Raw genomic sequence first — 68966 nt, forward strand, 5'->3', positions numbered from 1 at the left:
ATGTAGGCCTGTGTTTATTTATTCAGTTAAATAACATTTAACAACATTTCTATGGATTTAACAATTATTTATATACGCATTACCGAAATACATGCATAGATTAATTCAATTCAATTCGATTTAGGTACGGATCACAGAATCAAATACATAAATACCTATAAATACCTACCAAACCAGACAGGAGTCGGGCGTCGAGAGTAAAAAGCGATATAGTGTTACACGAGATATTTCGCAACTAGTATTTATGATTAATATATATAAATATAATGAAATATATGGCATTTATTTGCTACACATGTATAAATGAATATATATACATATATATACAGATATGTATGTATGTATGTTGTACATGTATATGTATATAAAACGATGAGAAAAATGCGATTTATACTAAGAGAATTCTTTACACATTAATGAAATGCTAATTTACAATATAAAATACAATAAATTAAATAATTATAAACAGTAACGAGATTCGAAAAAGAAGAAACCCAAAAAATAAAATGTCGTTTAACAATGTTGTATTTGAAAGTAATAAACTATTTGAAAAAATTACAAAATATATATACATATTACCAAATGGTCTTCTAATTTCTCAAATACATAGTACACATTTGAATGAATGAGAGCTTTTAAAATATTAAAAAGATTACTGCACCGGGGCTCTTATTTTCAAAATTCCCATCTTGCAATAACTCTGCTTCTTGCTGCTGAAAAACTCCGTCTCTTCGCTTGGAGTCGATCAGATTATACATATTCTCAATTTCAAAAGAATTCAACTTTTTTTTGAAAAGATAATAACCTTTACGTTAGGTGATTCGATTTGGCTTGTGGAGCAAAACGTCAAGGTGACTTAAATAACTGCAATTTCAAAATTTTATAAAAACTAAAAGAAAAATGTGGTTTCCGGAAGTTTATGAGTCGGACGTGCTCGACTCTATCATTCCATTCTTGTTTAAAAACAAAATGCGTCGTTTAATTATTTCAGATGCATATTATTTGTGTTAACAGTGCGGCGCAGCGTGCAGCTGCACAGCAGTGCTGTTAGCGATTAACAGAGCCGCTGTTATGATGGCTGTTACTGTTAGGCGGTGGCTGTTGATGTTGCGCAGGCTTTGAAAAGTTTTGGTCTCGCATGCGCGCTGTCAGTTCGTTTTGAAACTGCGAGGCGGACGAATGTGCTGGCTAAAAGAAAAGAAATAAATATTAATAATAATATTGAATAATATAAACGCCTAAGCACAGGAATCAGAAGTGTTTAATATTCGAATGCCGTATTTGTTGTTTGTGTTTGTTTTTAATTCGCGCGCAGTTATTTGTAAATAGAATTCAGATTTGCAGTGCGAAATTGGTTTTCTTCTGTTTTTTTTTGTTGTTGTTGTTGTTGTTAGTTATTATTTCCCACTGCCAACGTTTGGAGAACGGAAAATGAATGTTCGGCCATGGCTAATAATGCTATTCGCTGGCGGTCTGGGTTCGCTAGCCCAACCACAAATTCCGAGTGACATGAAAACGTTCAATATTGTGGAGTGGCGAAGCGATAAAAATGAAAATTTCAGTGCAGATCTGCACAAAAACCCCCAATTGGTGGCTGAGAAGAGGGGCTATCCATTTACAAAAACCGAACTCGAGCTCTATGCCGAAAGCATCAAGTTGGTGAAGAACGAGAATTGTCGTCGCGATCTGAATGCCACCCTTAGGGGCATTATAAACGCCAATCCGTGGGCCACAGCGCGTAAGTATTGAGAGATATGCATGTAAATACTATGTATGTACATAGATACTAGGTAACCATAGTAGATATAGAGATACAGAATTTTCAATTAGCATCTGTCGATATATGTTAATTGCGGTGCATTCCTTCAGCCATATCCATTGTAAGTGATAAATGATTTATAATTGTGCGTAGCAACGAAAATTAAAATCTTAATTATGTGCATACATTTGAATAGAAAATGCAGAGGCGTACTATATGCCGCCCAAAATCATTTTAACGATTACAAGACCAGCTCTTGTGTTGGCACACCTAACCGCCACAGCCACAACCACCACAACCACACCCACCCAACGTGACTTTTTAGCACTTTGATGGGCATTTGAAGGGGTACTGGTCATGGGCTCGAAAACGTGCCTCGTCCCGTAGGAGCAGATTGTAGTCATAGTCAGTTTTATAACTCTTTGTTTTTTTGTAAGCCCGGCTAAAGGTTGAAACGGAAGTTTAGTTTAGTTTAGCTTGAGGAGAAAATGGGCTCGCAGTCGCATGTTAATTGTTATTGTTGTTGTTGTTGGTCGAGCTTTGTATTTTGACTTTGTTGTCGCCATCTGTCTCTGTGCAATATTTGTGTTTGTGATTCATGTGAAATGTTTTTTTTTCTTTAGTTTTTAGTTTCTATTTAACTAGTCGGGCTCAATGTCAATATCAATACGAACCGAAGTGCAACAACCAGTGAACTGTCTATTTGGTAGAATCCCCATCCCAACGCCCAACGCCCAAAGCACAAACGCCCCCACTTGACTTTCACTGCAAAGCGCACATACTTGTAAAGCGATCTCATTTCGCCATAAAGCAACTAACTGGGGGGCGGGGTATTGCCAATCAGCGTGTGTGTGTATTAAGCGTACTTCACTTGTTTCTTTATTTGGCCTTTTAGCACCACAATTGGTGTAATTTACAAACATACATACATACATACACACATACATATATGCATGTACATGTGTGCTGCGATTTTATTGTAAGAACAAAGAAACTTCAATAATTAATACAGTTCTAAGGCTACATAATTGCCCTGAAAAGGGGTAGAATTTATAATTGCACTTCGTACCAGCTTTAAAGCTTAAACTCGTTTGAAATGATCCGGAAAGCATTCCAGGCTTAAAAAGTGAATCCCTAACAAGTTGCTTGTAGCGGGAATTTTATTTTAGTATTAGTGTAGAAGAAACGTAATGATATCAAGTCTTTGTTCTGGGTAGTACTATAGTACCAGACTATAAAACTTTGGTTTAAAGTTTGGAGACTGCGTTGTTTAATATTTTATTTGAATTTGTTATTAGTAGCCGCTTTCATCATCGATATGTGATACAATATAGTACTTTCATTTGGATCGTCTAAGTCCAACCAATATCTCTGGGGGCATCGAACAAATGGGGTGATAAAAATCTACAAAATTCACTAAACCTCTATTTATTTATTTGACTTCCTATTAGAGATAGGCGTGAAATTTGGAGACATGAAATTTTGAAATGCGCACACATGCCGAAATTTTTGGCACAACGAGCACATAAAAAATTAACAATAAATCGAATGATTATAGTATAATTTTCATTCGAATTTGTAGAACTTGCATGAATTCTTTCAGATTCTATCAATTCTTTATTGCTTATTTATAAAAACTATTGTCACAATAAGAAATTATAATACAATAATTTATTTCCTTTATTTATGGCTTAAACTAAGTAATACTCTAAGTAATACTTTTATAAAGCACAAGAAATAAATAAATGCAATTTTTGTTATTTAAATAAAATACAAATACATAGACATTTTCAAAATACAAGTATATAGTATGTGCAAAAAATTCGGAGACTTCTTAAATTTTTATACCCTGTACCCAAAGGGTACAAGGGTATATTAGATTTGTGCGAGTGTACATGGAACACACAGAAGGAGGCGTGGCAGACCCCATAAAGTATATATATTCTTGATCAGCATGACAAGCCGAGTCGATATAGCCATGCCCGTCTGTCTGTATGAACGCAAGGAGCTCAGAAATTAATTAATTAATTTAATTTCTTTTTTTTGTGGGGTGGTACAGGGTATTTAAGAGTTGAGCCGGCTCGACTTTAGCATTCCTTTCTTGTTATTTATCGTGTTTTTCTTGCACTGCACGAAACTGGAATCCGAATAAGCACGAGCTAAAACACGGCCCATGCCCATCTCTAGCAGAGATTTAGATTTCGAACGGAGTGGCAACGAAAGTGTAGTGAGCTTTTAATTTATTATTATTTAATTATTATATAAATTTAATTTTTAAAAATGATTTAAAGCACTTAACAAGTTCATCGGTATATTAAGTATATAAAGAAAACGCTGAGCATATTTTTAAGGCATTGTTACTGAAGTGTAGGCAGGAAACGATCGGATTTCGCCTCATACTATATGTAAAAGAATATGTTTGGGGGATTGGCGTGCTCGCACTTTTATGCAATGCATCATCCATTACCATCCGCCATTACTATCATCATCATCATCGTCATCGAGCCTACCTCAACGCATATAGTCGTTACTTAAATGTTGGTCGAATGTGAAACGATTTGCAATATGCAGCCGACTTGACGTGACAAGCGTAACTAAAGCTCGGTATAGTGGCAGCAGTTTTTCATGGGGTCGGTACGTATGTATACTACATTGACAACCATTCGGCAGACAAATTATGCAAGTCGATAAAAAGTCAATAATAAAAGCCAATGAGAACGCACCTTAGCCAAGTCATAACAAGTTCAACAATTAAATGCGCTGCAGGCTGATCGATTTCTCAATTCAATGCATTTCATGACATTGCTGGACGATCTTTGAAGATACATACATACTATACTTGTATGTATTCACATTTTGTCAATGGTTGTTTTGATTGTCTCTTTTATCTTTAATTTGAACATTAACAAAAGAATTAACATGCCGGCAACTTAATTTTAGATTCATTTAAACTTAAATCAATTCCTTATCACTATTGTTTTGATTTTCTAAATGATCAGAATAATCGGAAATTGGTATCGAAAGAATCTCAAATGCTTTTTTTATTGCTTTATGATTGATGAATGCTTTTCCTAATAATGTTATTGGAGTTACAGAAAACTAGAAGCTAGCGGAAAAGCGCGAAGTAGTCTGTATATGGATGATTTTTGATTTTTCGCCGAACAGTTTACGAACTTGTAAATGAAAATTGGTAAAATGGCCTAAAAGGGTTATCCCAGCTATTTATTTTGCTTTTTAAAATAATTTACAATAATCGTAAGGGGGAGCTACTGCAATTTATGATTTATCCTTTTTTTAAAATCAGAATAAAACCCAACTTTCCACTAAAACAAAACATTCCACTTTAAATATTTTCATTGAATGAAGCAACTAATTAAAAAATAAAAAAATTGCAAATAATTGCTCGTAAAGTTAGGTCCTACTTATAATCAACTATTAGAAAAAAGCAGAACAGTTACTTATCCGATATATTGACAAGCAGCTGAAGAGTAATGGAAATAAAAAATACAGTTTCTAAGGCTGGTTACTATATTTTGCTTTTCAACAATACCCCAATATTACCCCATAATTGATTAGTTGATAGAAGGAAATAGGCATAATAAGTTATCAAGAAGTTGCTTACTTAAATTAATATCTTTAAGGAAAACACTGAAAAGGGGAATTCCCGCAACTGTTTAAGTAATGGCAAATAAAATGTACTTACGCGTTCTATTGGAACAGCTGAGAAAAGAAAAAGAGAATCAAATGGAAATTGCATTTTTATCATTGATTACCTCATAACAGAATAGGAATACGAACTTAAGAATTTGATTGGAGCAGCTGACAAGCAGCCGATCGCATCGATCAAGTAGACTAAATGAGTATGGTCAAGATTTGTCAGCAAAACAGGTCTTGAAACTGCAAATCCACGTATATTATTGGAATATACATATACTATATACATACATATAGTATTTAAGTAGTAAGAGTGAACTGAGTGGTAAGTAAGTAAACAACGCCTGCAGCAAACTATGTATGTCTAGCTACAGAGAAATGTTTGTTTATACTCGTCTAAATGTATATAGATGTACATATATATGTATGTACATATGTATGTATGTATGTAGTACGGCTTCAATGGGTGGGTATACACAGTTCAGCTTTTGTTTGTTATTTCAACTTTAAGAGCTTGTTGTGATGCTCCTTCTATAGTAAGTTCATACCCCCCCTTTCCGCATTCGAATACTTGTCAATATCTGGATGTTTCAAGGTGAATCTCTTCTCGATATGCTAATATGGTATGCACTAATCACCTGTCCAGATGTAAAATCGAAATGCAAGTAAGTCACAGCATCTACCGACATGTTGTTGTTTTGCAGTTTATTATCATCAGGTTAGACAGTTACAATTACATTTGCGGAAACAGAACTAGTTTGTAGTTCTTTTCGTTGACTCCCGTTGTCAGTAATTTTAATTGCTTCATGACTTGCAGGACGAAAAGTTGAATTTATATTCGATTGCAACTTAAACAGACTCTCATTAACATTTTTGCAAATAGCAACCCAGCAGAAATTGTGTATTTGCTTCAATGTTTGGTTTCCCAGAAATCCTATACCACACAGTAATCGGATGCTTCACAAAAATCCAGCATGACATCACCAGCATATTAACTAAGAATTATGGCACCTGAGTGCTATCTTTAAATAGGTGTGGCACTTTAAAACATAAAATATAAAAGATTCATTTATTTAAAACATATAACATTGTATCTTGAAACTACACTTTAAAAAACATGCTAGAATTAATGCAATTCCACCGGAAAAGCCACACATGTCTTCACATCTGTCTGTATGAACCACGAAATCTTTTGAATTATAACAGCTAGAGACACGAAATTTGACATGTAGACTATTCTTATCCATACACAAGTCCGGTTAATTATATTCTTTATAAAGTCTTATCATTAGATGTCATTTTTTGTTTATTCCTATATGGTAACGAAATTTATGAAAATTTAAAAATAACTTTTAATGGGGACAATTGTTTTTTACTACGTTTCTCAACTGATTCTGGGGTTTCATAAAAATCTGTACGGTACATCTAATACATAGTAAATTATTGCGGTATCTTTAACATCAGTAATTTAATTCGAATTAAAATACGACCAACCAATTCTGCAGGACTTTTGGTTCAGTGAACATGCATTTCCTATAATTGACAGTTACCAGTTTGTGGATTTAAGATCAATTTTTCTCCTTTCATTTTGAAAACGCAAATTATAAGTTCTTGACAACTTTTCTCCCAGTGTACTTGCAGCACGTCAAGGAAAAAAAATAAAAACAATAACAACTAAGTATAACCGACAAAACGACTTGGAAGTGCAATCGAAACTTAAAGCAAATACTAGTTTTGTCTTTTTTGTAATCGCAGTTACAATAATCGCAGCAACGAGGAACATGGAACGAACTCGGCTAAAACGAGTTTCACTCACCAGCACTGCGTTTTTATCATTTCGAAACTATATACATGTGTACATATGTATGTACATGCTTACATACAGTACACACATAGTACATACATATATACGCATAATTAGTATGTGTGCGTAAATATAAGATACGTACGACCGACTTACTACTGTGGCTACCGTTAGGATTGTAAGTGGATCGCCAGTCACTTGAACAGACTTACACACATACTACTATATACTTACATATAGATGTATGTACATATGGTATAGTCAGAGTATGTTTGGCTGAATGGAATAGCTAGTTGCGATATGTTTGGCATGCCTTCTGAATTGGCTGGTGAGCCGACGACCCTCAAACATAACGAACGCATATATCCATTTCCTAATATCATGTTGTAGTCGATTATTTGTAGTTTTCCGTTTAACTTATTATACTACTTTGCAGACGAGTGGTGATAGAGTACACTTCGAAGTGTAATAAGCAAAAGAAGTCACAGTTATACATACTACATGTATATATTCTATGTACTATATAACGAGCCTAATCCGTGAGTCTTTCCACCCGTCTGTCTGTATGAACCATGCTAACTTTTGCACAATCCATACGCAGATTAAGTTTATTACAAACTTTGTATGGTTTCATTATTTTGTACACGATCCGTAGAAAAATTACTCTTACTGGAAGAACCTTTTTGTTTATGACGATATTGCCGGAAAAGTTTCATCAAAATCGGTGCACTATATTATAAAGCTGGCATAGGAACGATGGTACCAATCAAGTTTATTTTAGTTAAAGAACTTAGTTAAAGAATTTCGTGCATTCAAAAAGCTCAAAATTTTAACTGCTGTAGACTTTATTCTATAAAATCATTCAATTCCTTTCTGCGTTGTCTTTGCAGCTGGATGTACAAGTGATATTTTCTTAAGTGTATTTTTAGAAGTAGGTAGGTAGTATTAGTAAGTAGGTAGTAAGTATAAGTAGGTAGTATTAGCATATGTACAATTTTTTTTTAATATTTTCATATTCTCTCTAATGTTCGGATACCATTCAACATGTTTATATTTCAAGATTATGCTTGTTTCAATCATTCCAGCTTTTTAGTTCGTATATTCCTTGAGCTTTCATCGGACAATGCCTTTAAAAAGATAGAATTATATTGATATTTAAGTAGAGGGAAGCTTTGCTCGAACACATACTCTCAGATTGTCAAATTCTACATATTTTCAATATAGAGTTACCTCCAGCGGAAACCAACAAACATATATGCTTATTATTTGATATACTTTGACCTTTTTTCTTAGTGTATGATGCAACTGTTAAATCAGCGGTTGGAATTGAAAGCGCGGTATTACATCAGTTCGGACACTACGACCAGTGCCTCAATCAGCATAAGTTCGTTGACCGACAACGGTACTCCGACAATACTGATGTACCATCGGTGCGTGCCCAATACTGTCTGGTCAGTGTCTACATAAATGGCTTGAATGTCCACGACATCAATTCACGTGCCACGCAGGTAAATACAACTATACTATATACTCGTACATACATAAAAAGATACATAAATAGATAATCAAAAGAAACACAAAATAATGGAGCTGTTTGCGTCAGAAGTTTCCCCAAATTACGAGTACGATTACTCGTATATTAAAACTCTTTATCGCTCGTTGCCAAAGCGCATCTCTGAGGTCAAACTGCATAAGATGCTATAATTATAAGTATGTATTTGAAACTTTTCATTTCAAAACTGTGTCTTTTGATTGTACAAGTATTCAAGTGAGAAAACGAGACTTACTTCTTTAATACGACGACTGATTTTGAAATGGTTATAGTGAATTAAAGTGACTTTGTATTTAAAATGTAACAGAGTCTGGGAAGAAAACATCATTAAAGCAAAAACCGAAAATCATTGGTATGCTGAAATTTCAGCTCATAATAATAGCAAGCATAGCTTAACGAGCTAACAGGAATCCCACAATGTGAGTTCAATCCTGATTAAAACTTGGTTCGTATTCATCGCATAAAGCATGATTTAAAAAAAAAAATGTTGCATAAGTTCAACAAATATTATTATATAAAAAATTTTAGAGCTTTTAATCTTGCAACATAAATATACATACACATGATGATGTTTGATTAAATTTATCAGAAATTTCACAATTTAATTCCACAATATTCTTCAGAAATTTCACACTTTAATTCTCGATTTGCCAGCGCTTAGGTACTTGGTATGAGAATCGCAGAGGAGGGCGCCCATTTATCAGAAATTTCACAATTTAATTCCACAATATTCTTCAGAAATTTCACACTTTAATTCTCGATTTGCCAGCGCTTAGGTACTTGGTATGAGAATCGCAGAGGAGGGCGCCCATTTATCAGAAATTTCACAATTTAATTCCACAATATTCTTCAGAAATTTCACAATTTAATTCTCGATTTACCAGCGCTTAGGTACTTGGTATGAGAATCGCAGAGGAGGGCGCCCATTTATCAGAAATTTCACAATTTAATTCCACAATATTCTTCAGAAATTTCACACTTTAATTCTCGATTTGCCAGCGCTTAGGTACTTGGTTTGAGAATCGCAGAGGAGGGCGCCCATTTATCAGAAAATTCACAATTTAATTCCACAATATTCTTCAGAAATTTCACACTTTAATTCTCGATTTGCCAGCGCTTAGGTACTTGGTATGAGAATCGCAGAGGAGGGCGCCCATTTATCAGAAATTTCACAATTTAATTCCACAATATTCTTCAGAAATATTATAATTTATTTTTTCAGAAATTTCACAATTTAATTGAATTTATCAGAAATTTCACAAATTATTTTAAAAATAATATTATTTAATTTTTCAGAAATTTCACAATTTAATTCTCGATTTGCCAGCGCTTAAGTACTTGGTATGAGAATCGCAGAGGAGGGCGCCCACAATATTTTCATTTAATTTATCAGAGATTTCACAATTAAATTTCAAAATATAATTTAATTTTTATAAATTTACATACATACATGCAATATACATATGTATAGGTCTGCTCCACACCTGAATATCTTTAAGAGAGATCATGTGGAAACTCTTTTTCCGATATCGGCAGCTTATAACTAATAAAAAATGCAACGAATTATGCAAAATAATGCCACTTCTAAAAAGAATTCGACGGATTATGCTTGATCGACTAATATGCAGAAATGGGCAGGAACCTTCAAAGAATTCTCAGCTTTCATTAGAAATTCAGCACAATGTCGTTGTGGCAGCTTTCCAAAATGAAAGAGGGAAGTCCAAACAAGTAATCCATGCGCAATTACTAATGAATTCAGATACGTAATACTTATGCATATGTAGAAGTCAAAAACCCCTTGGAGACAATTAAATGTCAACTGTTTTGTAAGCGTTCTGTCTCTATAGATGACTATAATGATGCAACATCTATCAATTACCTTTACTTTTACTTTTATGATTATGTTTGCGACGTTCTTTGCTTACTTGTTTCGTTTTTTGATTTATGGCTATATGGATTTAAATATACTTAGTATGTGTGGGTGTGTGGATGGAAGCACGACCGTTGCCTGCTTTATGTCCATTTGTATGCAGCAAAACAAACGGTTCTAAACGCGCATATTCTTCCGATGTTACCTGACTTTTAAGCAGCTCTACAAATACATAACCCACCCAAGCTCTTAGCACTTGGCTTTCCAGAACAGTCTGTGTCCAATTGCCCAATTTATTGTTATACATAGTTACCAAGAATCCCAAATTCCAGAGCCGCCAGCCTATAAAATTATTCGAAAACAGTTTGTTCGAAAAATTTCAATAAAAATAAGGCTACAGAATAAAAACAACAACTTTGTTGACAAACTACTCCAATTGAACATAATCACAAAGACTGAAAGGAATAAATTAGTTACAAGCACTGCACTACCACCCAGGATCTATGGACTACCGAAAATACACAAAAAAGGAACACCCCTGAGACCGATTTGTTCGTCAGTCGGTTCCCCTTGTCACGAACTTAGTAGATACATCGCTGGGATATTAAAGAACCTGACCAATACCTCACCATATAACGTTAAAAATTCCTCAGAGTTTAAAGACAAGGTCAACAACACTTATATAGTAGACGATGAGATTTTAGTTTCGTTCGACGTGGTGTCTCTGTTCCCGAGCATCCCAATCGACTTAGCGATGGATGTCATCAGTAAAAACTGGACCAGGATAGAAAGCTTCACTAAAATCCCAAAGAGAATGTTTATGGACATCGTACATTTCTGCATCCGTGAAACAAGGTATTTTAAGTATACGGACAGAATGTATATACAACTTAAGGGACTACCGATGGGATCCCCGGCGTCCCCTGTAATAGCGGACATAGTCATGGAGGAGCTTCTGGAAAACACAACATCGAAATTGATCCATAGACCAAGACTCCTGACCAAATATGTTGACGACTTGTTCGCAATTATTGACAAGGAACAGGTGCAAAAGACATTAGACGCCCTCAACATATACCACAAAGACATCCAATTTACATTAGAGACAGAAAATGACGAGAAACTTAATTATTTGGATTTGACTATAAATAGATGTGGGAATACGCTAAAAACAAAATGGTACCAGAAACCGACGGCATCGGGTAGGCTGATTAACTATCACTCGAAACATCCGAAAAATATGATAATAAATACAGCCAAGAACTGTATAAGACGGATGTTCGAGACAAGTGACAAATTTTACCATAAACAAATAGAGGAAGAAATTAAACGGATACTGACACAAAACGACTTCCCTATCAAATTGACGTATTCCCTAATCAAGAACCATAAGAACCCAAAGAAAAAAGAACCAAGAGCACCAAAAATCTACAAATCTCTGACATACGTATCTGGGTTCTCAGAACGCTTCACCCAGTCAGACTGCTATCAAAAAGAGGATATACAAATTGCGCACAGACCGGAGAATACACTTAGGAACATTTTTAATAGGACTAAGGCAAAAATTGCAGAAATGGACCTGAATAACGTAGTCTATAAAATTCCATGTGACGGAGACAGCGACAACCCATGTAGGAGATTTTACATTGGAACCACTAAGTCGAAACTAAAAACACGGATATCACAACACAAGTCAGACTACAAACTAAGGCATCAAACATTGACACAAAAAACTGCTCTAACAACCCACTGCATAGAGACTGGACACACCCCCAACTTTGAAGAAACGAAAGTACTTCAACAAGAACGACACTACAGTAAGCGATTCACTCTCGAAACGCTACACATTATCAACACACCTAACAAATACAGAATTAACTACAAAGCAGACACCGAAAATTGCGCGCATATTTACAGACACCTGTTAGTTAGTAACTCCAAGTCAAACAGAGCAGACTTGCTTAAATAAGTAATTATATAAAAATTTTTGTGTTATAGTTTTAATATGTTAATTATGTTATATGTTTTGTAGTTGCCCTGAAGACGGTTACCGTGGCGTAACCGAAATATATCGGAAAAAGAAAAGAAAATTAAATAAATTGGTTTTTCTCACTCTGACCTCGAGCCGGCCAAACAATAAAAATAAAATTTCATTAGCATAATTGTTTGAGGGAGGGAGCTTAAGAAATGATGAGAAATCAGACTTAAGCACAAATAAACTTCCTATGGCAGCTATAGTATATGGTTAACCGATTTTATTGATTTGTTGCGTTATGGAAAGGCCCTATAAGGAACTCAGAAATTAAAATTTTGTTACGATAACGAAACAAACAGAAAAGTTTGTAGTACTAAGATATAGCTATGTACTTGTATATAAAATAATGATGCTACATGGTTTTTAGCAAACTTGCTTCTTCTATTTCTTATAGTTCAAAAGTTCCCGGGGCTGATACAGAGGGACAGACAGTCGGATATGTCTAAATCGATCTGATACTTATAAACAGAGAAACAGAGAGCATAGTGCTGATCAGCAACAAGTCTTTCACAAATACACTTTTAAGGTCCCAACATGAATTAATGATTTCTCTTAAGATTGTTTGTTGAGATTGAAAAATCTAAAGAAACAATTTGAAATCACACCATCATCGAAATTCACTTCGGGCGTTGTTAATAAAATTTTGAAACTTATACAGTTCATTTGTAGTAGTATACACAGCTATCGAGTATGCATCAGTTTTATATTTTACAAAATTTGTAGTGAAATATTCCCGATAAATATTTCATATATATATTTCCTGTTTGTGTTGTAATCAAATCGTGCAAGTGTGTATATATCCTCGCGTTTTCTGCACTATAAAATCTTTTGAAATTGCACAAATTTTTGGCGAATCGAATACATAAATCGCATTTAGTTTAACAATGGCTCGACACACTCCAAACAACAATCGGAAGAAGTCACGTGTGATGTCCCGTGTCTGTATCTTAAGTCCCAATAAATTCCGAGATAGCTTTCACAGTTACAAATGCCCCTCAATATTGCTATGCCGTAATAGGAAAATCGAATCGGTGCGTTGCCCTTTTGTGGCAAAAAAACGCAACTCCAAGGAGACGATCTAATGAAAGGCGGTAGCTACCAATGCAATCAAAATAATCAATTCATCAATTATAGTAAGCCCCTACTGCTGGCACCAAATTTTCGATTAGATGTGAGTTTTTCTGGTTCAACAATCAGCATATTTCAAGAATATTTGGGAAGAAATCGATATTATATCCAGCTTCTAATTCAACTTGGTATTTTCTATTATGATTCCAGCAAACTCCACATCAGGATCCAGGACAGATCACCGAAAGCTTTTGGGGCGTATGCGTACCGGATAGCTGTGGCATCGATGACATTAACATCCATTTGTCGAACTGGCTGCAGCACGAGGTGGTTGGGGACCCATCTTTGTGCCAAACGACTGACTCTACGAGTCTACAGATGAGCAAGGCCATGTTTGTTTATGCGTAAGTCAAGCTCTGATCGGAGAGACAAATAGTTTGCACACAAACTCTTCCACTACCAAAAACATTCGCAGCTTTTCCATACCATTTCTGATTTATTTTATCTGTAATTGGTCACTTTTTTGTGTGATACAGCTTGACGTGGTCAGACAGGCAAACATTTTGTAATTGAATTCAAAAGGGAAGTACACCTAATTCCGTTGTTTTACACGATTTTGGACACGGTTTGAAAATTAAAAATTGCACATATACTTGTATTTCTTTAGAGATAAGGAAACAATCACCTCTTTTTGCATATGGTCAATGTCTTTTTTTACACGGTTGTTTCTGGAACCAATTTACCGTGTAAAAACAGAATTGGGTGTAGGTAGTTCAACAATTTTCTGCAAAGAAGACATCATTCTTAAGCTTTTCTTCAGAACTCGAAGTGTTCAGAACCTACCGTCTTTTAAATAAATAATATTTATAAATAAGTTTGTGTGCAAATTATTTGCCTGTCCGACCACAAACTTTTCTCTGAACTCTGAAATTGTAATATGCATCCATCCCTCTATAGCTGCATCATTCTGTTCTTTGTGCTGCTGTCTGTGCTCAGCACCCTGTACCACGCCTACCTCTTGACATTCAGAGCCACGGATGACAAAATGACGGCCAAAGAGGGCAATCAAACGCTTATAATGGCTCTGTTATCATTCTCAATTATTGGTAAGACTAAGTGTCTTTACAATTTTGCTTGCTTTACCTAATCCGTGTGCTTTATATATATAGAGAACACAAAGAAGCTGTTCCAAGCCAGCAAAGATCAACTGGGCCTCAACTCAATAAATGGCATTAAGGCATTGGCCATGTTGCTAATTCTGGCCGGCCATGCCTTGTCCTTCATTCTTGGTGGACCCATGTACAATTCCAAGTTCATAAACGAGGTAAGTGTTGGCGGTTTTCCGTACAGGGAAGGAAAGGCATTATTTTGTATCAATCTTTTTGGGCTTAGCAATTGCGTCTGCCCACGTTCTCATTTCTGACGAACTCACTGCTCTTTGTGGACACTTTCCTGCTGCTGAGCGGTTTCCTCTTCTGTCGTATTTTGCTGATCGAGCTGGAGCGTCGACGGGGCAAGCTCAATGTGCTGGTGCTCTATGTGGCTCGGTATATACGTCTTACGCCAGCGTATATGGCTATAATAGGCTTCTATATGACTTGGTTTCCCTATGTGGGCAGTGGTCCGATCTGGAAGCAGCGCATTAGCTTGGAACAGCAACGTTGCCAGTCATCCTGGTGGCTCAACATACTCTACATTAACAATTATATCAACACAGATCTGCTGGTAAGACATACATAGAAGTTGGTGGGGGAGGGGGAGGGGGAGGGGGTGGGGGAGACCTTGTCCCAGACTATATCTTAAAATTCTTTGTTACAGTGCATGTTCCAATCGTGGTATCTATCGGTGGACTCACAGCTGTTCTTTGTGGCTCCGATCGTCATCTATATAACGTACAGATCTCGCCTTATAGGGCTACGTTTACTCTACGCACTGGTGGTGATCACCGCAGCTATTCCCTTTGCCGTCACCTATGTGGAGCAGCTCGATCCCACCCTAATGGTCTATGCGGAGTAGGTAGAACATAGACTCAACCACATTCACCTTCAAGACTAACCCATTTGCGTTGGTCCACAGTGAGGTGCACGATCTGGCACGCAACGATTTCTACATCAAGTCGTACATTAAGACGCACATGCGTGCCTCGGCATATATAATCGGTTTGCTGGTCGGCTATTTGGTGCATGTAATGCAGGAGAAGCGTATCACGTTGTCGCCCCAGCTGGTGCGCTACATTTGGCTGAGTGCGGTCTTCATTGGCGTCGGGTCCATGTATGGGGTTACGCGCTTCTATGTGGTGCCATATACGGTGGTGGAAAGCAGTCTGTACGCCGGATTCCACAAACTTGGCTGGAACTTTGCCGTCGGCTGGTTGGTGTTGGCCGTAACGACAGGACATGCTGGTTGGCTACAGCGGGCCCTTAGCATACGGGCTTTCGCTCCAATTAGTCGGCTAACCTACTGCGCCTATTTGTCCAACGGAATTGTGGAATTGTACCATATGGCTAGCATTCGACAGCCCAACTATATGGGCTACCTAAGCCTAACCAATGATGTCTTTAGTCACATGCTGGACACCTTTCTGCTGGCCGTCGTCGTCTGTCTGCTATTCGAGTCACCCATACATGCGTTGGAGCGAATATTGCTGCGGAGTTACGGGGGCAGGGAGACGGGACACGGAAGCCATAATTGTGCCAAACAGGGTAAAGAAACAACGCCAAACACCTCGGAGGAACAGCTACCATAGTGGTGATGTGTTGTGCTCCTTGGGTGTTGGTGTAGCGTGGAAAATGCGCTGTGATTGCCCAATTTTCGATAGGAATTTTAGAATTAAGGTATCGGAGCTTTTTCTGTTTGTTTGTACCTACATATATCGCGTATACTAAAGGACAAATCAACCCTTTCATATTTGTAGCTTTATTATCTGCGATTTAGTATTTATTTAACTAAATTTATGTGTAATTGTGATCAGAGTTGTAAGCTAAGCAATTGATCGATTAAGCCATAACTGATCGATAGATTTTCAGCTTTTCACCCTCCTTAAACATTTATCAATGGATTCCAACGGAACGAATCTAAATTTAACATAATTATAATAAAAATTTCAAAGTATCGCACTTCGACAAGGAAGATAATTGTATCAACAACAAATATTTTGAAAATAAACAATAATACGAATTGAAACGTAAATCGTGGAGCGTTTTAAATGCTTGTAAATCAGTTATTATTTATTATTCGTACATACAAATATATGTAATTAAAATTCAAAGGGGGAATATTTTTAATGGGCGATCGATCGATAGATCTATCTGAATATAGTATACGAGTATAAATAACTCGACTTAGAAAAAACAAACTAACTTAGCTTTTATCCAAGACCAAGCACAATCCTGTTTGTTAAACCTAAAAGTAAATGAAATATATACGTATGGGAATGGGTTTTTGGGAGTTTTCTGTGCCTCTCTGCACCGTATATTTTCTATGACTCGGGTTATTCTTCTTCCTCCTCCTCCTCCTCCTCCTCCTCCTCCTCGTCCTCCTCGCTAGCCGGCGCTTGTGCTTCAGTTTTGTCGGGTTCTGGGACACTACTTCGTCGTCGGGCTATATACTTTTGCTCCTCCTCCTCTGGGTCAGATGCCCAAATCGTATTGGGTGGCTCTGGAGTATCCGAAGTTAAATGCTCACTGCTACTGACCGTTTCGGACTGTTCCGCTTCTGATTGCTCCCCCGTCTGATCAACAGTCAATATACTTTCCACAAATATCCGTTCGACAAGGAAGCGTCGTAGGTGCTGGGCGGGCACATCGATCAGAAAGGCCAAGGCAATGGCAAGGCATACGATAAAGCCAATCTCCTGAATGTCAAACTATTCACGAAATAAAATATCCATACATACTTGTATATATATATCCATGTATATCAATCGCTTTGAACTCACCAAATGGCTAAAATTGAACCTCAACGGCTCCTTCACACTTGCCGTATTCGAAAGCACCACCACATAGGTGGCCAGTTGTAGGGGTAGTGCAATTTTCGATAGGAAAAACAGTGGTCGAGCCACATTCGGATAGCGCAGCACAACATATGCTCGCCATGGCGCCATAAGGATACACCAGCAGATGACAAGTCCAAGTACCAGTGGACTCCATGCTGCATAGGCGGCAGCGTCGTCCGTCGAATAGACGAAATCGCTGTGCATACCTCCGGCTGCTGAGAGGAAACACCATCCAATGCTCAATGCTGAAAGAGCCCATCCAACGGGAACCAAGCGCGGTGCCAAACTGAAAGAACCACCTTCGCTTCGATACAGCAAAGCGACTCCTATGCCCAGTAGGTAGGGCGTGGCACGACTCACCGGCGAAGTGTAAATCAAATTGGCGGTACGATAAAACATGCTAACGCTACACAGATTAAGCATTACTAACTAATACTTTGTAGAGGAGGGTTAATGTTGGAATTAACTTACTGCATGCCATGAAAAAAAGTTGTTGACAGATGCTCCCGAGCGGTGCGCGCATAGCGTGCTGCTACGGAGAGCGCATGAAGAGCGCCATAAACAAAAAACCCGGCCTCCGAATCAGTTGAGTAGAGCCACACTAAGAGCGGTGCTAACAGGTAGAGCTGTACGTCCACGGCCAGTTGTAGCGTTAGGGGGGAACACTGAGTGGGAAGCAACAAAGACATTATACAGTCACGATAATGGGTGAACACCTAGTTTAAAGCCTTCTTGATACTTCATAAACTGAATCAATGAGAGTTGTAATGTCCTTTTTGAAATAACAGACCAGGACTTCAATGAGCTGAGTAGCTTATAGCTAGAACGACCTCAAATATTCCTATGACTCAACTCTTAGATGAAGAGAAGTCTCTCTGGTAGCCAAAGAAGTTGCGTCTCCTTTGTAGCTTACCAGCCCTAATTGAGGGAGTGATTTATGGGTGAGCGTAGGTCTAGCTCTTCTTTAGAGAGCAACAATCGTACACAAGAGATATCCACCCTGCTCCTTCATTTAACTGCCTTCGAAATTATAGTCTATAGTCTTGTTGATTTGTCTTCTTACCGCCTCTTCGAAGTCCACAACGTTTTGAATGCTGAAGGCGTTCCGCCACATCTGTTTACTGCACAAGCGCGCATTTTCGCCCACCAGCGCATTCCACAGAGGGCCAGCACCCAGATGGGGCAGAATCCAGGTCTGGACAGACAACACTGCATAGATAATGGGAAGTGTGCGTGTGGCTTTTGTGAGGACATTTTTGAGCAAATGTATTTGGGCCTTCTGCTCGATTTCCTGAAAGAGCTGATTGGTGGCCAAAAAGCCGCTCACCAACAACAGTGCATCGCTATAAAGGAGGGGTGTACGAAATAATACGCTCCAGTAACTCTCGACGGTCTGCACAAAGCTGTCTCTGTTGGTAAGAGGCAAGTGTCCGGCCATGAGGTACTTGAGACTAATGTAGAGCATTAGGGTGGAAGACACCTTGATCATATGTAGGAGGGGATATTCGATGTGTGGACCCTCCAGGGAGAGCAGGGCCTGTGCAGTGCGCAGCGGCGAAAAGGCACGGAGCAGTTCAAGCAGCACATTCAAGGCAGTCTTTTGGGTTGATGTGGCCGCGACAGGCGTAGGTAGTTCGGGTTTCTCAGCTGCTTGATCGGTCTGTTCAGTTTCAGCGACAACTTGGTCCTCGCCCTTCTCCTGCAGAGCAGGGGGTGCCTCTTCAGAGCTACGCTTACGTAGTCTTCCCACGTGCTCGACTAACCACGCCCACTTCTCCCAAACCAGAGATGACAACAGTATGATGAGCAATACGAAAATAACTGACCTGTGAGGAAACGCGTTTTTTTTTTATTAGCATGACAAAGTCCCAGTATCGCACATACATAACTCACACGCTCATTCCCAGTTGGCCGTTCTTGCCTAGCGTTTTGATGAAACTCCTTTTCAACCTCGTGCTGCAGTCCTTGTCCTCCACTTCGACATAGAACCGCACGCCAGTTCCATTGTACGGATGCAGACTCGAATGCAACATATCGCTCACCACACTAGCCGAACAGGCGTGCGGCACGCAGACACCCCAATTGGCAACTGTGTATCGTGGCACAATATGTTGGGGCTAAAAAAATATTCGTATACCCATTAAAAAATGATATCCGAAAATTATGTTGTGTATTGTATGGCTTGTGGTTTCATGAGATTTAGGGTTAAGCGCTACCACAAAAGAGTTATGGTAGCTCTAAGAGGCAGCACAGAGGTCAACTGTTTGAGTTCAGAAAACCAAACGTCAGAGATGGTCCTCCATGAAGGTCTTTTAAAGGAAGGAGTAGCCCGGTAAGTGATTTACGCTCTGTGTGTTGATAAATGGAAGATACATCTACATAACCATATACTTGTATAAGTATTTGTTAAACACATAAAGGTCTCTCTGTCTCTCTTTTTTTTGACAGCATGTCGAGACATAGCGATACAGTATTAACGTCTCGTGTATTTGTTCGTTTGTAGGAACGTAGAGATCTTCTTATAGCTATCATAATAAAGTTTCTTTAGTCATAAAACTATGGGAGAGGGGACGGGTATAGGCTGCATTATACTTCTTTCAATCAGTGCTACGTACATTATCCAACTGACCATACCATAGGCCCCGTCCATGGGCCAGATGCATCGGTTTCTTTAGTTCCGCAACCCTAGTATTTATTTCGACATGGGCCAGACAATATTTGCCACGAATACGCTTCGGTTTACTCGGCGGAGCCTTGACGGTGCCGCGCACCTGAGTGCACAAATCAAAATCTCCAAGCTGGTTGATATTGCCGCGTAGAATTCCGGCACCGACCTTGCCTGTGGCATCGAGCACTTCCATGGGCAAGAGTTGAAGAGCAGAAGAAAGTAAGACAGACAGCACAAAGAGAAAGAGATCGAGCGAAAGATAGATAGTGAGTACGAATGAATGAACGATTTAGAAAGCTCCTTACTCTGCAATGTCCATAAACTGTGCTCGCGCAGATGGCGATAAAGAAGCTGGAGTTGTTGGCGACACTCCTCGTGCTCCACATGCGAGGCATTCACCACAAATGCGGGCAACCAATGCATCAGTAACTCTTCACTAATGGGAAGTTGTTGTTGTTGTTGTTGTTGGGCGGACGAGCCACAACGCTCGCCGGAATCGTCAGTTCGGGTGTGCGATAGACGGGACTTACTTGTGTGCCTCGCAAGCTGTTCGATCGGAAAGAGACTGGTGAAGGGCCAACGTCTTAGGTAGGACAGTAAACTAGTGTCCTCTTCCTCCTCTGAAGTCGGTTTTTGCTGTTCCTTTGCCTTACCATTCCCAGTCTGTTCGATGAGCCACTGCAACCAGTCTATAATATTATTGCTGGGCTGCTTAGTCTCCTCCTCCTCCTCCTCCTTGGCCCAACCGGTGAATAAAGCGCTGACTAAGCGGCCCATAAGTGAGGGCTCGTCTGGAGAGCTTTTGTCATCTCTTCCACGCTCTTTGCGTTTCTTAGCCTTGTTTCTTTGGCTTCGACTGATCTCAACTCTCACTTCCGCCTCGGATCTATCGTTCTCCTCGTAGTTGTTATTGTTCTCCTCACTATCTGCATTATTTACAGTACCATCATCATCATTATTATCATCTCCATTACCATCATCCACATCCATTTCCGGATCTGCATCCTCATCGTCGTAGTCGACGCGCTCTAGTTTGTGAAATTTGAATTTGCGTTCGTTGGTTCGTCGTATGCCCAACTTTTTGCCCCTCGCCAGGGTAGGGGCAGGGGTTTTGGGTGCCTCTGCCACCTCGTCATCGCCTTCGCCGAAACCAAAGTTAAACTCATGGGTCTCGGGAGGCAGTTGCAGGCAAATTGAAAATACCACCAGCCAGATGAGGCAACGACCTTTGTCCCTTCCAACCATCTCGTTTTGGTTCAGTTTTAGGGCATTTGATAAATTTTAAGCCATTTCCCAGCTTCTTAATACCATGTGTGTGTGTGTGTGTGCGTGTGTCTGTGCCAACTGGAGTCTGGAGTCGTTATCTTCTATAATAAGTGGCCTTACATATAGTACATATGTGGGTATGTACGAGTATTTGTGTTTGTTTGTTTGTACATACCTGCTCGTGCTTTCGTTTGATTCGTTCTAAAATTTTGAAAAAACTGATCTGCTCACCGAAAGAATATCTATCGCGAATGCTGAAAATAAAAACAGAAATATGCATCTGCATATGCATTTGACATCGTATCGTCGTCATCATCGTAGAACCGGCCTCAGCTCTTCTCTCTGCTTTTCTCTCTCTATACTCGTATATCTCTCCCTACTAGGTCGCTATGCTATTTTTGTAAAGAGGGAAGTTGATGCAAAAAAATCTAGGGATTGGCTGCATATTTTCTTTGGCATTTTCAAAAAGATAACCGCACTGAAGAGTGCAAAAGTATTTTTATAGAATTCGTAGAATTGCATGGTAAATTCCTATAATGAACCTTTGATGTCAATTCACAAAAATCCCTCCACATAAGGGTAATTGGCATGACAAAACAAAAACTTGTTAAAATATCGAGTCAACAGAATAATAACGCCATCTGAATTATAAGATGAATTCAACAGTTGAGAGCGTTGGTCTGTCTACACTCAGAAAAATACATTTCCTAGGTTTTGGTAAGCCCTAAAACTAAATTGGCCAACTGGCTAATATAAAAAATATATATTTTTCTTAAATTAGGAAGTATTTTTTTCCATTAAGAGCTGAAGAAATAATATTTAATTGAAAAAATAACATTCTAAAAAATATTTTTCATTCATTTATAATTTATCGCTCTAATCCTTAATGTTTTTATAAATATCATTTGAAGCATTTTTTTCTTGTTTATATATCGAAATCATCCTAATTTCTAAAAATGTTCGCCTACAATTCAGAAACTAATGTTCTTCAATTTATTTATAATTTCAAAATCTATTTTTTTGCTATTTTATAAGAGCAGTAAATACCTGATGTGTACGCGCGTTGTGTATTATATTTCTTGTCCAATAAGTATATTAAGGAATGCTATAAGATTTTGAATATTTAGCTTTCAATTTATTTCATGGTAGGCAAAGTAATAAGAACTGTCGGTTCTGAGGTAATGCGCAAGTTAAAACTAATAGCTACCATAATATATTTCTCTCAATACATTGTCGTATTATTTCCGCTATGAATTTGCAGATGACGTCAACTAAACAATGGCTGAGATTATCGGGCGATCATTATTTCCGCTTTGTGCTTTAAAATGATGTATTTCCACAAATGGTTGACAGCTTTTAAATAAAGTTAATCGAAGGTTATCATTAAACCTTTTATTATAAGTCAGAACTAGCTTGGATTATAAGAAACTGGAAATCTCTTTCAATTTCACCATTTTTAAATAAGTGTACTAAAGTTAAACCACTTTATATAAATTTTATGTCTATGTATATGAGGTATGAATCTTTTGTTTGAAGAATGAATTAGATTTAACTAAATTTAAAAGTGTTTTTTATCTATATTTTTAAATTTAAAAACATTATTGTTGTTCTAAATGGAAGAACCGCCTCGTTCTTCCGAAGAAGATATTACTTTTCTTTGAGTAAGACTATTATATTATTACCTATTAAGAGTTTTCAACATTTTTGAATTTATTATAAATACTTCTGACATTAAGATAAAATAAATTATGTGTATATGAAGGTAAAAGACTAACATTTCTTCTCAGAAAAATATTGTTTTGCATATACTCGTATATACTTATAGTATTATGGCAAATATTGTAGACCGGAAGAGAAAACAATAAACTAAACAACAAATAATTTCATAATACCCTTTTAATTGGTAAGCATATACAATAACAAGCACCTCAATCGCACCTGAAGCATTGCAACATCATTTCTATTCACTTAGGATTAGATCTTCAAAAACCACAATTCTTCAAGAACGGAATGCAAACTCATTTGAAATCTCACCAAACATTTGCAAAGGTACGTCTAAATATTAATTTATTGCTTCTAAAAAATATATTTACTTTAATTTAATTATATATTCGATAAAGAAAATTGTACAGCTGTAGGTTTTCGGATTCCTCCGAATCTTCAGCCATTCACACATAGTCCAAGTATTCCTCCTCACCATTATCGTTTTCGATTTCAGCCTCCTTTTCCATATTTCCTGCTTATGCTGATAATGCGATTACTTGTTTTTGGTTTTAGTTTGCTTAGGTGGGGAACAGTAGTGATAGGGTTCTGGATTTTTATCCTCTTGTTGATAAAAATGAACGTCTCCACCACAATACGAACACTTGTGACTAGTTTCCGGATGGGCCCGATACTGGTAGTGTCCGCAAATATCACTGTATGTGAAACTCCGAAACTCTTTCAGACAACTCAAACATTTAGTGAGCAGACCACCTAACTGGCGATCATCGCGCAAAATGGAAGGCACTACACTACATACTTCTAAATCTTCACCCTCCACTCGTTTCGCAATTATTTCATCTATTTTTTCCATTTGTGTATGTTTGTGTTTGTATATACAAATATGTTTATTTTAAAATGATATTCGCTTCACCGCTTGCGTTTTACTGTAGCTACCACTTTATGCGACGTTACTTAGGCGACTTGGTTATCCGTATGCCTAACTTTTTCTGGTGCCTCCCCGACCTCGTCATGGCCATCGTCGAAAATAAAATTTAACTCATGGACCGCAATAGAAAAGAAAGAACTAAGCAACAAATAATTTAATAACACACTTCCAATTAGTAAGCATATCCAATAACAAGTATGTATGTTAACCGCAGCTCAAGCATTGAAATTATAATAGAATGAAAATTCACTTGAAAACCCACCAACCATTTGCAAAGGTACATCTAAGTGTTAATTTGTTTCTACAACTGCAGGTTTTTATTACAAATATTTTTTACAATACCGAAAAATAAATAAATTCATGAACAATAAAGTTTGCTGCCTCTGCGTTAACTTTCTCCATTACTCTACTCTTGTTTATCGTTTGTTCTTCTCTTTCTTATCTGTGCTGTTGCCTACCCTTTCAATGCACTGCACATGGTTTCCCTTCTATTCCATTTCCTTTCATTTACCATTATACTTGTAAATAAAAATCGATGTTTCAAAAAGTATGCCAATTCAATTTTATTTCTAGCTTCGGCAGATTTACATTTTTACAAACTGGATTCAGAAATGGCAAATAATAATAGTAATAAAAAAAATGTATTTGTATTGTATGTTAATATTGTATGTACGATTTCGTACACACTATGTACATTATTCATAATATCGTTATGAAGAGAGTGTGTATAGAATATTTAAATATATCGAGTAAATCAAAGGATAAGTATTTGTATATGTTGCATCGAAACCTTAGTTTAAATTCATATAAAATAATTCATTTTCTGCACAAGCTCAGCCCTCAGCGCCCTTAAACTATCTAGCATTAGTATTATAGAGTTATGTAAATAGTATTTGTAAATATTGTATAGGATGCAAAAATACAGAGGTATGAAATAAATTGGTTACGCCATAACTTAAGAGATTATGAAATTGCGTGCCTTCTATCTAGCATTCAACTATAAAGATTTAGGCTCAAAAATAAAACCCTTCGCAACTGGATTAAGTAAAAGGAGGAGGTAGGGATGGAATCTATTTTACAATATTTATCTGCGTGATCTCATAACAAATACAGGAATTAGGCGAAATGCAAATACTTTCTAAAAACCAAAATGTATATAAAAAAGAAACAACTAACGTAAACACTAAATGTTTTACTTCTGCTTCTCAAAGTTCAACGATCGCGGCGTTAGCGCCAGGTTCTTAAGACATGCATAGGCCTGCTCCTCCATGAACTGCTGGTCTTTGGTTTTGCCGCAGGCGACTCGAGCCCATTTCGGATCGATGAGATGATGACTGGACTGGCCTCGACTCATCCCGAACCTCTTACGGTAGAAGGGGCTGTTCTCCTTTTTGTTCTCATCGAACAGAAAGTCTGGTTCGCTGCATAATGTATCCTTAATTATGTTACTTGGTGAGAACGGAGCGATCGAACCATCAGATGTAAGAAATTTGCTTGGTGTTTCGGCCTCGAATGGCTGCGGTTTCTTTCCATATGGCATTGTGTTTGCGCTCCAGCTAGTAAGCAATGATTTTCTGGCCCGCTTCGGAGGCGGCGACTGTACACCGGTGCTGGCATTGCACGAATCCTCGTAACCAGATTGGCCGCTGAAACCAACGGAGCTGCTGTTTTCTGTGGATTTATTAGTTTCCGATTCGTTCAACTGCTCCTCGCTTATGATTTCGGCCAAATCCTCCACTAGACTGGAGGGACTGGGGGGCTCATAGCGACGGCCATCACGTTTCTTGCCGATGGCAGCGATAGCTTTCTTAAAAGATGTCGGTGTTCTTGGACCCGCAATTCCTGGAACTAATAGTAAATACAAATATAGATTAGTCATCGATAGCCGGACAGTGTTTAACGATTGTTGGTTTACTTACTTTTATGTGGCGTTTCGATCGAAGAATTTTCCAGATCCTTTCTAATCTCCATGCCTACACGATTATATGTCTTCGCCACAGGAGTGCTGGCTCGCAAATTCATGTCCGCAAATGTAGTTAAACAGGGGGACTTGAGGAATTGACTGGGTGAGAAGGGCAGCGGCTTTATGGGTGTCACAACTGGTGACTCCGGTAACTTTGTATTTGGATCGCCATTTTTGTTCTCACTGGAACCGCTTTTGGGCATTGGTTTGCGGGAACGCTTCAATATGTTGGGTGTTGGTCGCGATAATTTCACATCCGGGTATGGCAGTATTGGCAGAGAGGGCATTGGATGGACGACACCAATACGCGGGGCGGTTGGTGCAGTGATTGGTCCCTTTGCGTCATTGTCAGCCCGCTTTGTACCTTCCGCGTTAGTATCGCTTACGCTTTGCTTTCCATTTGTTGATTCGATGTTCGATTTTAATAGAGAACCATTGCTTGCATTCACGCCTCCATTCTCAACAGTACCATTGGCCTGTGGAGTTTGGGTTGGCTTATTAATGCCACCAGATTTGATCAATGTGATTAAGTGCGTTCGAGAAGTCTTCAGATCGCCACCAGTGTTCGCTATTGGTCTGCGCTCGGCATCGTATTTACGACGCATCGTTGAGTTCCAGTGGTTTTTGATGGCATTATCTGTACGACCCGGCAGCAGTTTGGCAATTTTAGCCCATTGGTTTCCTAGTTTTATGTGCGCATGGTAAATAATTTTGTCCTCTTCCTCGGTCCAGGCTGTTTTCTTAATATTCGGATTGAGATGGTTATGCCACCGTTCACGGCATTGCTTACCAATGCGTCCGTTTAAGTAGCGAGCAATTAGAGTCCATTTTTTGGGACCGAAACGACGCACGAGTTCAACGACTTTCTCATCTTCCGCGCGCGTCCATGGTCCTTTAATAAGCTCTGGATTTAGGACCTTCGCCCATCGCTGTTGAACCTGCTGTTCGAGGCGATCCTTAAAATATGGCCCAATTATGTCCCAGCGATCACCGAATTTTTCAACCAAGGACTTCAGCAATAGGTCTTCGGATTTAGACCAGCGCTTTCCGAAGCCGTAATTCGGGTGACCAACCGACTTTGGCTGATTCTGTTGACCATCGTCCTCGGTTTTTATGACCACATTGCCTACATCTAACGATATGGGAAATTTCGATTCGTTCGCCAAATAGTTCGGATCATTTGACAGGAAATGTTGAGGACTAACGCTTATGCTCAACGTAACAACGCCATCGGAATCGACTTCTCCGATCGGAGCACCGTCACTGGCAGGCTGTGATTGTGAACCATTAGTCTCACCATCATCAAGGCCGCCTTCATGATCAGAATATTCTGATTCCTCCGAATCTTCAGCAATCGACACATAGTCCAAGTATTCCTCCTCACCATTATCGTTTTCGATTTCAGCCTCCTTTTCCATATTTCCTGCTTATGCTGATAATGCGATTACTTGTTTTTTGTTTTAGTTTGCTTAGGTGGGGAACAGTAGTGATAGGGTTCTGGATTTTTATCCTCTTGTTGATAAAAATGAACGTTTCCACGACAATACAAGCACTTGTGACTAGTTGCCGGATGCGGCTGATACTGGTAGTGTGCGCAAATATCACTGAATGTTAAACTCAGAAACTCTTTCAGGCAACTCAAACATTTAGTGAGCAGACCACCTAACTGGCGATCACCGCGCAAAATTGGTGCCACAGCATCACTTTCTGTACGCCCGTACTGCACTTGTATATCCGGAAGCTGAAGTTTCGCAATTGTTTTTTTATCTACCGATTTGGATCCGTTATTGATTTGATTTAAATAACCATTATCTTCCATTTAAATATTTTGTGCACCTCCACACCTATACATATATATGTGTGTATGTATTTGTATATACAAAGGTGCATTCGTACACACCAAGCGCGTTTTCTTCACAGAAATAAATTTTTTTTCTACGTATTGTACGTTTATTTTCAAATGCTATTCGCTTCACCACTTGCGTTGTACGGCAGCCACCACTTTGTGCGACGTTACTTAGGCAAAGCAACAACAACAATGCAGGCTAGCGTGTTTTTCCTCTTAAGCTGTTGACTTCACATTTCAAAACTTTATATTGTCTCTTCATGGTGCCGTATTACGTACATTAAATTGTTGTATTACTCAGTAACTAACACTAGTTCACCTTAATAGTTCGACAATTATGGAGATACACTTCAATGCCCAAATTAATTAACTTAAGATGGAAAACTAACTTGAGTTCTCACTGCTTTAAGGCGTCGATTGCTACTTTTATCGCGCAAACCAGCCCTGTGTATATCGAATAACGCGTACTGACCATGGTAATCGTTGAAAATGTAACGAAGCCAACCACATGTATCGAGCGTTTGCTTCAAACATTCATTTGAAATGAAGATACATTTTAAAATACTTGTATATATTAAAATATTATAAGTATGAAGCGAACAATGTTAAACATTTTAAATATTATTGCTTGGGAGGCAGATCTGAGGCGGGTCTTCCTCTATTATTGGTTGCTGCAATTTTGTTTTATTGCGATTGTTTACTTGTTGTCAAGTGGCTGAGCGTATTGGGACGAAATTTCTGTAGTTGCTTTGCGTTTACATGGCATTGTGAAGTTATTATTGCACATTAAGGTGGCTCGGAGGATGCTCCTAGTCCCGCTATATCTGTCCATACTGATGATTGCAGCACTTATAGAATGTGGTCATCGGCTCGTCTGCTGAACGCGTTTGGACTTGCATAAAATAGGCACGCTTATGTGAGCATGCCGAGCACTCGGCGTCGGTAGAATCGACGTTTTCCCACGTGGCTACGCCACCCAGCACTTGATCAATTTCTTTAAGTTTTGGAAATATTTTCGACGAAATCTTCTTTTTGATATCTGATATGTAGGGGCATGCGTAGCATGATAGACGTTGATAAGTATAATCTTCGCTGTCTTCGATCATTAAACTGCTACTGCACGATGGACAGAAAACCAACATAGTTCACACCAAAAATTGTATCCGTAACAAACTAACTAATGAAGTCAAATAATAATATACAAATACAAATGAAAATAATTCCTTGCACACTGTTTACGAAAATATCCTGCCCGAATTTTGAAAAAATTATAAGAATAATTTAATCTATTTAATCCAATTAAATATATTCCCATGATTAAAAAAGTGAATCGCAGTAGCAATATTTTTGTTATGAATTAAGATATATATAAAATTTAACAGATTTTATTCTTCATTTTATTTAATATTTTTATTTTTGGTAGATTTTTACTTTTTATATGTATTTATTATTGAAGATTACAAATATTATTATTTAATGCGTATTAAATGTGGTGTATTTGAAGCCCGTTATCGTTTGTAAATGTGATTTAGATGTGGAGGCGCGGTCGTGACTCGCTGTTAACGTAGCAACAAATACTGCATGCGCTCATTTCTAAGTTTTATCGCCTATCGAAGCGAGCATGGAGCGCTTTTTTGGCGGCTGCCGGCTCTCATTGATTTCGGTGGCCCGACTGAAAGCATTCGCGAGTGGTTTGTCTTCCCGACAAGTTGGTTCTTTGGCGAAGTGTCGAGCGGTCTTTGATTAAAGCGGAAATAACACAATTGCTTTTTTTAATACACAATACATTAAAAGTTAAAGTGAGTGTCTAACCTGGGAAACAATTGTCATACCTAATGTACATGTCGCAAATAATGAGCAAAGTCAAAGAGAAATTGCAGCTAACAGTAAGGCTATAATGATGATAGTTGGATTGTAGTAGTTGTGTTCAAGATGATAATTATGATGCTGTTGATTATTTCACGAAAACGTTTTTGCGCACAAATTCAATCGGCACGAACACCAATCACTATTCACTTAAATTCTTCCTGTTCTTGTTGTTGTAATCTTAGCCGGCTGAAAAAAGCATGGCGGCGACGTCGTCGTCACCCTTTTTTTCATCATTTTGCAAATTAGCAAAGTTCTATAGAAGTTTGTAGAACGAAACGACAAGCGCTGGCGTTGGCGTTGACGTCGACATCGCATCTTTCTATTCAATGTTGTAGTTGCTACGCACAAAGTACAAAAGCCCAAAAAAAAGAATGGAAGAATGAAAGATGAACGAACGAACTAGTTAACTTTTTTGGGTCTTTACTTTGCATTTGTATCTTCCAATTGGAATTTTTGGCGGCAGCCATGTTTTATTGACCACCATTTTGATGAATTGCATAATTTGTAGTGAACCCTTTGTTGTGTTTTTTTGTGTTTTCCTTTATTTAAATATGTAGATGCCACAATTGCAGAAGCCCGCACCCGATTTCGCCGGCACCGCCGTCGTTAATGGCGTCTTCCAGGACATCAAGCTGAGCGACTACAAGGGCAAGTACTTGGTGTTGTTCTTCTATCCTTTGGACTTCACATTTGTCTGCCCAACCGAGATCATCGCCTTCTCCGAGGGTGCCGCCGAATTCCGCAAGATTGGCTGTGAGGTCATTGGCTGTTCCACTGACAGTCAATTCACGCACTTGGCATGGATCAATACGCCCCGCAAACAAGGCGGTTTGGGCAACATGGAGATTCCTCTGCTGGCCGACAAATCGATGAAGGTGGCACGCGATTATGGTGTGCTCGATGAAGCCACTGGCATACCATTCCGCGGTCTATTCATTATCGATGACAAGCAGAATCTGCGTCAGATAACCATCAACGATTTGCCCGTCGGTCGCAGCGTCGAGGAGACTCTGCGTCTGGTGCAGGCCTTCCAATACACCGACAAGTATGGTGAGGTGTGCCCAGCTAATTGGAAGCCTGGTCAGAAGACCATGGTCGCCGATCCAACCAAGTCCAAGGAGTACTTCTCCCAGACCTCCTAAATAGCCAGATAATTGGCAAAAGGAGGAGTGGGGAGAGAATGTAGGTGTGCGTGCTTTTAGAAAACAAAAAATAAACAATGCCGGCTATTGTGAGCTTATTTGGGTGTTGACTGTGTCCACATTGGAGGGCTCGAACCGTACGCACACCACACAACACATGCAGAAAGAGGCCCACACACAAAAACACACAAACAAATACATATGAAATCAATTAAAGCGTAGCCCGTAGTTCGTCATTACTGTGACCGTTTCTTTTGTACTTGTCTTTCCTATCTTAAGCGGAAAGTTTGGAGCAGCTTATACTAAATAACACACACACACACACACAACCATACACATATGGCCACTGGCTACTAAAGAGCTGCTACTTGGTATATTCATACATACAAACATATATGATATGCATACACACATATGTAACTACTATTTTTTTTGTGAAACAATAAAGTAACTATCGAATAGTAATACACATTTTGTAGACATGTGGCGTCTTATCAGCGCCATTTGGTTATGTGGGTTGGCTAAGTAGTTTCAGCTGGCAATCGAGTGATTTTTTGTTTTTGGTGCTGTTATCAGAGGTAAGCGCGTTTCAATGTTGCGTTTATCTCATCTGGACTTTTGCTCTATTGTAGGTAGTGTAGGAGCGAAGATGGCGGAAATGGCTGCCATTGCGAAATTCCTAACCCATGGCAAATGAATTGAGTTGTGCGTCATCGTCAGCTGTTATTATTACTGTTACGTGTTCGGCCCACTGCTCCACAACATGTGCTGCAATTCCTGTTTAGCAATTCCAATTAGCAATTGGCAATGTTAAGTGCAAGCAGCTGCCTCTAATGCTGGCATTCAGCAGTATTGCCATATGCAATGCGCTACGCATGACGACGGCAGCCACAAGTGCAACTTTTTACAAATACCCTGCAGTAACGCGCGTCAGCCCTTTGTCATCAGTAGTGGATCCTAACAAAGGCAAATTTTACTCAAGCTTGTCGTTAGCCTTTACCAGTCAGTCCTTGTTAAAAAAGAAATATATTTTTCTTCGCTTAACTTTTCTATATATTTGTAAATCTTTTTATTATCTTATCATTATTTTTCTGATGGTTTTTATTATAATTTTCTGATGTTTCTTATATTCTCTTTTTCACATTTTCTCAACGTTCAAAATAATTATTTATTTTATAAAATTATTTTACCTTCTAACTGTCAAAATACAGTTAATGAGTGGCGTGTGCTTGTCGCCGCTCTCTAAACAGAAAGAGATACAGATAAATGAAGTGCAGCACTTTTGGGCTGCATCTAGTAGCCAGTGGCTCTACGAGCCAACTTAGCTTGTCAGTACAGCGGAGTACATACAATAATTACTTAGTTCAACAGGAGCATTACATTTGTCATCGTTTGTGCTGCTCTTTTAGTGATGCGCGTCGGAAATTCTACCATCTTCTGGGGGACCTCACTCTAAGTAGCGCATCAGCGACGTAAATTGGCGTAGGCATCTACGCACATAAATATTCATATGGCAGAGTCTGTATGTGTGTGTGTGTGTCGGCAGCACAGCTGCTTGAGAATTGGCGCTCTTTGCACGTACACGATGACGTTGTCAAAAGCTTTGAGCTGTTGCTATCTCAGTCTGTTTCGAACCTACTAGAACCCTTTCTAAAGTGCCCACCAGCTGGTTTTGCACACTACCCTTGTAGAGGGCATCTTATAAGTTCGTCGAGAGAGTTTTTAGTGTATGTTAAACACTCAATTGTTAAACTGTACTTTTACTTTTGACCTTGCGTTTCGGATTATTTCATTCATTTAATTATGTATTATCTACATTAACATTTATACCTTCTATATGTATATATGCATGTGTCTTATTTTATTAAAGACCGAATTCAATAAACATAAATATTTAGAAACGCAATTTGTAAATGCATTTATCTTATAAATATTTGTCGCTAGTTTTGAAAATATCTTATTCCTATGCATTTATTAAAAATATGTATTATTATTATATCAGACATTAATATTATTATATTTTTAATTACTTTTTTTTTTTTGATAAAATTATATTTATATTGAATGTAAAATTTTTAAATGAAAACCTATTTCCTAAAGCTGCGATTTAGAGATTTTTTTTTCTTCAAAAATCCAAAAATTATTTTTTTAATATACTTTTTTTTTAAATATTACTATTATAGTTTAAGTTACGTTATTTTCCTACATTTTTACACTTTATAAACTTATTATTAAAAGCTATAATTTAGAATTATCTATATTCTAGGATCTAAAAATTATGCACACCTTAAAAACATAATAAATATAAAAAGAACCCAAATAATCCGGGTGAAAAATGCAAAAAGTCATACATTTTAACAAGATTTAGATTCTTTGGACCAATAATGAAACAAAAATCATGTGCAAGCAAAATAGATCGTCAATCGGTATTATTATTTTCTTGATTGCAAAAATTGGCTCAGACGGAAGAACTGATAAATAGAAGCGAAAATACTTTCCAAGGGTATTGTCGTGCCGGCCATAGCTGGGGGAACATACACGTACTATTTGGTCAGCATCGTGACTAGTTTTGTATTTTACTAGTACCTGAACCTAAGTTGAACGCTCTGTGGGTCGATCGGCTGAAGCTATTCGTCAAAAATGATGACGGCGGAGACTGTCTCTGAAACTCTGATTATGCTGAATCATTGGCGGGGATTTCAATTATTGTTATTGTGGTTGCAAAATGATTTGCGCAACCAACTTCGGCCAAAGAGAGCAATTCAAATGCCATTCAATGGAGGAAAGTACATTTTGAGGCAAGTTTCGCCACCAATTGGGGCACAGAAAGAAAAAGTGTGCGTGCAGAAGTCAGATGGCAATCGAAATTCCGCAGTCCTGCTTTCAATTTCTCCGATTGATTTAGTTTATGGAATTCTGATTTCATTGCCGCACCATAGACATGACAAAGGCGTTGTTTCCCAGAGGGATGGCCGATCAATATCTCACGCTGTTGTTGTCAATAAAGCTAATTGAGACCCATAAAAAGCGCATTATATATTCCGAAATGTAATTAACTGTAACCACGAATTGTGTGAAACATGGAATTAACACTTGGACTAGGAGAAATATAATAAACTAAGTATATAGTATATATAATTGAAGACCCGACCCCGGAACGTGCACACTCAAATATGTATTATATGTCTGTCTCGGTTCCATAATTAAAGAAAAGGTTGTCTGTCGCGCCCACTTTGATTAGACAGGCGCTGATAAAGCCAGTCAGTCAGCCGATAATGCCAAAAGTAGAATCTATAAAAATTCCATCAAAAGGAATTGGAAGTTAATAAGTTTTTCTTGGGGAATTAAACGCTTTACAAACAATGCCAAAGACTACATTTCTTTATAAGAAAATGTATTTATTTAATATGAATATTATTTTTATGTATACATATATATTCAAATTATAAATAGTATTCGTAAAAGTGGTAAATAAAAAAATTTTAAATAGCTCAAAGTATTCGTTCAATTGGTGAAAAGAAATAGGCCAAATAGATTGTATGTTTTAGTAAAATTTTAAAAAAATATACGAAAAATCCTTTTGATCTGATTGCGAAGTCGGTATATAGCTAATAATTAAAATTCATTTTAAACTGGTAAGGCTTTATATTAAATATCCCTGTATGGGAAATTTAATGACTGCCTGAAATCTGACTGAAAACAAATATCTAAATAGTTAGGTTTATCTGCTATATTGAACAAACGCTTAAATCTATTTTAAGTTGTAAGCATTCAAATTACTTTAAAGGCCCTCTCGTATTCTCTTCTCATAACCTTTGCTGTCCGATTTCGTTGAACAAACCAAAATCGCCTATGGAGGAAATAAAGAGTATTCAAAAGCAAATGCCAAGGAATTTTTATCGTACTGAACCAACACTAATAAATTAATTTGGGAATCAATTCATAAAAAAAAGATGAACAACCATTAAAAAAAGGAAATTAATAGATACTTTTATATGTATATTAGTTTAGCTAAATAATGAAGGGATTCATAAATTGTAGTCAAACTGAAACATATATTTGTAAATTGTTATTTGCCTTATTTTAATAAATATTGTATTTAAAGTCGTTTATGTAGAAAATTGTCGCTTATATTTTTTAATTATATAATATACGAACATGTTTGTTTTATCGAACGGTTAATGTAGTTTGTCCATTTTATGGCTTTATTTTACTGCAAACTTTTCCAGGGCAAGATCGTATCAGCAAGTTAATCAACGAAACGTAAAGCATTCGGCATATCTCTTATCTTAACTACTACGGCCATTACTTGGTTCTGTCACCTGTGTTAAGCACAGATATGGTCGTGTATTAACTCATTAATAATTTAAATGCTTGGTGCCGTGCCATCATAACTTCTGATTGATAACTCGGCCAACAGCAATTAACACCTTATTATTTATTTAATAACGCATTTAGGTTTCTGCCATTTGAGAGCATGCAGTTTTTAAACCATAACAGTAAGGCAATTATGCTTGTAAACAGCTTATTAAACATTTATTGGTTTTTGCTTTGGTGATTAAACAACAACAAGTTGTAGAAAGCAATTAAACATTATAAATATATTACTTATAAGAATTAATCATGTGCTTTTTTAGCTATGTACTGTATATTTATTAAAGCTAGCATTGGACATATCACGCAGTTTTCAAATGGAACTCTTATCGATTGACATTTAGAGCTATCGATAACTTTGGCAAATTCCACAAAACTGTTACTTTGGGACAATATTTGTCCCAGCTGATAACACCGACAAAATCACTATCACGCAAGTAATTCGCATCTCTAACTTTAATCCAAAACAATTGCAGAAGCAATAATATTTTATACCCACTTGCATAAATATAACAAAAACGTCGAAACACCATCACGCAATTGTGAAAATAATAAATCTCAACATTTAGGAAAGCAGCAGGAAATTTGAAAGCACTCGAGCCACGTCCACGTATGCATCCTTAACAGCCAAAATTGAAAGAAATAAAAGCATTAACTCTAAAACAAACCCACAGCAATTTGGAAAGAGCCTTGGGCTTACGCAGCTATAATTTAAAGGCGTCAAGATGTCTGGACCAGAGACACAAGTGTCGAGTCTGCCGATGCCGCCAGAGCGGTACATTAGCAATTACACAGATGAGAATATAAGGAGAAACCGTGCGCCTCGCCCACCACCGCCTCCATCGCAACATGAGGTGTACAGCATGTTCGGCATTCAATATAACAACGATGAGATGATACGCTCCCTGGAGTCGCAGAACATAAAACGTCTCATACCCATACACTTCGATCGACGAAAGGAACTGAAAAAGTTAAACCATTCGCTGCTAGTCAACTTTTTGGATCTCATTGATTTTCTAATATTGAACCCCGACAGTCCTAGACGCACAGAAAAGGTAAGTACACTGCCAATTTGTGATATTTAGCTATTCTTTAATAATAATCTTCCCAATCGTCAGATTGATGACCTCAGCCTGCTTTTTGTCAATATGCATCATCTGCTCAACGAATTCAGACCGCATCAAGCGCGGGAAACATTGCGCGTCATGATGGAAATGCAGAAACGGCAACGAGTCGAAACAGCCACTCGCTTTCAAAAACATCTCGAGCGAGTACGAGATATAGTAAATAATGCGTTCGCGGCACTTCCCACACTGGCCGACGAAGAAGATGGCACGGCCAAGGTCAAAACAGAAGCGGATCCCCTGGAATCGAATGCGGCGGCGAAAAACGATCCAAGCTACCAACAGGATCGCATGATGTGTAAGCTTGTAGATGCCATTGAATGATGAAAGCCTTACTTTAGGTTTCTACAAATAATGTGAATGTTAAAAAATGAAAATCCGTGAGAATAATATAATTTTATGAACAGCATAAGCCGAAAAGAATTTCAATTACAACACCCCCCTTTGTACACTCATTTTAATTAAACATAATATTTAAACGAGGCACAACTTATTCATTTTACTAATGCACCGATTTTGATCGGGTTCCTTAACACAACTAAATCCAAATTGGCGGCCTAAGAGAACTTAAACTTTATCCTATTTTTCTTAATCGAAACGAGTACAAAAATTCTGTATGTTCTGGTAAATAGTACAGAAATCCAACTATTAAATTACTTACTGTGGACGTCTAAACAAATGACATGGTTCAGCTTCAATTACAGGGCATACTTTCGCACATTCTGCTCATTAAACGAAAGAGTATTTGCCATTTGCCTTGAGGAATACAAATTAAGACCAAAAACCCTAGTAAATATAAAAATAGAAAAGCGAAGAAGTTAGGAATCGGACCATTTGGTACCTATCGTAACAGGTTTACAAAAATGAAATTTCGGACTCGTCTGGGACCATTCGTCATCCATTAATAGATATTTTTCGTTAGAGGTATAATGTATAAATAGGTAGCTTAAATATAAAGTACATAAGTTCTTCAGATTAAAAATAAGTTGATCATTATCTTTTTCAAGAAAACTCTTTTTCTATAAGAGACAGTGAAGGGAATTCATTTTAAACATGTATTTGTAATGGAACCAATATTTCTGTGGTTTGCCTAAAAGGTAAAGTTATGAATCAATTAACCAAAGACTCAGGCAAATGGTTTGCAAACAACATCATTTCATAATTTCGTTTTGCAATATTAATCTCCAGAGGCCGGAGCTTGCTTTTGACAGAAATCTATGTTAGGATTGAATTATTGATATTGATTGAATTACAAATATATTATTCCAGTAAAATTCGACAAATTTGTTGTGCAAATATTTGCCTGTCTACTGGAAAGCTATGATACACGATTACCCTGCTATTTGCAATGTTTTATATTTTATTATAGCGCTTGAAGTACATCCGAAAACTAAACTAGGACATGAAGATACATTGTTTGATTTTATAGGAATTACAATTCTTGTTGGGCATACACTACATTCAGGTGTTGTAGCTACTAAAATCCGCACGTGGTGTTTCGCAAACTACAGTTTTTGGGTTTTCTAGTGCGTCTTCGATCCTGGCGATAAGCCCGGGCTCTTCCCCAGAGCTCTAATAGTTCTAATTTTCTGGAAATTCACACAACACGGTTTTATGTTAACAATTTACTGTCACTTCGTCACGTTTTTCGCTTACAGTTTATTTTAGGGCTGGGGAACAAAAAAAAAACAATCTGTATTAAAATTATTATGTAGAAATCATTTTATTTCGCGTTTTGTTGTTAACATTCATTTAACTGGATGTTGTGCTGAATGCAAATTTGTTTTTAACCTTAATTTCAACATATATGAGAGTGTTCGCATATAAGTCGTTTTGTGGGCGTCGGAGAAATAAAACCATTATTTTAACATTTTTGAACTCCACACACACTTATTTAGAAGAAGAATCCAAGGATCTTGCCTCCCAGATGCTTTCTCCTGGCCTCCTCGTGATCCATAATGCCGCCGGATGTGGTCAACACAACATAGCCGAACTGACGTGAGGGCAACAGATTGTTGGTCCATTTCTCAATGTCGTTGATGGGCACATCGAAGCGTGGCGAGATGACGCCACATTTGTTGAGGCGTCCGGTGAGGTTGACAACAATTTTGCCCGAACGATGATCATCGACAATCTCGAATTCACCAATATAGCCGTGCTTCATCATCACAGTCAGGAATTTGATGATGACTTTCGAGCAGGGACGAAGCAGGACCTGACGCTTGCCACGCTTCTCAGCATTGTTGATACATTTCAAGGCATCGGCCAATACGTTCATACGCACCATGGCTGTAATGTGTGGAGTGGGGGGGGGAAAGAGAAAGCAATATATTAGTTACATTTCCAGAACACCAACAAAAACATGGAAAAAAATGTACAAGAAATTCATATAACAAATAAACTGCACGTGCGTTTTGCGAAATATGTGAATACAATACGAATGTGTACATATGTATGTGTATACACATACTATATGTATGTACGTAGTAGCCCCATTGCAGTCATGTAAACAACAACAACGACGAAAAGGACGAGTTGCAGAATTTAAAGTGGCGGGCACTTTAAATCACTCAGTCAATCAATGACGCATATTCATTTGAGCTCCTTTGATGGCCTTTGGATTGTTGCGCCGGCAGCGGACAGACAACAACACAGCTGATGCGGCCAAAGAGAAAAAAAAACACTACAGGAGTTTGCGGCATTTGAAATGCCTCACAGAAAAAAATTTTAACAAACAATAAACATCAAGCACTAAGTGGGAATGCAGACTGTTGGAATTTATGCATTGTCTTGCTTCCTATGGTGCTGAAGGTGCCGGTAAGCAATTTGTTTCGCACTTTTAAACCACTTTTGCCCACACAAAAAAAAAACGCATATTCACATATTTTGCAACGCGTTCGCACAAAATCTTTAGTGTAGATGAATGCAACGGCATTTGTGAAACTTTCTACATGTTTATAGCGAGTATATTACAGTAAATCGACGCGGATTACCTAAGATTTAATTTTGTGATTTTTCAACACAAATTTACACGACCGCGAACGTATCGGAAAAGAGAGAGGAAGTCCATCTTGAAGCATTTGACAGCTGTCAGAAGTGAGAACACAGGGTTGCACCAATGACAAGCCCACTTTTTTGAGTTGTGTGGCAGCTCTCACACCACAGCGAATGACATTTGCAAGTAAAAAGAAGAAGAGAATAAACAATGTCGAAGCAGTAAGTGATATGCATATTATCAAATGAATAATTATGTATATATTAATGCATATTTTTCATATTTTATTCAGATATGGTCTAATAGTGCCTGGGCAGCAGAAGAAAACTGCTGCACCACCGCCCGCAACAAAGCCATCTATATTCGATGAGAACACCAGCTCGGAGAGCGACAATGATGCACCCCAAATGCGTGCCAAGGCAGGCACTACTAGTGGGCCCAGTCTAATGGAGCGAAGAGTGGCACGACGAATGCAGGAGAAGGCACTGGCCGAGGATCCCACCATCTTTCAATATGACGAGCTCTACGATGAGATGGACAACAAGCGCGAGGAGGCCAAACAGACGAAAAGTCAAGAGCCGCGTAAACCCAAATACATTGGCCGGCTGATGGAGCATGCTGAGCGGCGCAAGCTGGAGAATGAACTGCGCATCGAACGACAAGTGCAGAAAGAGCGCGAAGCCGAGGGGGAGAAGTTCCAGGACAAGGACACGTATGTGACAGCAACATATCGCAAGAAACTCGAGTCTATACGGCTGTTGCAAGAGCAGGAACAGAGAGACGAGTATCTGGAAGCAATTGGCGATGTCACCAAGCAAAAGGATCTCGATGGCTTCTACAGGCATCTATATGAACAGAAATTGGGCACAGACCAAGACAAACTGAAGCCGAAAACAGCACCAACAGCCGACGATGTGGCCTACAAGCCAATCAAGGCGGAGAAACAAGCAACAGAGCCGCCTACAAAGATTGGCATCAAACAGCGAAGTTATAGACGTCGGCATTCCGATGAAGAGCGAGACAAGGACAAGACTGTAGAAGAGGAGGAGGTCAAACCAAGCAGCAGCACTGTGAAGGCACATTTGACCAACAACATAGACGCCGACTCAGATTTCAGCATTGACGACTCCAGCGACGATGATGATGAAAAGTCTGTCAATAGGCCTGTTAAAGAATTAGAGACTAAAACCAAAATCGTAGAATCAAAACCCAAGATAGAACAACCAGAAATATCGACCGAAAGCAAAGCTGTCAATGAACCGAAAGCAAAGTCACTCTGCGAAAAGAGTGCAGCAGACATGGAAAAGCCATCAGAAGTACAACCCGTGCCAACACCACCCAGAGAGCGTATCGATCTTAGCTATATCTGGAAGAAGCGTACCGTGGGTGAAGTTTTCGATGCGGCCGTGGCGCGTTACCAAGAACGAAAGAAAGCGCGACAGGCTTAAAGTAATTAAAATTAATTATTTATAAATGAAATCGTACAAAGTTCATTAAAACCGTCGTCAATGTTCATACTTGCACCATTCATTTATTTAAATTTCGCGCAATTGCTCTGACATATTGTACAAAAGTGCTACCAATGCAATTGCGATAGTTTGTATATACGTCATCACTGCGTTCGGCAACACTTACAGCTATCGACAGTGCTGCCCATAAATAGCCATACAGCAGTGCTGCCAATAAATAACCATACAAATAGCAGGTAGCTTTACACTGCTGCGATAAAAATTGTTTACCGCATTGGTATTTGTTTATGAATTGCCATTAACAAGCGTGTGAACACAACGTTAATTTTGAATACAATTTTTATCTGTTGGAAACAATTTGGACGTGCCAGAATGGAACTGCGACGCGGGTTTACAGAAAAACAAACACGGGGTTGTTTTTGTCCCCATCGCAAAAGGTCGTAGGTGCACAAACTTATCTAATGGACTGTATGCGCGTGTACTTTCATTCAGTCAGTCATTGCTTTGCTCTTGCCTTGGTTAGACATTTACCTGTTCCCTTTATTTCACCTTAGCGCTAATTTCGTTAGATTTAGTTGCAGTTTTAACGTTACGAACCGAATAAAAACGCGCGCAACAACTCTACTTTCGAATTGTCTGAACTGTAAAACATTTTGTGCTGTATGCTAAAGGTTTTAATATTTCTTGGGAATAACACTCATGGCATCAAGTAGATTTGGATTTGTGTTGACGACGACAGCAGCAGCAACAACAACAACACAAGCAGCAGCATCAGCAACAACATCAAGCATAAAGCATACAACTCAACTCGATGGAATTTGTGCAAAAATCAACGCGTTTTATTTTGACTTCGATAATACGTTGATACCAACCAGGAGCGGTGACTCCAAGGCGATACGTAAGGTGGGTTCGTTGTGGGGTTGATTGTGCAGGTGGTAGGTGTGGAGTGTAACATACACACACACACACACATGCATACATACATCTTTATGTACATTCATGGGTTAGCAGAGGGCGAGCGGTAAGGGACAGTGTGAAAGTGCGCGCGATTAGAATTTGTAAAAAATTTCCACTGCAACGCGTGTTGCGTTACGTATGCCTGCGCCTGCCTGCCTATACATACAGATATACATACATGTGTTTGTGTCTATATATACGAGTACTTAGTATAGTCTACCTGAGTGTATCCGGAGATAGGAAAAGCGGCGCGCCTATATGTATATGCTTGCGTGTATTTAGCGCATTATTAGATCAATGCACCAAAGGTCAAAGTTGTTTGTAGCCAAAAATAAAATGTGAAAACGTTTACCCTATACCCGAAGATGGCAGACCCTACGTTTTGGGTACAAACATATAGGACATATAAGATCATGCTAAACTGATGACAAGACAGCATAGACATGTCCATCCTTTTGTCAGTTTATTAAGCCATTTGTTCGTCTGTATGAACTTCAATAAATTTTGAACTATAGGAGCTACAGACACCAAACTTGGTATGTGGACTTGCCTTATCAGTGCACATATCAAGTTTATTACAAATCATATATAGCCACTATTTTAAATAAGGAAAAAAATAATTCTTACTAGTGAAACGATTGTGTTTATAAAAATATTGATGAATGAATGTTTGGATTGGGCGGGTATAGGGTATGCAAGGGTCGGGCTCGCCCAACTTAAACGTTCTAATCGTTCTGTTTATTTGTATTTTTTATGAATTAGCTAACCGATGTGCTGGAGGCGCAGTATAACTTTACCAAAGATGACGCCACACTGGCCACTCAGACCTTTTTAAAATCGTTCCGTCGCTGCCCGGACAGCTCTCAAACCTCGCTCGACTGCTGGCGCACACATCTGTGGCGCGAATCCTTGCAGCCCAAACACAAGCACCTCGCCGAGCAGGTATATACCAAGTGGCTAAAGCTGCGCTATCGCTATCTGGCCGTCCCCCCCGACTATGTCCAGCTGCTGCAACGTATGCGACGTGCCGGATACGCGTTGGCGCTCATCACCAACGGTCCATCGAATGCCCAGTGGGAGAAGGTGCATCGTCTCCATGTGCGCGAATATTTCGATTGCGTGCTCGTCTCTTCGGATCTGCCATGGGAGAAGCCCCATCCGGAGATATTCTACGCGGCGTGCAATTTCCTCGGCGTTAAGCCACAAACGTGCGCAATGATTGGCGATAAATTGGAGACCGACATTAAGGTGAGTCAACACAGCTGTTGCATTATTAAATACCGGGGGAGAAATCGCTTGAGTGGCTGTTAGTACGCGTAGGGTGATAACGTTTCGATGAATCAACATTCGTCTGCTAATAACGGCTTTTGAAATTGTGTGTTTTTTTTTCTGATGTTGGCTAAGTCGACATAGCTTAGTTGTTCCGTATGAGAAGCGCAAAGGAGGGTGGTGATCGAAATATAACAAAAAGTTAATGAATTAATTGCTTAGCTGCTTCGTATGAGAAGCGCATAGGAGGGCTAAAAAAATTAATGAACATATTTATTATAATAAATAAAATCCGGGACGAAAAGAAATAGGAAATTATTTGAATGTTTTTATACCCTGTACCCGTCGGGTAAAAATTGTATATTAGGTTTGTGCAAAGTATGTAACAGGCAGAAGGTAGCATCTCCGACCCCATAAAGTATATATATTCTTAATCAGCGGGACTAGACGAATCGATCTAGACATGCCCGTCCGTTCGTCCGTCTGTCTCAGAAACTATAAAAGCTGGAATAACCAAAGTTGGCATCCAGATTCTCCTAGGTCCGAGAAACGACGAGTTTATTTTATTTTTTGGAATTTCTTACAAAAATTAGCAATGAGAAAGGAGAGAAATTCAGCAATGGAAAGTGCCAGAAATTGCTTTCACTATAGGATATACCCGATTCGATAGTCGAGCTTAACAAGTTCTGCTTTTTAAAGTACTTTGTGTGCAAAGGGAAACTGAAGTGTGTTTAAATTTAAATAACCGGAAATGTTGTTTGCCTCGAAATAAAACCCCATTCCACACGTACTCGGTTTTGCATTTACATATGTACATATGTATGTATGTTTGTATGCATAAATAATTGACACCAATAATAATATTCGTATATATTTCCGCACTTACAGGGCGGACATCTGGCCCAGCTAGGCCTGACGTTCTGGACACCGCTGAGCAGTGCACCACAAAACTTGGACGATGTCGAGTATAAACCGCACATACGACTCAACAATCTTCTGGACTTGTACAAATATTTTCCGCGTCTCAATGCAGTCGCTGGTCCCGCCGGATCCGGTGCATCAACGCCGAGCGGAATGAGTTCGGCAACCAGACGTCGAGCCAGCCATATGAGCTGTAGCAGTAACATAAGCAGTGGGGGCAGTACGTCCCAAACAGCCTATTCCCAATCTCTCCAGTATCAGTATCAGCGACACGCCTATCAGAGACAGTTGGCATATAGAAGAGGCGGCTCTCTGCCAGCCATTGAGTGCTCCAATAGTGAGGCAGAGAATAGCTGCGATAGTTTTCTCTAAAGAGCAAAGCATTGCAAAAGAAAAAGAAGTAGAACAGGAGAAAAGAAAGAAACTAAAGTACCTTCAGACAAATAACGCACATGACAGACAGACAGAACCGAAACGGACAGCAGTTCAAAACTACTCGGGGGAGAGCGAAAAGAAATTAGTTTTTTTTCTTGAGATTTTGTGCGAGAGTACTTTTTCTCATTCTAAACGAACACGTTTTGTTTAAATAACTAAGGTTATTGTGGGGTTTTAGCTGCTACCTTAAAGAAACACGTATTTCGGAAGATAATTGTAGAAAAAACGTAAAAGTTTTCCATACATAATATGCGGAATTTAGAATTTGCATGAATTCAAAGAATTAATTACTTTTTATTCCATCAAATATTAAATGTGGAAATCAGAATATTTATGAACTTAAATGATTAATTACTTTTAATTTCAACAAATACTAAAGCGGAATTAAGCATATGAGTGTATATTCAATTAACTAAGCACTTTTAATTCCACCAAATATTAAATGCTGAATTCATCAAATGTGTAAATCAATGAATTAATTAATCACCAAATATTAATTGCGGAATTCACAATATTTGTGAATTCAGTGAGTAAATTAATTAATTTTTATTACACCAAGTCTTAAATTTGCTAATTTAATTAATTCCACTCAATCTTAAATGCGAAAATTGAAATATCTGTGAACATTTAAGTTTCTAAAAGCCCATTTAACTTCAGTGAATCTGAAACGTGGACATTAAATTAAATGTGCCATTATTTTGAGTTCCACCAGTTCATAAATGCGAATCTTCAAATATCTGCGAATCCTCATTTTGATCTAAACTAGCAGGCTTTATATAGTGCTATGAATAAAACAGAGTATTAAGTAGCAACTATTTTTCAAATATATATGATATGTATATATGATATATGTGACCAGCTCCGAACTCACTAGCTTTTTACAGATGAACATTTCTTAATATTTACAAAAACAAATACGCTGCCTTTTTCTATACGTTACAAATTTTATAATGCGAAACACAAAATACTCCATCACTTAAAGTGAAAAGTACATATTATAAAAAAATAATAATAATTGTAATAAAGGGAAAACAGTTTCGGAACGCTCTCCCCCAAAAAAATACAAATAAAAATACATATGCAGGAAATTCAGGAATTCAAAGTTCAACTTCAGCTTTAGATGTCAAAACAGGATGAGAATACAGAAATGTAATGGAGAATCTCGTTATCTGCCATAAAATACTTTAAGTATACTTAGAAACATACATAAATACTATGTAAATAGGTATTTTTCTAAGCGTCTTTTTCTGTCTCCCGTTTTATAAAAACCAACCCAACAAAATAAACAAACAAATGTATATGCAAAGAGGAAACGTAATGTGCGTTATAAAAATATATGAATAAATACTGTTGAAAACAAGTAACAAATGTACATACATACTTACATACACACACACACACGCACCCACACCAACACACACATACATAATTACAATGATGTTTATATTAATATGAATATATTGAAGTTTACGAAAGTAGCTGTTATACATATATAATTAAATATGTAGTTATATATTTATGTATTCATGAGTGAGCAACTAAATGTACAATTTACCAAAACGAGCCACACATACACACACACACCTGCACCTACACACACATGCACATGTATGTATATACATGCGAATACATACAGCATCGTACAATGTATAATTAGTGCTAGATCGTAGTAAGAACTGATAATTCGTTAGCAAACTGTTATTTGCAATCCAGCCTATAAACTATTAATATTATATGTATATGCATGAAATCAAAATGTGAGATATTTGAAGGCGTATTGTTATATTAAATAAATGAGAATGCACCAAAATTCCACAACAACCGTTTCAATTACACTTTCAGAACACCCTCTCCTATTTGAAATTGTTTGAAGAATCAAGCATCTTAAGTTGCCATAAACAATAACTTATTTCGGAAGATAATTATGGGAAAAATGTGGTTTTACATATACTGTACACTAATGGGCACACAATGTAAAATTAATTTAAAGTTAGCCAACATTATAAACCTAATCTCTCTGGAATTTGTGGACAAACCGTTGGGGCTTTGTGTTTTTTGAGAATAGGTTTTAAGTGTTTTAATTATGTCCTAATCGAACCCTATACTTCATCTAATTTTTTAAATTTAATTAGATCAAGCAAACACTTAATTGGAAATTGTGAACTATTCGGATATATATTGTTGCAGTGCCGATCAACGTCAAAATTAGTAAAAACCAGTTAATCAGTTTTATAAACTTATTTGGAATTGAGAATTGGACTGGAGAACTGCAACAACTGGTGCTGTTAATATAATTTAAAAAACGAAAACGTTTTAAAACGAAAGTAATAAAGGGTGGAATTGTTTAAATTTCAGAAATAGTGGAAATAAATAAACAAAATATAAGTTCTACATTTTCGAATCGACTTGGTTGAATTTTCTGGATTCGCATCACTTATTAACACTAAAAGCTTACCATTGAGAAAAATGTTACCTCAGGCGTTTGTTTATTATTTTCATAAAATCGTTGAATCGTTAAGGTTTAACGAATTCTATTCCACCGATTTTGAAAGAAACTTGCGATGTGATGAAAAGTCAGCAGAACCGATTTCAACAAATTTAACCGAATGCATAAACTGGAACAGGCTTTTAAATCATAAAGATTATAATTTAGGCATTTGGTCAGTTGTTTTTTTTACAAACCAATATAAATGATCTATTAGTTTTGGAATATTCTGTGAATTCAAAATTTAATAATGAAAGCAAACATACAACGCACGAAAATGATATCTTTTGTCTCTTTCTAACACGAGCTTAACAGAATTTATAGAATTTACTAACTTTAGATTCAGCTTTAGAGTTAATTTTAATAAAGTACGTTCCAAAGTCTATGTTTAAATTAGAACTAGTGCAGCTATTATGCACGTTTCACGATTCGTGCCATAATACTTACATCCTTCAGCATTGAAATATATCATACAGTGTTCTTCCTGCTCGTTAAAAGACTATAAATACTTTATTGTTAAGGTTAAATGGTATAGTTATGCACACATAGTTTGCCAAAATAGAGGCAGTTCAATATTATAAACCAATATTGGACTGCAACTTTTGTTGTCGCTTATTGACTTTAGCACTAAACAATTGACACGTCCACTAACCGTCTTAATTTCATCTAAGGTTTGACATACAAATACGAAATTACAATTATAAACTAAAATGTTGTTAACATTAGCTTAGAAGTTCCTACGACACTTTCGGATGCAGCCAGGACTTATTAGCTTGATCCGTTTACACATTTTCTTCCTTCGTTTATTGTACAGAACGAACTTCACTATTTAAGGATAACTTTTTAGACTATAAATAATTGATGCATACGAAAGAAAAACATTTTTCGTACGCGAGCCAATACACATGAAAATAAAACAGCATAAAAACATTTAAAAAAAGACTCTAACTGCTGATCAATATATATATATATAATATGTATATACATATATATGTAGAATAGTTAAGCATTGGCAAAGCTGCGCAACTTTGACTGCGCTGGGAACTAAGTGTCTTTAGAAGTGTGTGTGTGTATTGGATTTACAATTGTTGTTCACGTTTAGTTTTTGTTACATTGAGGCCAGCAGTATTGGTGTTGTTGTTGTTGTCTCTTCGCCGCTCTCATTTCTTACAAATGATCCCCTGAGTCTTTTTCCTGCGCTTCGTCAGCAAGGGATTATTGGACTTGTCCAATGCCTTGATTTGCATCTGTAAAATCCAACCATTTAGCATAAAAAAGTTATGCACAATTTCGCAATAATGCTGCGTAGTCGTCGCAGCTTACCTGATCGTAGTCCACACGCATGGTCGCCAGCGAACGTGTCATTTCCTCCTGCACCTCCGGCCAGGTCTCTTCGCCCTCCTTCAACATTCGTCCGGTGCAGAGCGGAGTCTGCGGCACGGCATTGTACTGTGCTATCCACTTATTGCGCATCACCTCCTCGATACGCAAACGCTTGCTTGGGTCCACATTCAGCATGCCCTTGATCAGATCTTTTGCTGCCTGACTAACGTTCGTCCACTCCGGATCGGGAAAATCATATTGGCCGGTGCGTATGCGTTTCTTCATGCCGGGCGATATGGCCAGTCCGTTGAAGCTATAGAACGGCGGAAAGCCGCACATTATGATGTACATGACCACACCCAGAGACCAGATGTCACAACTCTTGTCATATTTTTCAGGTCCCAGAACTTCGGGCGCTGTAAAACAAAATACAATATCATTAAATGATGTCCTACATAATATTTTCAATTTAAAAATAACGTATATTGAATTGATAATCAGAGTCATAACAGTGTAATTTTTTTTACCTCTACTTGTATTATGAATATATCTTTGTGTTCATACAGACGGACAGATAAACGCTCTTCAACTACAGAGTATAAAAAGAATATTATTGTCTCTTAAAGAATTTGCAGCCCACTTTTAAGTACAACTCAAACTCTCAAGAGTTCCTGTTGGTTTGTCGCTATAGACTTCGGATAATTTTAGCCAATTTTGAATACCCCTCAATAGTGGAAATAGAAGGCACGAAATATATACTATACCTACCCACATAATAGGGGGTGTAGCAAGGCGTTTGAAGAGTGTCATTGGATAGTGTCTCTTTGGCAAATCCAAAGTCCGTCAACTTAAGAATCGCATTCGGCTGATTTGTAGTATATAGCAAGTTCTCAGGCTTAAGGTCGCGATGTGCTATGTCTCGACTGTGCAGATAATGTATAGCCACACATATTTCGTGCATTATTTGGGCAGCCTCTCGTTCCGTGAATGCACTGTCAGCTTTATCCTGTATGCGTTGGAAAAGCTCCCCACCGGCCATGCTGCAAAAATAAACACAAAACTATGAAGCTCAGAATTTTGTAACTAATAATAATATATATAATAAATATGTTGATAACATACAAGTATCATATTCATCAGTTTAGCAACTTAGATGTGTGTAGATATTTACACATTTAAAAGTCCTCAGCCACCTTTACAAAGTTTGATTTATTACTATGATATTCATGATTGAAGTGAACTTAAATGTGTTTAAGAAATCCGGACACTGATTCGGTATCTGTAACTATCATAGTCCTCACAGTCATACTAAATTTTGAAATTCGGAAAATATATCCCGTTAGTGATTATGATCCGTATGCCAAGTACATAATTATATGCCGATTTAACAGGAAGTTATAGCCATGTATGTATATATGACCAAGCAGTACTCGCAGCTGTTGTTGTTGTTACAGGCACACGAGACAGACACACACATACACGCATAATTATTCTACACATATATACAGAGTATTTTAAAGTCGGGACACCCGACTTCAGCTTCGCTAATTGTTTTTATATTACTATGCCTAAGATTTTGCCTCTTTTTTTAAACATACATATATTTCCCATATCGTAATTTTTCGAACAAACTGTACCAACTTAGATGTTTGGGTATCTGTATCTATCATATCAGCTTTAGCTATCATATCAGCTTTACATATTTATATATATATATATATATATATATATATATATATATATATATATATATATATATATGTAATTTTGTTGTATTAATAGAGTACAGACCATTCCATGACAACAAGCAGGCACTTGCGTCCACTATATGTATTCTCGTATACATCGGTAATGTTCACAATATGCTTGCATCCGCTGACCCGCCAATGCAGATCGACCTCTCGACGCGCCTTCTCATTATCCAGAAGTACTTTGAGCGCATATTTTTGCTTGGTGCGTTTATGGGTGCACTCCACCACCTTTCCGTTGATGCCCAGACCGAGGACCGTATCAGAGATTAGATAATCATCGACAAGGGGGGTTGTCTTCGGTTGCCGTTGATTCTGCAGCGATAGCATCTTGTCTGCGCCACTGTAGCTTGCTTGTGCTAATGAAGGGAATATGAAATGCACATTAATGTATTTACTCATCATGGCGTGTTATAATTATTGAAAACAAAAAAAATAAATACGATAAAAATCTTCCGAGCTGCTGTGTACATACGTGAGCGGAGATTTCCCACGTTTTAATAACAGTCTTGCAATGCACAGAGAACTCCGACTCAGACTTGAATGTGCAAATTAATGCAATTGTTGTTGGTGCTGCTGATACTGCTCAGTTTGCAGTGAAGTGTTGGAATATTTCAGCTCGCACACACCTAACGGAAATACATACAGATGTATGTATGAATGTGTGTATACAGTTTCCCTCCTACCCAAATAACACCGATTAGGCCATGACGTCACGTGCGCAGTTGCCTCAACGGCTCAAAACAGCACACACACACACAACAACCACCCGCGCACCCACCTGTAGTTGCATCTGTTTTATAATGTACCATGAGCTTTATAATGTAGAACAAATGTTAATTTGAATGTTGACTATGTACATGCCTGTATTCGTATCTACTTGTTTAATGATAAGCTTTTAAAATTTCACTTTTGTTGCACAAAAAACATTGTTAGCAAACGCATACAAGCAAGTTGGCAGCACTCGTTCCTGTTGGCAGGTCAATCAGAGAGCAGCAGTCTAATTGCAATGTGTGTACGTGCGTATGTGTGTGTGGCATGCGTTACACAGTGTATCCCTGCCGAATTGCTGTAATAACATGACCTTTCATCACACAGGCCATCGCAGCGCTTATCACAACATTAGGCCATCGTTATAATGGCTAACACAGCCACCGACAAAATACGAATCACACCTACACACATATGAACACCACTGAAAGCATATATGTCGGCGCACGAATATGCGTCATGTTTCTCTACTAGTGCTTCTCTTTATTCCATTTATTTAGTAGCACCGTTTAATTTCGTTTGTACACCACTTGGTCCGATTCATTGCTTCAATTAACATTAAAATTAGCACTTTCACGTAGATTCTGTTTGAAATTTGTTGTTATGCAGAACACATTAACATACCTTGAGGTGTTTTTAGCGTCCTCTACCCACGTAACGAATAAACATATAGAGCCGTGGTTTAACTTTTTTATTTGTGCGTACCGAAGATATATTGTATATATTCCTTCGGCTACGACTAGTTCAACTAGTCGAGGGGCTGGTGAAATAAAACCGATTGGACCGTGTGTGCGGTCTACGATAACATAACAGCACTGCCATATGGTGGGTGTACGTGTTATCACGCAGGGTGGCAGCGCTGCATAATTTGTTGATTAATGAGTTGGTCCGATAGCGCTGTTTGAAGCGCGAAAGTTCAACTGCAATTGTTCTGATTGACATTGGCTTTTTATTTTTTTCGTATTTAGTTCCAGCTTAAGTTTACAACAGTTCGCATGAATTTTGTTACTTTAGTTGTATTAATGAAAATTACTTATTGCAGCTTATTGGAATGATTTAATTTCAACTTTTTTTTTTACCAAAATCAAACATTTCTCTTTGCGCTTCGAGTCGATTGGCATAAATAATCTAACTGAAATGTCTCGAACAATAACACAAATTACTGCTACTTATTACGTTCATCCCAGTGTCTTTTTTTTATTGTTATTGGCTTAAAAGTTATGTACGTTATTGGCAAACCAACTTGAGCGAATTTCTCTGCCTCTAGAGTCTTGATTTGAGTATTGCACGGATAAATTGCTTAACTTTGAACTTAGAGTTTATTGCTAAGCATATCGACTAACTTCGCATATAACTTTTACAAATAACAAGACGTAACAGTGTTCAAATAGGGAAAGTTTCCGGTTATATAAATAATTGATATCAATGTGTAAAGAATTCAATATAAGCTGGACCTTGAAAATAACAAAGAGAAAATGTTTTAAACAAATTATAAAACAAAAAAAATAAAAAAAATTATGTAAAGTATATAAGTGAACAATATTCGGCCGCTAGGATAATTTTAACGAGCTGTTTGTAATGTTCTCAGAGTGGACTTGATAGCTGAATTAAGATTTATAATTAATACACGACATTGTCGAACACAAATGACGTAGCGTTCCGGGGGACCAGGCTAGTAGGTTGTTGGTTTTGTTGTTGATAACTGTGGATATAAGTTTCTCATTCGCACTTATGTTGGTAACCCGAGTGTTTTGCGTACTAAACGTCGGGCGATCTGATTGAATTCCTCCCTTCGTTCACGCCACATTATTGCAGCGTCTACATTAGCGCCAGATTCGTCATTGGGTTCTGTAATGGGAGAAAGTTCAGTAATAAAAATGCTCCAGTGCTTCACAGCACATATGTACCTGCTAACATGCTTACAACGCTCAGCAAAATCTTTTCAACGCTTTGTACGGGACTCCAACGTTCTGCCGATAGTTCATAGCCCATGGGATCATCTCCTGGTGCATGTAATATTGATATGCAAACGCGTCCATCAGCAAAAATGTTCGGATGAAACATATCACAAATGAACTTCATTTTTGGCGGACTTAAGGGGTAGTCAGGTGGAAAGACGAGGCGTGCTGGAAATACGCCACCTTCAAAACAGGTGCCCTCGGGTCCACTGTAAATGGAACATACAACACATATAAATATTTATATGTATATAAATATATTTGTATATATGCGTATGCGCCAACATACAAACATATGTATATACGAGTATATGTAGATGCAAAAGATAAGCAATGGTTTGGTTATACTTACGCGATAAGCGCTTCCCATTCAAAGAAATTATCCTCACTGATGGGGCCAGCCACAATGCCCTCTGGTGGATCCAGTGTCAACTCTATAGGACAACAATGACAACAACAAGAACAACGTAACACAAATAAATATTTATGATGTTAATTAATGCACACATTGTCATGATGAGTAGTTGTAGAAGGCACAGGTTGGACTTTGCAAGTGTTTCTGTTTACTATATATGCACCCAAAGCCAGTCAAGTCAGCAGAAAAAGTACTCGTCTTACGTTTATACTCCGCCATTAGACGACGCAGCGCCGAGCCAGCCATTTGACCACTTAAATTTTTTCGTGTAATTCGTTTTGCAACGTCCACAATACGAAAGCAAACAAAAATGGACGTAAGCGTGTCGTAATTTGAAACGTTAGCAATACACTTTGAATGTTTATTTATATAAATTGTAGCATTAGTACTAATACTTATTATATCTTTATTGTGTGTTTGTTTTTGTGCTGCACATATGTACATATGTCTGCCAGCTAGAAAAAAATGAAGCCAACCAACAGGGTTGCCATGCTGGGTTGCAGCAAACGATAACTCTGGCAGCTCTATTATCATGCTTTTGTTGTTACTTTATCTGCAAAATAAAAACAGTTGCCTGCAAAAAATCAACGAGAATAAATATACAATTTTTTTTCAGATATTAATATGTACATATAGACATGTATGAGCGTAAGCATACAATACAATACATACATATGCACCTGAGTGGCAAATTTGAGTTGTCCGTTATCGCCTCCATTATCGGCACCTTGACAACAATCAATAGCTTTGGGGCTGAGCGTAATTAACACTTAGGTGTTCTGTAAAAATATTTAGGAGCTTGTTCCCAATTTGTATACATATATAGGTATGTATGAATAAATAATACAAAATATTTAAATTAAGAAAAATAGTAAATACATTCAAATCGAGAATGCATTTATTACAAAATATTACTCAAATAATATTTTTGTTACTTTACAAACGATTTGGCAAACGTATAAGTCAATTAAAAGCTTCAAGAAAATATGAAAGCGTCAAAATACATAAAGGAGGGTCTAAAAAACTAATTTAATTTTCAAGGAACAAACTTATTTTCTTCCTTATATCAATGTAACTATATATTTGAACACTCATTTGTCTTTAACGTTAATATTCTTGAGTAAGACAGCGATTGTTTTTAAATCGAAATGCAAACGCAATTTTAATAACAAATTTGTAACAAATGGCAAAGTTGCGCATCACTGGTTTTTTCATAAATCGTTGTGCAGCTCCCACCTCTAGCGCCATGTAAATAAAAAGAAGCCGTTGTACTCATAAATCGGTTTGAGCGAACATTTTTTGCCCAGCAACAAAATAATATGTGTTATAATATAATACAAATATGATTGCAACTTCAATAAAACAAATTGTTGTTACTTAATTTTTGGAGGTCATGATTAAGCGTTTTATAGCTCATTGTGGGTGCCTTTATGTGGGCACTGACCCGCAGGCAAATGGGGCTTAAGATTGTGCCAGAAGTTTGCGCGCTGCTGCAGCAGCGCAGCTTCCCACCGCAGCAGTGGATGTCGCTCCTCATGCGCGTCTCGTTTAGTGCCTATCCGCATATACTCCACAGGATAACTAGTGGCCGGCTGCCAAGTGGGTAAGTCGCTGGAGTTTTTTGCGATATTTGGGTTTCTAAGATATAAAAACAATATTTACAAATTTGGCTTGCAGATGTATAATTGTGTTCCCTACCCTGTTCGTGCAAAATTGATCCACATATTCAGCATCAGCTGCCGCAACTCCAGATCCTGTTGCGTTGGAACAGCACTGACAAATAGTTCCCGTCCTATGGGAAACAGATACTGCAGCTCCTCAGCATGGCACGCACCGTAGTAGTCATCGTGGCCACCCTTGAAGATTTCCGAAAAGCTAGCGGCTCCCTTGTGGTCAAACAGGTAGACATATGTGGGCGCTTTGCCTGCCGCCATACGTAGCCGTAAATATTCATCAATGCCGGCAATAAACCAGCCATCAGATATGAGCTGAAAAGAGTAAACATGTTTTTCATAAGATTTTCTGCTGACATTAATACGCCAACCTACGTTGGTGAGATTTTGATGATTGGTTCTGTTGTAGTCGTGGCCTGACTTGAAATAGAATTGCTCGATGCTTTCGGTTATTTTCTGCTGCAGTTCACCTGCATGATGATCATAGTTCAGCACAATGGGCAACACCTTGCCAAAGTTGGTCTTAAAATCGTCCAGCAAGTGGGGAAGATTGAGTAGCGCTGCTGTCTTTAAAATGCCCTCCTCGGCTGTGGCGCCAATGAGCAGTGGCAAGTCGAATCCATGTGGCGTAGAAGCTTTGCGTGGCGCCACCGAAAGAAAGGCCTCGCTGTGTTCGGGTTCCACAACAGGCGGGAAGGGTATCATTGGATCAAAGTCCCATACCTATATAATATTAAAATATTTTTTAAATATATAAATGGTTTTGTCTAAAAACGTTTGAAGCTAGGAATTTATTTCTAATATTTGATTAACTATACTTGCTGAGCAATATTTAAAGCAATAACATTTGACTGGAGTTAATTGAGAACAAGGGAAAGCAAATTGAATTTTGTGCCTTAAATTTATTGTAAGCCTGGCCTTTTGATGTCGTAAATAATACATATTCTACGTTCTTTTGAGTATTGGTGTACTTTTGCAGAACATTTTTCAATTGGAGAAAATTGAGAAATCTTAGGAAAGATAATGAGTGGCAGTGCAATCCTAAACGGTGTTTTTATATAATTTTATCTAAATGGCTGATATTTCCAAAAATTAATTATTAATATCACAGAAGGCTATAGGACATATACGTCTGGTAATATTATATTTTGATTTCACAAAATTTGATTACCGAAGGGGTACATCCATAACTTACGGTTCGAGTGTGATTTCTTTTTAATATTTTTCCATATTGCATGTAAATTGATCTGTAAAATAATTTTGATTTGGTTTCAGCTTAAGCCCGTTTGGTAACATTATATAAAACCATCGTTAATTAATTTTGCTGAAGATATCTTAAGAAACAAAGTTTTTGCAAAACCGGATTTCAATTTCTATGACAGCTAGGATATAGTAGTCGATCCGTCTAGTTATTACACATTATCATGAATAACAGGAGATCAGTTTGCATAGAAAAAGACAGACGGACAAGGCTATGCCGATTTGTCCCGTATTGCTAATCATTTATGGGGTCGATTAATTATTAATTTTCAAACGTGTCGCTATCGAAGCTTTCACAAACATAATCCGCTATGTCCCAATTGAGATGGTATATATAGGATATTAAGGTAAATATGAAGAATATAAAGGAGAACTTACAAACATATCATAAACTGTGGCGACAATATCCTGCGCACTGCGTTTGCGCAAACACTCAATCTTGCTGGTCCAATCCTCCCCTGCCTGGTCACAGCCCACTAGTTGGGTTAGCTTCTCCGCCCGGCGTGCGGCCACACCCTTGTGGGCTGGCTGTGCCCAGGGATTGAAGTATGTGCCCGATTGGGCGATGCCGCGTTGCATAAGTCCACGAGATTTATCCGATAGCATATGGTACGTAACACTGGCACCTCCCGCGCTCTCACCAAACACTGTTACATTGGAGGGGCTGCCGCCGAAAATGGCAATGTTGTTCTGCACCCAACGAAGTACTTCCAGCTGATCCTTGAGGCCATTGTTGCCGGGACAGTCCAAAGTCTCTGTGCTAAGGAATCCAAGCGGACCTAGGCGGAAGTTGGCCGACACGAGTACTATATCGTGATCGAGCAGAAAGTCGGGTCCATAGAAGCCGCTTATGCCTGAGCCACACTCCCAACCACCGCCATGAAACCAAACCATGACAGGTAGCGAAGCACCATTGAGGCGTTCGATCTGCAAACGAATGTTCACAATTATATGGTGACCCCATAAAGCTAACTAAACGCACCTCGGGTGTGTAGACATTCAGGTAGAGGCAATCCTCGGAGCCCTCGATGAGCATGTCGCGTCGGAAGGGATCGCGTTGCATGCAAATCGCCGCATCCTTCACAGCCAGACGTTCACCTTCCCAGCCCGGCTGCGGAACTGGCGACTTAAAGCGCAGCTCCCCCACCGGTGGCAGGGCATAGGGCACGCCCATAAAGGCGCGCATATGCCGTCCGTTATGCGAACTCAGATGACGACCGACCAGCCAACCTCCATGTGGCAGTTGTAGGCGCAGGCTAGATGAAACACGGCCTCCCACCCTTTCGGGCGGGCTCAGCATCAATGCGACAAAAGTTAAAACCGCTGCGGTCCACATGGTTTGATCTTTGACGGTCAGTTACAAATGATTTCAAGCAGAAACTGCTTTAGCCGTACAGCCGAAGTGTTGCCTAATTTTGCATTACAAATGCTTTGAAATGTAGTCGACTCTAACGACTTGATCTGTGCGCTACAAAACTAATTATATTCGACTCGTGAGAAATCTGCTTCCATACACAAAAATTAAGTATTTCTATTTATTGTCTAATATTGTCATTTTATTATGAATCTTTTATATATTAAATAAATATTACATTTCCGTAGTTCTATTAGTAAGTGAATAATACAATATGAAACCTGTTCTCCGACTAGTAATACCAAATATGTACTGTGAGTAGAATTATCTAGGAATTTCATATTCAACGTAAAGATCGGGAATATTCAATTAAATTTAATTAAATTATACGAGTATGTATTTAACAAATTTCTATCGAAGAGGTGTAAATAATCACAGATTTCACTAATTTCGTAATAATAATAATAATAAAAAACATTGAGAAATATTTGATCAGTTTGGCAATTCAGGCTATACCAATGTGTAAACATTGAATATTAGAATATTAATAAATATTCAAAGATGCAATGTAAGAGAATTTTACAAACAAATGCAATGCGGTGTTAGATTTCACGTATCTTTTTATCAATGTAAACAAAGAAATATTAAAACTGTATTATTGCTGTTAGTTTTACAAACAAAATGTTCAATTTGATACCAAAGAGACTTCATATTAACATTTTTATCTCTTGTTTCAATTTCTTTTCTTAAAAAATAGTTTCGAACAAATTATTAAAACTATACATATTAGAAAAAGTAAATTCTAAAATAATACAATTCTTTCTAGTTCAATAAAAGAAGTTGACTTATTAAACGAAATATTAAAATAATTAACATATTTTAAATATTATTAAGTTTAAATAGGATCATCGTCATAAGTATATTTTTAATGAAACACCATAAATAAAAAAGTAAATATTTGAAACAAGTTGTATGTTGCCTTTTTTCCTATAAGATATTTTCTTTTTGGGAATATGTGCAGCCAGTGTTGGAAAAGATAGCTGAAAATTCTTAAAACATTTCTAAAAGGTATTTAAATCCAATTTTCTTCACTCCCCATAAGATAATACAAATAATTAAAAATTAATATTAATAGATTAATTAACTTTGCAGGTCATTAACTCTTCGACTCGACTGCTACCTGGCTATGAACATATTTATTTATAAGTGTTGATCATTAATTAATTTCCATTGGTATTTTTTTGTTACTCATTTGCAGTATGTTTTTATTTTTGTTGTATTTTAAACTTGATTACTTATGCATTGGCGCAACAAATAAGAGGGATCGGTGGAGCTTAAAAGATCGTTTGTATGTATATACTTGTACTATATAGATAAAAATAGAATGACAAGAGAAGCTTTATTGCTCGCAGTTCGAACGGAACGATACATATAATGTGTGAGTGAAGCGCAAGACTAGAAAATACTTGCATTACGATTCGACACCCCTTCTATGTTTGGCAAATTAATGTTTTCTGTGCTACAACAACTCCGGTTAATTGCAGTATCCGATGTGTGATTTTGCGAATGATAAATCATTCCAAATTTTTTGAATGCGGTCAGTGTGTAGCCTTCAAGCTGGCGCCCAGACTCTTGTCTTCTGTTTTTGTTTTTGTTGTAGTTTTTTTTTCTGTACTTTGGTTTTGTCTCTTTCGAACTGGCCTCGATTGTTCAAGCGGCTTGTCTAAAACCCGTTCATTGCATGTGTCTCATAACGTGTTATACACTACTGAACTTGATCAATTGTTGGCTTACTGCAAAGCTTGTTAGTGAGCTGTGGCAGTGTTACGAAAAAACAAAACACATCTACTGTATCCCCATTACTATTGTGGCGGAAATAGTCAATCATCCATGTCGCAAAACGTGCATTTGAACAATAATAATAAAAACATCTACTATATACACTTTGGTTTGTGTGTAAGATGCTTCGATTACTCGAAACTGAAGACTGCTTAAAAATGATTAATTGCTCATCAATTTAAAGTCGACATTTGCTTAAATTAAGATTCGTTTGAGGATAAAATGAAAAGTGTGCCATTAAATAAAATAAAAATATCAAACAAAATAGTCTTGGGAAGATTTCAAAAATTAAATAAAATTTTAAAAATACTATATCGAACCGTTTTAAGTTCATATTAATGTAGATAGAAGACACAATGCGGCTACAATTGGAGATCTATCAGAGACATTCTCTTCTAAGTAGTTACGTCTTTTTGAAGACAAAAGCACATTTCTCTTTAATTAGACATTCTTGTGGACTTGTACTCGTATAGCTAGACATTATTGAAAACTAAACAGAGTTAAGTTTAAAAGCACTTACAAAAAGCTGGACTTAAAAAGAAGCTTGTTGTATGGATCGAGTTTTCATATGCGAAACGTTTGCAGAACTTTGAAGCTATTCTCGAAAAGCCAAAAACGTAAAAAAATCAAAAACAAATAAAATCATTTTCCCCGACCCAATATTTTGCAGTTTTATTTGAAACATACAAACTTTGTTTATAAACCAAAAAAAAGTAGCTCAAGTCTGAGCACAGTATTTCAGAAAAAAATAAAAAATAAAATAAGATAATGATGTGGTTCCAAAAAAACAAATATTAAATGTCAACTATATGAAAACTTCTTGTAGACTTCTTCTAAGATATACATTTAAGTATATGAATAAAAACTAAGTAACATAATTTATGTGTATAAATAAAAAATTAGAAACAAAAGCCGTCACTTTTTTTTTTAGAGATTTGGCATAAAGAGTAAATACTAATAAAATGATATATAGGATTATTAATTTGTTAAAACTTTAACATATACTTGTATGTAGGTACTATGGTATATGTATATATAATTGTTCAAAATATACATTAATGTAACATATTCATTTTAAATCTAAGTTAGTTACAAAAGAACAACAAAAAGAGCAACTTGAGTTAAGTAATGAACGATTCAAGGCTTGACAGAGTAATGCGGCTTCAGTGCTGAAAAGTTGTGGAATTTGTCTCGTTTTTTAATAGGCTTGAAATATGCAATATATTCGCATTCATATTCAAATTTCGTTACGATTCATTGCCAAATATACATATATGAGCATATATGTATGTATGTGTATACATTTAGGCCGATATCAGCGCCGTTGCGACGTTAGAATTTAATTTAATTTCGTAATTATTTTTTGTTTAAGCTTAAAAACTTGGTAGCTGGATAAAGTAGAGCGTACTTCAAAAAATATCTTTGCATTCCAAAATGCCGAACAGTTAATAAGCGTCGCGTCTGCGGCCTTTGAAGTTGCCTTTGCCCCGCCCCTCTGGCTCTTTTTTTTTTAGCGCCCCTCTCTTCTGCTAAACTCGTATATACTTGTATGCTTTCATTTATGCTTTTGGTCTTCATTTTTTATTTGCTTTGCCCACCTTCCTGGGTGTGGGCCACCACATGAGATAGAGACAAAAATTCGTTGGCTTATGACGCTGATATTCTAACTTTGCCACCGCACGGGGTCTGAGGCGGTGGCGATGGCTGCTCCTTTGACAAATGTCCATGTCTATGTCTATGTCCATGAACTGGCCAGGCCAGTAGCGGGCATTTTCAATTCACTTAAGTGGCAATTTATCAAAAGCAAATAAATGCTGCACTGCACCCAATCCCAGTCCCACTCCCAGTCCCAGTCTCAGTCTAGTCGACGATGTCGAAGGTGCTACTAGTTGCTAGGCAATGGAAAGAATAGCTCGACATTCAATTAAATCATCGGCTAATATTTGAGTTATCATAATGGGATGTCGTAAATATATTCGCACACCGAAATGGTAAAAGAGATATATACTAGGCACAAATACTATAAGCCATAAATACTTGCAGTGATACGCTGTATGTGGCTATATGGATAGCGAACTAAATTCTATCTATTAGAAAATATTTTAAGTTACTTTGGAGCAAGTTTACTTTAAATTAATGTTAATGAATGTTAAAAATGTAACGTACAAAAATATTACCAGTAGCATTGAGGGTTATCCCAGAAAAATGTATGTTTATAGGCAGAAAGAGGCGTGGCAGATAGTTACAAATGAATCGATATCTACAAGAGCTAGAAACACCAAACTTGGCATGTACAAGTAGACTTGTTTTATTCATAAGCAGATCAAGATAAATATAGTCTCATTATTTTATGTACCTGCTCGATAAATGTACATATGTAACAGGCAGAAAGAGGCGTGGCAGATAGTTACAAATGAATCAATAGAGGCAGGTCGACTTTAGAACTACAAGAGCTAGGGGCACGGAACTTGTTATGCAGACTTGTTTTATTCATAAGCAGATCAAGTTTATTATAAATTAAATATAGCCTCATTATACGACTGATCGCTGTAAAAATGGCTCTTGAAAATATCTTGGGGAAATTTTACATTAAAGGCAAGGGTGCACGAAGAAAAAATAAAATAAATTTCGCCATTTCCAGTCGACACATTATTATGGCCTTAAAATGGAACTGAGTTGAATTTGTTTGAAGTCTTTTTGTTGATCACATGCAATTAAAATTAATTACAATTTTGAAATTTTGGCTCTGCGTACGCCCTTGATTAAAGGGTCTTGTATATAGCTGCCGTAGCAACGATTTATTTGATTTCAAAATTGTTTATTTCTATTATTTATGGATAGTATGGCGTCCTGTCCGAATGCAACTATTAGAGCCTTCACTTCCTTCCTTTGCAATGTAATGACCCGTTTTTTAGGTGTCCTTGGACCCCGCCATATTGCTTTTGTGTGTGTGTATGTGTGTGTAATATATCTTCGTTAAAGAAATTAAATTCCAAAAGGAGTTGTGAATTGCGCGCAAACAGCTGTGCGAGCAAGTCGTAAACGGACAGGCGGAACAACAAACCTTTTTTGTTGTTGTTGTTTTAGTTCAACCCTGCTGGGCGCGGTGTGGTCGGGCCTGGCCTGGCTGGAGACCCTGGAGAAAGGCAGGATAAGGCAAATAACATGATTTATTGAAGGTGAAATATTTATTGTTTTTTACACAAATTCTCGCTGTTGAACATTTTTTAAATAAACAAAGGCCGTGCGGCGTCTTTTGAATTCTTGGGTAAACTCACAAAACAAAAAAAAAAAACGAAAAACAAAAAAGTGAAATAATTATTAACAAAACAAGCCGACAACAACAACAACAACAGCAACAACAACAGAAGAGCTGCCAAAATATGCCTTTAAAAAATCCTCTGCTCAGTGATTTAACTTTGAAGCTGAGACACCCTTAGTTAGCGGAGCGCCCCTTTATGCCACCCCTCCTACCCGCGTCACAATCTCTAGTGTATGTATGTGTATGTGTGTGTGTGTGTGTATTTATTTATTTAGCATTTTGGGTCAATTCCTCTGGTTTCATTTAATTAAAAAGAAAAACGCGCGTCCGCGATGCATAATAAAAAAATATACATATATATCTGCATATACGTAAGGATGTACGTCTGTTTGTATGACTGTGTGCTTAACGCTTTGTCCTTTTGCTGGGTTTGTTGTTGTTGTCGTTGTTGTATTTATTTAGGATCAGGTGAGCCGCACAACGCGAATAATGTAAAGAAGCCATTTTCATGGCCATGGCCAAAACTAAATTTCAATTTCGCGGTTGCCGCGTATATATTTTTTTTGTTAACTTTTTACTCTTCATAATATTGCTGCAAAGGGAATATTGCCTTTGGTCTTATATTTGCAAGGCCCAGAAGAAGCTTTGTGAAAACAAATTGATATCCATATGTCTGTATGTCCGTTCGCCTGTATGAACGTCTAAAACGTTTGAGCCATAACAGCTAGGGGCTTTAAGCGTGTTATATAGACATGCCTTATCCTTAAGCAGAACATCCATATTTAATTTATCAGAAATTTCACGACCTAAATCTCGATTTGCTATCACTTAAGTACTTGGTATGAGAACCGCAGTATTTTTTATTTAATTTAATTTATCAGAAAATTCACAATTTATTTTTATTTAATTTAATTTATCAGAAAATTCACAATTTATTTTGATTTAATTTAATTTATCTGAAATATCACAACTTCAATCCCGATTTGCCATCACTACTTGTTATGAGAATCGCAGAGGAGAGCAGGCACAATGTTTATTTAATTTATCAGAAATTTCACAATTTACTTTTAATTACATCACATAGACACAATGCCTGCATAAATGTGCAATTATACACCCAATACGTGAGTTCGAATTCCAGGTGAGGTAAAATCGATCAAATTTTTTTTTTAAATTTTCTACATATTTTAGATTTTTATAATTACTATATTGTACACATATGTATAGAGTATTTCAAAGTCGGGACACTCGACTTTAGCTTCTGTGCTTGTTTAAATTGAAAACATAACATAATAATATTCTATATCTTTATTGTAATGTAATACCTTTAAAACATCTTACTATATATAGTAATCTGTACTGACAGCACAATTTGTTGATTTATTAAATAAAATACATTTTTGTGTGAATTTCAAATTTAATCTGCAGTTTCATCGAAATATAGTAGGTTCTATTTATCATATACTTGTAGTCGCCATAGGAACGATAAGTATAAACATCACAATTAGTGCAAAAGACTGATTCGAATGTAAAGAAATAACAATCAAATGATAACGAGTACTGCAGGTTAGAGGGTGTACGCAGGTCGGCGTCACGCAACCGTGTTGCGTTCTACTCGTTTATTCTTTTTATTTCTGTGTGCTTGGTTTTGTTGGTTTTGGGATGCGGTTATGGTTAAGTCGGGTCGTGCACTTTTTGGGAAATGAAATTTAAACACATTTCTTTTAAAGCCAAATGCCCAGCTTAAGTGATAATTGGCTCACTAGTGGGCACATGCCTGGAAATTAGAGGAAATATGTCAATTCAAAAACAGGAAACAAAAATATGCAAACAACAACGAAAAATGCAAATTAGCGGCGGCTGGGCGTAGGCGGCTGTTAAGCATAAAGCCTACTAAGCCGAGCAAAACTTTGTTGTTTTTTTCGGGGATACTAGAGAGGGTGGGGAGTGTCGAGCCACTTTGACAAGATAATCGAAGTAGCTGGCATTCTTCTGTCTTCCATGGCCAATATCATACGCAACGCACATATTAAAAACGCAACACATTGGTGCCCATCGCCCATAGCCCATCGTGTCCATTTCCCATTTGTGGACCATCAAGGAGATGGCGATGTTCATGGCGACGGCTGTTCTGACTACAAATTGATATGCAGCAGCTGTTGTTTGTGGGTATTATGCGGCGGAGAGTTCAGTTGCACGCGCACCAGTGACTGCAGAGGGGGTGGCTGTGGGGCGTTCATATGTTTAATACGTTGTAATGGTAAAATAAATAAAAGCACCAAGGCTCAGGCAACGACGTTGTCTGCATAAGTTGGCCGGCCGAGGATTACTGCGCTTGATTTGACACGATGTGATTAACTTGTTGTTGCTGTTGTCCTTGTTGGCAGCGCAATGTCAACGCCAACACCAACACCAATACCAACATCCTCAACCTCATCGGCAGCAGCATCGACATCGACATCGACATCTCACCCATCAGCCGTGATGCGTTAAGGCTACAGTCAGACATCCATTGCTCAAATCAGCATTGGGAATATACTTGTATAGTACATATATTTTAAGTAGAGCTGCAAATTATGCAGCTAGCTCTCTCTCTCTCTCTCTATATGTCTCTGTAACTAACTGGTGTGCTGCGAAATTAAAACTTGGCTAACCTACAAAATTATGGATTTTTAGAAGAATCTCTATCGAAGCTCCCCTTAATAACTATGCCATTTATTTTACACATTTTGCTGAATAGAAACATCGATCCATTCGTATAGAAAACTTTATTGCGTTTTGTGTTCACTTTTTTCCCCCAAAATTGATAGTAGTTTTCTTCTTTGAATAAACTCCAAGTAAAAATGCATTCTAATGATTTCAAGCGCTTTTGGTTATCATTCCCTAAAGTGGCTATACCTCCATTCGAAAGTCTTTACTAATATTTAGAGATTTAAATGATTACACATGTATTATATGTAAAATAAATTCAGACATTTCTGCAACACCAATTCAGTAAAGCACATTTTATCTGAATTCCCATAATTTAACAGCTACCGGCAGTATGTATTATTTTCCCATTTCTCTTTTTTGTCCGTCTAAAGACAACTTTAAAATATTCGTAAAGTTTCATAAATTCTAGTTCTATTACAATTCCACAGTATCTTCATTAATCCATCCATTCCCTTCTGTAAATAGCTCTATTAAAATAAATTCATCTTCATAATACATATTATTTATTTTAACTACCTTTAAGCTGTATATAAATAAGTGAATAAATAAAAATCAGACATTTTCTTGTGTCCCTTTTTTTGTCACTCATCAACGCTAGCGTTGTTCTCAAAACTCAAATACTATACATACATACATCTGTATGAGATGGAAGTCGTCCCACATCATTAAATGCTGCAACAAAAACATTTACATATTTATTAGTTATACTTTTTTAATTACATACTATATATACATTTTTATACCCTGTACCCGTAGGGTAAAAAGGGTATATTAGGTTTGTGCAAAGTATGTAACATACAGAAGGAAGCATCTCCGACCCCATAAAGTATATATATTCTTGATCAGCATGACGAGAGAAATCGATCTAGACATGTCCGTCCGTCTGTCCGTCCGTCTGTCCGTCTGTCCGTTTGGATGAACGCGAGGATCTCAGAAACTATAAAAGCTAGAATAACCAAAGTTGGCATCCAGATTCTCCTAGATCCGAGTAAGGACGAGTTTATTTTTTTTTTTAATTTTCCCCCCCTTCCCCCGCTGCAGAATTTCGTCAATAGCGTCCACATTTCAAATGCTACCTAAACCAAACTTTGCACACATAATTTATAAATAAATATCTACTGTTGTTTAAAATTTTATATAATTCTGTCTGTCTGCAGCAACAAGTTCGCTCTTCTTCTTCCTCTTTTTGCTGCTGCTTTGGGCGCATATAACTCAGTGACGGAAGTTTACCTGGGTACAGGGTATTACACTGTCGGGCTTGCTCGACTGTAGCGTTCTCTCTTGTTTTGTTATTGTTTTTGATATAAATCTTGTACCTCTTGTGGGAGTCAAAACGTTTGGTGCGATCGTTTTGAAATACCTATTATTAACTTTAACAGTCAGTCATGCAAAAGCATGTTTTTTTTTTTTTTTAAGAAGAAACAGACAGACATTTTGTGTATACTTATTTTATTATAAATTATAATATCATTATAAATAGAAAGCAAATCAAATTTTCTAACAACAAATCGTACATTTTGTGTGAACATTAATATTATTATTATTGCCAAATGGAAATTTAACATTCGTGAGCTTGACTGTACACTTTTCGAATGCTCGTAGAGCACAAACTCGTAAGGTTGTTGCACATGAAAATGAAAACTTTGTTGCCCTCAGACAGTCAACCCATTACGAACTCCATTAACGTAGTTTTATGAATGTGGCTTCTGAATTAGAGTTGGATCGGTAAGGTCGACGTGGAGGGAAATGGGGCAGGACTCTAGCGCGGGTACGCATACGAACTTGGCCTTTGTGTATATGGCTATGTTAGCACGTTGCAGCTAATTAGTTGTGACAGCTGATGCTAACACATACAAAGATACATAGATACATGCAACACACACATATGCATGCATGTGTGTGTGTGTGTGCTTGTGTGTGTTAACATCCTTTTCCCGTCATTCCAATTCGGAACTTAATAAAATTACGCTGTCGAGTGACGGGAAACCGTGTTGCCCAACACGACTCGAGCTAATTTATTTATTCAACGCAATTTGATACAAATGGCTTTTGCCCATTTCGAAAAAAAGCATAAATAAATAAAATAATAAACTTGCCAGAGCGTGCATATTAAGTTTGGCAACTTAAGCTTTTCTACCTTTCCTGATTCTTAGGTTCTTGCAGACGGACAGACGCAAATTGATTTGATAAATTGAGCAAAATATAATAGACATTCCACTAAGACAGCTCGCATTATTGCCAAACGTTCTACTTGTATGCTGAAAATTCAAAAGTTCACCATTTTAGGAAATAGTGCAGTTCATACTAATTGATAAGAACTACGGAAAAATTCGTTGTAAAATAAATTTAATACTTCACTTTAGTGTAAATAAATAGAAATAAAATAGAATACTCGTTCGGCTATCTCGATATTTCGAGCAACTGATTTTTTATCACTTTTCCAAATAACAATTAGTTATACATTATAGGCAAATGAACCGTTTGCGAGTTTGAAGGAATATTTATATATACATATACATATACATATAGGAAGAATATAAATTTCAGCAGATTGGTCCTTAAACCGCTAATTTAGAAATATTTTTAAAGATTTTGATATAAAATATTTGAGTTATGCCAGATTATGTTTCACTTTTAACGATTATTTTCAATACTTCGACGGCTGAAGTAAAAACTAAATTGAGATGAGTATTGCTAAATACTTTAAGTGTCTATATTATAGCTTTATACAAGTGTATAAATATGCATCGATATATCGATGTATCGATCTTAACGTAAGCGATTGTTTTCGATTTTAGCTCGAAGTTTTTAGATTCGATGTTTCGATCAATTTTTATGAAAAAATATCGATGTTACGGACATTCCTATGCAGGGTAATCCCAGGAAATACATAAACGTAATTAAACTGGCTTGTATCGAAGTGCCAAAGAACTGCTAAGCAACCACCCCAAAGCAAGTTGTTATTCCCATTTCAATCGTAAATTCGGAGAGTAGCATATCCTTAACGAGCTAGCACGAATCCCACAATCTTTTTATTTTATCGTTGTATCGTTATTGGATCGCATGACCATCAAGGCTGAAGACTTACTGAAATTTAAAAAGTATTGTTAAAACTAACGGGAATTAACATGTGCGTATATGTATTTAACATGATGTGAATTTGGGAATAACACCTAACTTTTGAATGGTGTCTTAGCAGTTCTTTAGCATTATGCATTCTAAATATTAGACTTATTAATATAACACATATTTTTGAATTAAAAATTTTAAAGTTAATGCAAAGAAACGCTCCTAGCTTCTTTTAATGCCCCGTAACCAAAGGGCACAATAGTTTCGGGCGCATATAATATGCACAGGAGAATTGATCCCGCACGTCGTTTTCTTCCATCTCTTGTTTTACATTACAAATTTGTATGAAAAATCGATGTATCGATGTTAAGTTTTTCGATACATCGCTGCATCGATGTTTGTCGTGGCGATTT

General features: G+C 37.4%; 11 protein-coding genes and 1 pseudogene across 15 annotated transcripts; 5 read left to right on the plus strand and 7 right to left on the minus strand.

Moving 5' to 3' along the window:
• Positions 1 to 1368: 1368 nt before the first annotated feature.
• LOC115627164 (nose resistant to fluoxetine protein 6-like) lies at positions 1369 to 16645 on the plus strand. 3 transcript variants are annotated; one of them, XM_030522751.1, is made up of 8 exons: positions 1369 to 1738; positions 8511 to 8725; positions 13953 to 14146; positions 14700 to 14848; positions 14912 to 15066; positions 15135 to 15467; positions 15561 to 15758; positions 15819 to 15958. In XM_030522751.1, exons 1-7 carry the CDS (start codon positions 1432 to 1434, stop codon positions 15756 to 15758), a joined length of 1551 nt encoding a protein of 516 aa, XP_030378611.1. In that variant the 5' UTR covers positions 1369 to 1431; the 3' UTR covers positions 15819 to 15958. The 3 variants fall into 3 exon arrangements, with proteins under 3 accessions (XP_030378611.1, XP_030378609.1, XP_030378610.1); XM_030522749.1 differs by having other exon boundaries at positions 1373 to 1738; positions 15561 to 15754; positions 15819 to 16645; XM_030522750.1 differs by lacking the exons at positions 1369 to 1738; positions 8511 to 8725 and adding an exon at positions 13433 to 13845 and having other exon boundaries at positions 15561 to 15754; positions 15819 to 16645.
• A 291-nt stretch (positions 16646 to 16936) lies between these two features.
• On the minus strand, positions 16937 to 21867 carry LOC115627165. 2 transcript variants are annotated; one of them, XM_030522752.1, is made up of 8 exons: positions 21846 to 21867; positions 20710 to 21771; positions 20352 to 20590; positions 19630 to 19853; positions 18800 to 19562; positions 18208 to 18401; positions 17680 to 18142; positions 16937 to 17607 (listed from the first exon to the last, which is right to left on the minus strand). In XM_030522752.1, the coding sequence occupies exons 2-8, from the start codon at positions 21647 to 21649 to the stop codon at positions 17233 to 17235; spliced, it is 3198 nt and encodes a 1065-aa protein (XP_030378612.1). In that variant the 5' UTR covers positions 21650 to 21771; positions 21846 to 21867; the 3' UTR covers positions 16937 to 17232. The 2 variants fall into 2 exon arrangements, with proteins under 2 accessions (XP_030378612.1, XP_030378613.1); XM_030522753.1 differs by lacking the exons at positions 20352 to 20590; positions 20710 to 21771; positions 21846 to 21867 and having other exon boundaries at positions 19621 to 19722.
• Positions 21868 to 24953: 3086 nt separating this feature from the next.
• On the minus strand, positions 24954 to 28148 carry LOC115627285 (myb protein). Its single transcript, XM_030522917.1, has 2 exons — positions 26240 to 28148; positions 24954 to 26168 (listed from the first exon to the last, which is right to left on the minus strand). The coding sequence occupies exons 1-2, from the start codon at positions 27699 to 27701 to the stop codon at positions 25513 to 25515; spliced, it is 2118 nt and encodes a 705-aa protein (XP_030378777.1). The 5' UTR covers positions 27702 to 28148; the 3' UTR covers positions 24954 to 25512.
• Positions 28149 to 28947: 799 nt separating this feature from the next.
• On the minus strand, positions 28948 to 29271 carry LOC115627382 (annotated as a pseudogene).
• Positions 29272 to 29781: 510 nt separating this feature from the next.
• LOC115627417 (peroxiredoxin 1) lies at positions 29782 to 31605 on the plus strand. The gene is made up of 2 exons (XM_030523087.1): positions 29782 to 29928; positions 30556 to 31605. The coding sequence occupies exon 2, from the start codon at positions 30556 to 30558 to the stop codon at positions 31138 to 31140; it is 585 nt and encodes a 194-aa protein (XP_030378947.1). The 5' UTR covers positions 29782 to 29928; the 3' UTR covers positions 31141 to 31605.
• A 4383-nt stretch (positions 31606 to 35988) lies between these two features.
• Positions 35989 to 37050, plus strand: LOC115627300 (mediator of RNA polymerase II transcription subunit 7). The gene is made up of 3 exons (XM_030522936.1): positions 35989 to 36124; positions 36189 to 36569; positions 36633 to 37050. The coding sequence occupies exons 2-3, from the start codon at positions 36240 to 36242 to the stop codon at positions 36960 to 36962; spliced, it is 660 nt and encodes a 219-aa protein (XP_030378796.1). The 5' UTR covers positions 35989 to 36124; positions 36189 to 36239; the 3' UTR covers positions 36963 to 37050.
• Positions 37051 to 38336: 1286 nt separating this feature from the next.
• LOC115627103 (40S ribosomal protein S15Aa) lies at positions 38337 to 39744 on the minus strand. The gene is made up of 2 exons (XM_030522660.1): positions 39632 to 39744; positions 38337 to 38927 (listed from the first exon to the last, which is right to left on the minus strand). The coding sequence occupies exon 2, from the start codon at positions 38923 to 38925 to the stop codon at positions 38533 to 38535; it is 393 nt and encodes a 130-aa protein (XP_030378520.1). The 5' UTR covers positions 38926 to 38927; positions 39632 to 39744; the 3' UTR covers positions 38337 to 38532.
• Positions 39745 to 39811: 67 nt separating this feature from the next.
• Positions 39812 to 41150, plus strand: LOC115627272 (nuclear speckle splicing regulatory protein 1). Its single transcript, XM_030522902.1, has 2 exons — positions 39812 to 39854; positions 39926 to 41150. Exons 1-2 carry the CDS (start codon positions 39844 to 39846, stop codon positions 41079 to 41081), a joined length of 1167 nt encoding a protein of 388 aa, XP_030378762.1. The 5' UTR covers positions 39812 to 39843; the 3' UTR covers positions 41082 to 41150.
• A 454-nt stretch (positions 41151 to 41604) lies between these two features.
• Positions 41605 to 46494, plus strand: LOC115627075 (N-acylneuraminate-9-phosphatase). Its single transcript, XM_030522622.1, has 3 exons — positions 41605 to 42005; positions 42822 to 43307; positions 44217 to 46494. The coding sequence occupies exons 1-3, from the start codon at positions 41802 to 41804 to the stop codon at positions 44619 to 44621; spliced, it is 1095 nt and encodes a 364-aa protein (XP_030378482.1). The 5' UTR covers positions 41605 to 41801; the 3' UTR covers positions 44622 to 46494.
• Positions 46495 to 47650: 1156 nt separating this feature from the next.
• LOC115627121 (MAP kinase-activated protein kinase 2) lies at positions 47651 to 51770 on the minus strand. The gene is made up of 5 exons (XM_030522691.1): positions 51636 to 51770; positions 50284 to 50599; positions 49261 to 49532; positions 48493 to 48908; positions 47651 to 48416 (listed from the first exon to the last, which is right to left on the minus strand). Exons 2-5 carry the CDS (start codon positions 50568 to 50570, stop codon positions 48330 to 48332), a joined length of 1062 nt encoding a protein of 353 aa, XP_030378551.1. The 5' UTR covers positions 50571 to 50599; positions 51636 to 51770; the 3' UTR covers positions 47651 to 48329.
• Positions 51771 to 52180: 410 nt separating this feature from the next.
• Positions 52181 to 53766, minus strand: LOC115627153 (ubiquitin-conjugating enzyme E2 G2). The gene is made up of 4 exons (XM_030522732.1): positions 53588 to 53766; positions 53322 to 53403; positions 52919 to 53178; positions 52181 to 52859 (listed from the first exon to the last, which is right to left on the minus strand). Exons 1-4 carry the CDS (start codon positions 53628 to 53630, stop codon positions 52741 to 52743), a joined length of 504 nt encoding a protein of 167 aa, XP_030378592.1. The 5' UTR covers positions 53631 to 53766; the 3' UTR covers positions 52181 to 52740.
• Positions 53767 to 54654: 888 nt separating this feature from the next.
• On the minus strand, positions 54655 to 57653 carry LOC115627049 (acetylcholinesterase). Of its 2 annotated transcripts, XM_030522592.1 has the most exons (5): positions 57300 to 57653; positions 56696 to 57244; positions 55433 to 55780; positions 55083 to 55372; positions 54655 to 55022 (listed from the first exon to the last, which is right to left on the minus strand). In XM_030522592.1, the coding sequence occupies exons 1-5, from the start codon at positions 57651 to 57653 to the stop codon at positions 54791 to 54793; spliced, it is 1773 nt and encodes a 590-aa protein (XP_030378452.1). In that variant the 3' UTR covers positions 54655 to 54790. The 2 variants fall into 2 exon arrangements, with proteins under 2 accessions (XP_030378452.1, XP_030378451.1); XM_030522591.1 differs by having other exon boundaries at positions 55083 to 55780.
• Between the last annotated feature and the right edge of the window lie 11313 nt (positions 57654 to 68966).

This window comes from Scaptodrosophila lebanonensis, unplaced genomic scaffold, assembly GCF_003285725.1.
Source record: "Scaptodrosophila lebanonensis strain 11010-0011.00,11010-0021.00 unplaced genomic scaffold, SlebRS2 tig00000092-arrow-pilon, whole genome shotgun sequence".
NCBI lineage: Eukaryota > Metazoa > Arthropoda > Insecta > Diptera > Drosophilidae > Scaptodrosophila > Scaptodrosophila lebanonensis.

What these genes read in the sequence shown, in the direction of transcription:
- LOC115627164 (XM_030522749.1), top strand. Translation starts at nt 1,432, where the DNA reads ATGAATGTTCGGCCATGGCTAATAATGCTATTCGCTGGCGGTCTGGGT. An exon ending in CAATCCGTGGGCCACAGCGC is followed by an intron (nt 1,739 to 8,510) that starts GTAAGTATTGAG and finishes CTTTTTTCTTAG; the next exon opens with TGTATGATGCAACTGTTAAA. An exon ending in ACCCTAATGGTCTATGCGGA is followed by an intron (nt 15,755 to 15,818) that starts GTAGGTAGAACA and finishes GTTGGTCCACAG; the next exon opens with TGAGGTGCACGATCTGGCAC.
- LOC115627103 (XM_030522660.1), bottom strand. Translation starts at nt 38,925, where the DNA reads ATGGTGCGTATGAACGTATTGGCCGATGCCTTGAAATGTATCAACAAT.
- LOC115627285 (XM_030522917.1), bottom strand. Translation starts at nt 27,701, where the DNA reads ATGGAAAAGGAGGCTGAAATCGAAAACGATAATGGTGAGGAGGAATAC. An exon ending in GATCGAAACGCCACATAAAA is followed by an intron (nt 26,169 to 26,239) that starts GTAAGTAAACCA and finishes ATTTACTATTAG; the next exon opens with TTCCAGGAATTGCGGGTCCA.
- LOC115627075 (XM_030522622.1), top strand. Translation starts at nt 41,802, where the DNA reads ATGGCATCAAGTAGATTTGGATTTGTGTTGACGACGACAGCAGCAGCA. An exon ending in ACTCCAAGGCGATACGTAAG is followed by an intron (nt 42,006 to 42,821) that starts GTGGGTTCGTTG and finishes TTTATGAATTAG; the next exon opens with CTAACCGATGTGCTGGAGGC. An exon ending in AATTGGAGACCGACATTAAG is followed by an intron (nt 43,308 to 44,216) that starts GTGAGTCAACAC and finishes CCGCACTTACAG; the next exon opens with GGCGGACATCTGGCCCAGCT.
- LOC115627165 (XM_030522752.1), bottom strand. Translation starts at nt 21,649, where the DNA reads ATGGTTGGAAGGGACAAAGGTCGTTGCCTCATCTGGCTGGTGGTATTT. An exon ending in CAGTTTATGGACATTGCAGA is followed by an intron (nt 20,591 to 20,709) that starts GTAAGGAGCTTT and finishes TGCCCATGGAAG; the next exon opens with TGCTCGATGCCACAGGCAAG. An exon ending in GGTATGGTCAGTTGGATAAT is followed by an intron (nt 19,854 to 20,351) that starts GTACGTAGCACT and finishes ATATTTTTTTAG; the next exon opens with CCCCAACATATTGTGCCACG.
- LOC115627049 (XM_030522591.1), bottom strand. Translation starts at nt 57,653, where the DNA reads ATGTGGACCGCAGCGGTTTTAACTTTTGTCGCATTGATGCTGAGCCCG. An exon ending in TGAATGTCTACACACCCGAG is followed by an intron (nt 57,245 to 57,299) that starts GTGCGTTTAGTT and finishes ATTCGTTTGCAG; the next exon opens with ATCGAACGCCTCAATGGTGC. An exon ending in ATCAATTTTGCACGAACAGG is followed by an intron (nt 55,023 to 55,082) that starts GTAGGGAACACA and finishes TTTATATCTTAG; the next exon opens with AAACCCAAATATCGCAAAAA.
- LOC115627300 (XM_030522936.1), top strand. Translation starts at nt 36,240, where the DNA reads ATGTCTGGACCAGAGACACAAGTGTCGAGTCTGCCGATGCCGCCAGAG. An exon ending in GTCCTAGACGCACAGAAAAG is followed by an intron (nt 36,570 to 36,632) that starts GTAAGTACACTG and finishes CCCAATCGTCAG; the next exon opens with ATTGATGACCTCAGCCTGCT.
- LOC115627121 (XM_030522691.1), bottom strand. Translation starts at nt 50,570, where the DNA reads ATGCTATCGCTGCAGAATCAACGGCAACCGAAGACAACCCCCCTTGTC. An exon ending in CTGCTTGTTGTCATGGAATG is followed by an intron (nt 49,533 to 50,283) that starts GTCTGTACTCTA and finishes TTATTTTTGCAG; the next exon opens with CATGGCCGGTGGGGAGCTTT. An exon ending in CTACACCCCCTATTATGTGG is followed by an intron (nt 48,909 to 49,260) that starts GTAGGTATAGTA and finishes TTTGTTTTACAG; the next exon opens with CGCCCGAAGTTCTGGGACCT.
- LOC115627153 (XM_030522732.1), bottom strand. Translation starts at nt 53,630, where the DNA reads ATGGCTGGCTCGGCGCTGCGTCGTCTAATGGCGGAGTATAAAC. An exon ending in GAATGGGAAGCGCTTATCGC is followed by an intron (nt 53,179 to 53,321) that starts GTAAGTATAACC and finishes TTCCATTTACAG; the next exon opens with TGGACCCGAGGGCACCTGTT. An exon ending in CGTTGTAAGCATGTTAGCAG is followed by an intron (nt 52,860 to 52,918) that starts GTACATATGTGC and finishes CTCCCATTACAG; the next exon opens with AACCCAATGACGAATCTGGC.
- LOC115627417 (XM_030523087.1), top strand. Translation starts at nt 30,556, where the DNA reads ATGCCACAATTGCAGAAGCCCGCACCCGATTTCGCCGGCACCGCCGTC.